General features: G+C 40.8%; 3 protein-coding genes across 5 annotated transcripts; 2 read left to right on the forward strand and 1 right to left on the reverse strand.

The window, feature by feature from the left end:
• Window positions 1-3,435: 3,435 nt before the first annotated feature.
• On the reverse strand, window positions 3,436-4,429 carry LOC123602213 (olfactory receptor 148-like). The gene is given in 3 exon segments (XM_045486560.1): window positions 3,436-3,959; window positions 3,962-3,994; window positions 3,997-4,429. Coding segments are annotated over 3 exon segments (990 nt in total).
• Window positions 4,430-8,835: 4,406 nt separating this feature from the next.
• On the forward strand, window positions 8,836-45,669 carry VWA5A (von Willebrand factor A domain containing 5A). 3 transcript variants are annotated; one of them, XM_045483268.1, is made up of 19 exons: window positions 8,843-8,920; window positions 9,889-9,933; window positions 12,327-12,384; window positions 12,504-12,706; window positions 13,010-13,232; window positions 13,355-13,530; window positions 13,811-13,925; window positions 17,779-17,948; window positions 18,198-18,286; window positions 18,491-18,635; window positions 19,098-19,177; window positions 26,212-26,326; window positions 27,016-27,180; window positions 27,459-27,559; window positions 28,065-28,318; window positions 39,407-39,562; window positions 40,873-41,003; window positions 44,518-44,644; window positions 45,190-45,669. In XM_045483268.1, the coding sequence occupies exons 3-19, from the start codon at window positions 12,342-12,344 to the stop codon at window positions 45,267-45,269; spliced, it is 2,373 nt and encodes a 790-aa protein (XP_045339224.1). In that variant the 5' UTR covers window positions 8,843-8,920; window positions 9,889-9,933; window positions 12,327-12,341; the 3' UTR covers window positions 45,270-45,669. The 3 variants fall into 3 exon arrangements, with proteins under 3 accessions (XP_045339226.1, XP_045339225.1, XP_045339224.1); XM_045483269.1 differs by lacking the exon at window positions 39,407-39,562 and having other exon boundaries at window positions 8,837-8,920; XM_045483270.1 differs by lacking the exons at window positions 39,407-39,562; window positions 40,873-41,003; window positions 44,518-44,644; window positions 45,190-45,669 and adding an exon at window positions 28,439-29,851 and having other exon boundaries at window positions 8,836-8,920.
• Window positions 45,670-56,652: 10,983 nt separating this feature from the next.
• Window positions 56,653-57,713, forward strand: LOC123602214 (olfactory receptor 149-like). Its single transcript, XM_045486561.1, has one exon. The coding sequence runs from the start codon at window positions 56,760-56,762 to the stop codon at window positions 57,711-57,713; it is 954 nt and encodes a 317-aa protein (XP_045342517.1). The 5' UTR covers window positions 56,653-56,759.
• The last annotated feature ends 13,982 nt before the right edge of the window (window positions 57,714-71,695 follow it).

The raw sequence follows: 71,695 nt of genomic DNA on the forward strand, positions 1-71,695 counted from the left end.
GATTCTGATCATCATCAGATAAAGCACCCCCCCCTCCCCCCAGCCATAGGTATCTTCTGGGAACACTCAGAAGATTAGAATCAACAGAGGATAGTAACTAATGAGGATGAGAAACATAGAACCACACTCTATGGGATTAGAACATTTTATTACAAATTAGTTTGGGGCACAATTTATAAACAACATAATACACATTACACCATTGGTTTTAGAAATGAATGTCTAGTTTTTCCTCAAAAGTAATTGTTCTTTTTTTTCCCCTTAAAATTTCTGGCATGAATAATTAACCTTCCTTGATCCCATAATGAGGTCTTTTTTTTTTTTTTTTTATCTGTTTTCTCTTGAAAATAGCTCTTAAAAAAAAATAAATGTCACAATCTCATTGAAAAATCATGAGAGTGATGCAGAAGCATAAAGAAGAAAGTGGAAATAACTCAAAATTGGATTACCCATTTTTAATACTTGGGTGAACACTCTTTCATCCATTTACACACAGATAATTTATATGAAGATAAAAAAATTAGGTGTAAGTATTCACAATCTGTTTGTTGCTTCCATCTGCTATATGGAAGCCTTTGTCATATTCCCTGAGCCTTTGTTTTATAAAACCAGTGTATTGGGTAAGGGGAGGGCTAGAGAAGCTAGGAAAGAAAGATTCATGAAAGAAAAGGTACAGCGTGACTTATGGAAAAGAAAAGGAAGAGTCACAGGTGGCTAAAAGAAGGGATTTTTGGGGGCTTGAAGACAGGAATAAGAAATGATGTGGGGTAGCTCTCATACATCAGAAATATTAAAAGGAAAAAAGCAAGAGTAAGATTTTTGGGGGGATGTGTGTGTGTACAAGGTCAAACATTTATTTTCCCAGTTTCTGCAAAATTGCTAGATTGTGTACAGCTGTGTGAGGATGTGAGCTAGAATCCTAGGTTTATCCACAAGCAAACTGTGTGACTTAGGGAAACTTACTTGACATCCCTAAACCTTGTTTCATCTGTGAAATGGTCTCCGCATTCTTAACGCAGATAAGGTAGAGAATGTATATAAAGCAATTGCATAGTGCTAGGTAAGGGTTAAGGACTCAGGGAGTAGTGACTACAGGCACATCCCCTGAAGGACAACTTAGGCTACATGTCTTCTCTGCCCACACCAAACTGAGATGTTAAACAATCAAACTGTGATTTGAGAGGGTTCAGAAGTGTCTGTAGTTACAAGACAAGGGAGAGAACTAGCAAACTCAAAAACCACAGGAAATGTGAAAAAAGGATAAGCAGATGTATTTTTCAATTGTGGTAAACTACACACTGCATAAAATTTGCTATCTTTACCCTTTTTAAAATTTTTAAAAATGTTTTATTTATTTTTGAGAGAGAGAGAGAGAGAGAGAGAGAGAACGAGTAGGGCAGGGGCAGAGAGAGAGGGAGATACAGAATCCAAAGGAGGCTCCAGGCTGTGAGCTGTCAGCACAGAGCCCAACGTGGGGCTTGAACTTGTGAACCGTGAGATCATGACCTGAGCTGAAGTCGGACGCTTCACTGACTGAGATTCCCAGGCACCCCATCTTTACCGTTTTTAAGTGCAGTTCAGTAGTGTTAAGTATTTTTGTTCTGGTGCGCCATCAATCTCCAAAACTTTTTGCAAAACTTGTTGTCAACCTGAGACTCTATATCCATTAAACAACTACCCATTTTCCCCTCTCCCAGCCTTTGGAAACCACCATTCTCTTTTCTTTTTCTGTTGATTTGACTACTCTAAATACCTCGTATAACTGGAATCACATGGTATTTGCCTTTCTGTGACTGGCATATTTCACTTAAAATAATGTTCTCAAAGTTTATCCAGGCTGTAGCACATGTCAGAATTTCCTTGCTTATTCAGTCTGAGCAATATTCCATGTATGTATATATCACGTTGTGTTTATCCATTCACCATCGGAATCCTTATACTGCACCTTAAGTCATTTATCTACACTTAAATGGGCTTCATTTTGTCCTTTTTGTTTTATGCCTTTTGTAAGGGCAGTAATATATTTTTTTATTTAGGATTTTCACTTTTTTTTTTTTTGCTTTGTTTTAATGCTTTCAAGTAGGATGGGAAGCTTTGTGAATAAGAATGGAATATAAAAACTTCAAATCACCAAAATGTCATGAAAACTAAGGGCTGTTGTGTCTGTGAGATCTCCAGCAAATAACACCCTTATTTCTCCTTAGATTCTGGAAAAAAAATTGAAAAATAATGATCAACTCCAGTATTATTGGAGACCAAGCTGGAAAATGGAACTTGGTGGGAGAACCAGATGATCTTGGTGATTGAATCTCATAATTAGGCCTTCTTCTCCTCAAACAACACAGGACAGGAAGAAGGCCTTCCCCACCTTTTCATACTAAGGAGTAACATTGGCAGGATGGGGTAGAAGGAAAACCAGAACAATAGGAGTTAATAGGCGTTAATAGGAGTTAATAGTTAATAGGAGTTAATAGACCCAAGCCCGGCTTGGGTCTTGGCCTGGCTTTACCACGTAACTAGATGTGTTACAAAGGGCAAGACAACGATCGCTATTTCTCAGCACCACTATCTGCATATGGGAGAATGGATAGTGACAGAATAAAGAGAGATAGTAGTAAAGTCAACATGTGAACATGACCTATGCCAGGGAATATTTTCCCAGTTATTTATCGAACATTTTCTATGCATCATGAGCACTGGAGAGAGGTAATAAGGATGAGCAAATTGCCAAGCAGGACTTTTAGGGAGTCATGTAAAAAAGGGATTAAGAGTAGGGGCTTTGAGTTACCTGGATCTGAGTTCGAGGTCTGCTTTACTGCTTATTGTGCAAACTTGAGTCCACTACTTGAGGTCTCTAATCCTCAAAACCTTTTTTTTTCTTTCTATACAATGGGAAATTTACTGTATGGGGTGATGCGAAGATTAGATAAGATAATACTGTGAAATGCTCATCATGGTGCCTGCAGAGCAGATCATGCTCAACATGTGTCATTACTATTCTTAGCAACATGGAGGAACAGAAAATGTTTATAGGCAGAAAAGAGGAATGTTCCAAATGCAGCAAGAGAAATTAAGTGAAGGGTGATTTAGCCTGGAGATGGACTATTGAGGGGTGCTTCTTGGACCACCACCGATCCTCACTATCCTCAACAAGGCAAACTTGGTTGCATTATGAAGATAAGAAGTCTGTCTCCAGCTGCTTGCTATGCCCCATGGAGTCCTTACCCAGGAATAAGGCACTGAGGATAATATTAGGGGGATAATTTTGGGGGCCCCAAGTGTTACAGAGACATGCATAGAAAATCTTATTAGGGAAACAAAATATAACACTTTCAAGGAAGCATTTTCTATTATCTTCTTATTTATTTAAGAGGAGGAAATAAGTAGATGATGTTGAGACAAAAATTTCCAAAATCCATTTAAGAAACCCATAGTTTATGCCAGAGAAATAAATACTACATTGTAGAACACTCTTTTCAGGGATCTCTTCACTTCCCTGTTTCTTAAGGAATAGATTAACAAGTTCAGCATGGGTGAGACAATATTATTTAATATTTGCACCACAGCACCAAGCAAGGGGTTGGGTGAGGGCTGCAGATAGATGATGATTACAGGTCCATAGGCACAGAGGATTGCGGTGAGGTGGGCACTGCAGGTAGAGAAAGCTTTCTGCCCGCCCTCTGCTGATCGGATTCTCAGAATGGCAATCCCAATGCGTGTGTAGGAGATACAGACACTGAACCAAAGCATTAAAGCCAGAAAACCAACATTAGTGGAGCCCACTTTCTGGGCCAGGGAGCTGTCAGTACAAGCCAGGGGTAAGACAGCAGGAATGTCACAGAAGAAGTACTCCACCCGGTTGGAGCCACAGTAGGTTAACCGAAAGGTGAAGGAGGTCAGGATGGTGGCGTGGAGACAACCCGCCAGCCAGGCTGCCATGACTAAGCTGACACAGACCTCAGTGGGTGACAGATGGCCACAAAGCGGTCATAGCCATCACAGAATAGAGACAACCTTCGCTAGACCCCGGGAAATGGTAGAAGAAATGCTGTGCAGCACAGCCCTTATAAGAAAGGGCTTAGCTCTGGCCAGAGAGATAAAATAGCATCCTGGGACAGGTTACAGATGGGAACAACGTGTCGAAAATAGATAGGCGTCCCAGAAAGAAATACATGGGGGTGTGAAGGGTAGAGGAAGAAACAATTGCTGTAAGGATGAGTAAATTGCCAAGCAGGGTGAAGAGGTAAGCAAATGAGAAGATGACAAATAGCACAGTCTCCAGTCCCTCTGTCTGAGGTATTCCCAGGGGAATAAACTCATGGAACTCTGTGTGATTCCTCGTGTTCCCGGAGCAGAGGTCTGGATAGAGATAAGACGGTGAAAGTATGAACGTGGACGATGACTCAAGGCAGACACGATACCAGGACATTCATCACCATCAATCTTTGTTTATTTAAAATTTTTTTAAAGGATTTCATTTTTAAGTAATCTCTACACCTAATATGGGGCTCAAACTTACAACCCTGAGATCAAGACTCACATGCTTTACTGACTGAGCCAGCCAGGTGGCCCAAGCTTTGTTTAAACATAAATATGATGCTGAAATTAAGAATTAGGCTTCTGCCAAAGACATTTAGAGGAAAGTGAAGCAAATAGAGTGCATGCTTTTATGTCACAGGATGTCATCGTCCTTAATGAACATACGAAACATTACTATGGTGAAATAGTGGATGGGCTAAGAGAACAAAGAGCTCAATATTGAACAGATGAACATAATTTAACTAACATCCACAGTCAATTGTACAATAATACATGCCCTAAAATAGACTAACCTGGAAGCCACTTCCTCCTGATTTCTTTTCAAAACATGTCTACAGTTGATCAAAGACACGGTCAAATACCCTAAATATTCATCAAAGGTTAATGTGGGCACCCACACCTTTGACGACAATAATCGATTGCAATTCAGTACAATGTGCATTAGAATTTGAATTGTATTAGTATTATTCTAATTGAATACATTCCGTAGTTTGAGAATTTTCTTATTTAGCAATGTTCATTTGACTGAAAAGAAACTATCAGTGATAAATCTGGATGTGATCCTGGGGTTTTAAATTGTCTAAAGATTAGTAGCTAAGTTGTATTATGTAGAAGGTAGGTTTTAGTAAAGTTATATCACCCATAAAGATGTAGATACGGATATTTAATCTTTGCTAACAACTGGAATTTTTGACTCCTTAGTACAACAAAAGGATTTCAATCCCGCGACTGTTTTGTGTTTTCTGCTTTTTAAAATTTTTAATTTTTATTTTTTTCTGGTAAGAAAACTTACAATGGGATCTACTTTCTTAACAGATTTTTAAGTGTACAATACAGTATTATTAACTGTAAGCACGATGTTGTACAGCAGATATCTAGAGTTTATTCATTTTGCCTTACTGAAACTCTATACCCTTGGTTCTGTCCCCATTTTCTCTCTCATCCTTACCCCTGGCAACCACCATTCTGCACTCTGCTTCTATGTGTGTAACTATTTGTTTTATTTTAAAGGAAAAAGTCACAGAACAGAATATGTTGAGAATAGGAATTGCCACCAGGGTGTGCTGTGGTCAGCTATCTGTTACAAAGCTAGGATTCAAAGGTGCTTGTGAATTGTCCATAAAGGCATGCATGATACTCTCACTTTCAGTTTTGACTTTCGTGATTCAATGGAGATCCGAAGTATATGAAAATTGTGTAATTATAATTTCCTGACTTCCAATTATAATTCCTGATTGATTTCTTCAATCGTCTTCTATAATTAATAGTTACTAATTGATAATTTTATCTTCTAAAAAAATTGGAAGTGGTAAGATAGGTTAATACTATTCATATATACAAAAGAAATTCCAAAGGAACTGAATTTAGGTTCTATTAGACTGTAAATCCCCTGAGAGTAAGCATCATAATTTGTCATTAAATCCACAATACTTATCACAGTGCTAGTAAAGAGTTGGCATTTAAGTATTTGTTAGATAAGTAACTGAATGAAAAGTTGGAAATTATTTTATAGACATACTTCGAGTATAAGCTTCATGAAGAGATTGTGTCTATTCTTGTTCAGCACTATATCTCTAGAACTTAGAAAATAGTAGCATCCAGGAAGTGTGTTTATTTGAATAGGGTTTTAGAATGCTCTGAAATGATTCCTTTTGTTTTTAGACTACTTTAGGCCTTTTTTTATTAATCCTGGAAAGCAATGGCTACAGCGAGCCTCCTGTTAGCTTGAGAGTCCATGCCTAACGAAAGGAATTTAGGTGCACATCAAAATGTAGGGTATCTAATTTCTGAACTAGAAGAGATAAGATGAGCCTTGAATATCTTCATAATTGCTGATGACTCATTATTGTCTCTTGTTGGGGGGAAAAGCATGTACTTGACAGGTGGAAGGGAGAGCTAAGGAAGAATGGACCTTCCTGAAGAGAAGGAAAAGGAATAAGTCATGATTGGTGGTGCTTTTCTATCAGTGAATAGGAAGAGGGGAAAGTGAGGAGGTGGCCATACTCTTTTCTTTGATTTTTTTTAATGTTTATTGTTTATTTTTGAGAGGAAGAGACAGAGAATGAGTGGGGTAGGGGCAGAGAGGGGGGGGGGCACAGAATCCAAATCAGGCTCCAGGCTCTGAGCTGTCAGCACAGAGCCTGAGATGGGGCTGAAACCCACCAACCTGAGCCAAAGTCAGACACTTGACCAGCTGAGCCACCCAGGCGCCCCATACTCTTTGCTTTGAAAGGGAATGGTGTGATGTTGCACACATCATTTTTTGTTTCCCATTGGCCAGAACTCGGTCATAATGTCATACCTAGCTTTAAGGGAGGCTAGGAAATGTCTTTATTCTGAAAGACCGTAGACTTGGTTAAACTTGGGCTAAACTTGAGAATTGATGTTAGAGATTACTGAGCAACCTAAAGTCACAAGGACAGAATTTTGGGTGGAGACACCTAATCTAAGGTGGCTTGTATTTATTCTCTATTACACTACAAACGTGTTTTCCTTAAGCACTCACACTACCAGATACTTTCTTCTTTATTTACTTGCTTATTTGTTTATTGACTATTTCCTCCCCCTGCAATGTAAGCTCCAGATAGGGAAGGGTCTTTGTGTCTTGTTATTGCCACAATGCCAATGTCTAGAACAATGCCTTGCATACAGTAGAAGCCCAGTAATTATATGTTGACTAAAAGAGTGAATTACAAGGGGCGCCTGGGTGGCTCAGTCAGTTAAGCATCCGACTTCGGCTCTGGTCATGATCTCACGGTTCTGTGCTGACAGCTCAGAGCCTGGAGACTGCTTTGGATTCTATGTCCCTCCCTCTCTCTGTACCTCCCTCACTCAGGCTCTGTCTTTCTCTCTCTCTCAAAAATAAATAAACATTAAAAAAAATTTTTTTTAAAAGAATGAATTGCATGTTCTCTTTCAAAATTTGATCATCGGATTTATTAAATTGCCTATATGCAAAGAGTGAATTATTCATTGGGCTTACACGAAGTATGAATAAACAGATCAATAAAATACATTCATATTTTTAACAGCTATTAAGGTCTACTTAATTATGTACGTTGTGCCAGATTCAGAGGCTTTTCATATAAGTGTTCTTCCAATAACCAGCATCATCTATATGTTTCCTGATTCAGTTCCTTCCAACCCAGCTGCCATATACCGTCTGTAGCAAACTATTTTTTTTTTTTTTAACCTCTCTAGTCCAACTGGGTAAGAAGATGAACTCTGCCCATTCTTCCAGCCTCTTCCTTTTGTTGACCAGACACTTCGGCCAACAGAAGTTATAGTCAGGAGAAACAATACCAGATGTGATTTCTACCAAGAGAAAAGGATCATTCCCTCTCACAATTAGTTTGATACATGTAAAGAACATAGTCCTAGAGCCTAAAACTGATAAAATAGAATCTGTGCTTATATTGTGCTTTACCATACATGTGTATATACACACATCACATCACGTCAAGATCCACCGAATCTTTAAAAACAACCCAGGGAGGGAAGTGTGCCATTATTTCCATTTTACAGATAAGACAACAAACTCAGAGAAAGTAAATATGAATACATTGCAGAGACCAAAATGAACCTGAGTTTTCATATGTATTATGTTTCTTTACTCTCTACATATTCTCAATAGCAATACAATTCTTTTTTTTAAGCCTCAGACTTAACAGATCATTTTGAAATAAAGAAGACATAGGAAACTTCATCGCTTCTAGTGTCCCTTAGCCAGCAAAATGAGCATAGATATTCTAACTTACTTATGTTGTTACCCCCAGCAAAACAAAAACAAAAACAAAAACAAACAAACAAAAAACAAAACAAAACCCACAATAACCCAAGAAACAAAAACCAAACACCTTAATTTTATGATCCTGATGAAAAATCCATAAATGATCCATGACTGGAAGACTTGGTCCCTGTGACCATTGTCCTGTCTCTGGGCCCTCCCCTGTGCTGTTAGGAAGGATGCAATCTTGGGACAAATAACTCAAATTAGAGATTAGAAGTCAACGATAATGCCCATGGAGTTCAGGGCCTACCATACAGTATTATTAGTAGGGCCTAGTGCACAGTAAGTCCTGGGTAATTCAATCTGTTACAGGAATATGATGTGATTTGATGTGATTGTTGATGTTACTGTGAAAGCACTTCACTGGTAAAACAGTCTCTTCCCTTTGCCTGTCTTCTGATTGGTCCTTAGCAGAGACTAGGCCTTGGAAAAACAGCAAACGTTCGAGGGTTGAAGAATTTTCCATTGATCCCTTAATCAAGTAGTCGCCACTTTGTAACCGGTCCCTAGAAGGGGCGGGTCTTCCTGGAAATTTTGACTGCAGCTGTTTTCCCCCGGCTGTGACTCAGAGCGCCCAGACTGCGGGAGAAGGTAGGGGATCCCGCAGCCCGCGCTGGGGCTGGATCACACCCCTTAACCCTGACGGCCAAGACGCGCCCCTTCCAGCTCCCTTTCCCCATCTCCAAACCCTCTGGGGCTTGTTTTAACCGCAAACCCAAGGGGTGGGGGAATTTAATCCTGGTGTTCGCTCCCCGGGGGTTTTCTGCAGGTTTGGCAGTTTAGGGGGATCTTGTGGGGGGTGGGGGTGGGGGTGAGGGCTGGAAAGGGGATTTAGGCATCTGCTGATTTTCTCAAGGCCCCTCTTCTTTTTACTTTCCTTCTCTTCAACTTTACTTATCTCTCTCTCTCTCTCTCTCTCTCTCTCTCTCTCTCTCGTAGAAGATTGATGTTTTCTCAATTTTATCGAATTTTCTGCTGTGGAAATGGAGTTTCAAACCTCCCCCCACCCCCCGACCCCAGTAGGACTGCAGCCTCTAAACCCTTCCCTATAGAAATTTAAGGAAGCGACTCTGGTCCCTTCTGTTAATACTTGGAGGCTGCAAACCTAGGACTGAAATTTTAAAGATTAAATCACTTTCTGTTTCTATCTGAGCTCCACTCCCCTCTTGTCCCCTGCAACAGGCTGCAGGGGTGTGGCCCGCTGCGCCACGAGCGCCCTGGCTCCTCCCTCTCCTAGGTGGGTGGCTGAACCGCTAGGTGCCTGGACTCTTGGATTCCTGAGGGTCCACCTTAACACGCAGCCCTCCGGCTCAATGGGCCCCCCCTCTATTCTCCCAGCCGCCTCAGATTCAACGCTTTGACCTTGGTCAGCTGCTGTGGTCAGTCTTTGCCTACCGTTGCCAGGTGCATTTCTGAAATGGCATCCTGGGGGGCAGAGAACTAGTTCTGAACCACCATAGTTTGTACGGAGAAGGGTGGGGGAGAAGGTGCAGAAAATTCGCCTCAATGAAGGATTTGTTCTGGGGTTAGAATTGGGAAATAAGACTGTTTCTTTGTAGGAGATACCCCTCTGCTTCTGTCCCTTCACCTGGAAGTCATCCTTGGTGAGTATTGCCAAGCCTCAGAGATTGGGTTACTTGACACATTTCTTCAGTTGTCGAGGGTCCTGGGTCTTCCTCCTGTTGTAAGCTTCCTACTGATATTTTAGAAATTTTTCCCTCCCCTAACCCCAGCCCGTCCTACCAGATCTTACCTCAGTCAAGCATCTGCATGGAAGTCCTTTTCCTGACCATTCTTTCCTCTCCCCACAGCTGCTACTGCCCTCTGTGTTTCTATCAAATGGGAGCCATTTTGCCACACTCAGTTTTTTTAAATTGTTTAATGTTTATTTATTTTTGAGAGAGAGAGAGAGAGAGAGAGAGAGAGAGATCATGAGTGGGGGAGGGGCAGAAGGAAAGGGAGACAGATTCCTAAGCAGGCTCCAGGCTCTGAGCTGTCAGCACAGAGCCTGACGTGGGGCTTGAACCCACGAATGGTGAGCTCATGACCTGAGCTGAAGTTGGATACTTTACCGACTGAGCCCCCCAGGCACCCCGCCACACTCAGTTTTTATCCAGTTCTTCAAAATACCACAGAATGAAGACCCTGATTTATTGGCGCTGATCTGTGGACATGGGGCATGGTGTACAAGATGCACCATTGCCATCAGATGGATGAGCGACGTGGACATTGCTCTGGATGGGAGTAGGGTGAGGTTTTAAATGGTGATTGGGATGAGCATAGAGGGCCTAGAAGTAGTCCTCCAGAAGCTTCAGAATCCTTGAGGGGGATGTTGTTCTAAGAAGGAAAGTTGCCTTTCTCATGAGCCTACATGTTTTTGTGGCCTGTGGGTTCCTCAGTGAAGGTTGGGCTTCCCAGAGACTTGTCTGCTTCTGGGACTCTGGATAAGTACATAAGTTTCTGGGTTTTTTTGGCATTCTCTGTACACCAGATACTTCCATTTTAGCTCCTTAAGTTGTGTTTTCAGTGAAAGGCCCCCTAACTGGTGCTGGAGATTGTAGCTCATGTCACCCTTTGACAGAGCAGGGAGAGGCAAGGTGACCAATGATTCTGTTCAGAATGGTCAGAGGGCAGCTTCCAGGGGTACTAGGGCCAATGACTAGGACCAGACCCACCCACTGATTCTCTGGATAAAAGAATCATAGTGTAAATCATAATCTAGATATGTAAATGTATCTTCTTGTTACCATATCACATGAAATAGGTGTCTAAGATTATAATAAAATTTGGAATAGGTGGTTAGGATGGCATGATTTAAAATAGAGGTCATGGGGGCCCCTGGGTGGCGCAGTCGGTTGGGCGTCCGACTTCAGCCAGGTCACGATCTCGCGGTCCGTGAGTTCGAGCCCCGCGTCGGGCTCTGGGCTGATGGCTCAGAGCTTGGAGCCTGTTTCCGATTCTGTGTCTCCCTCTCTCTCTGCCCCTCCCCCATTCATGCTCTGTCTCTCTCTGTCCCAAAAATAAATAAACGTTGAAAAAAAAAATAAAAAAAATAAAATAGAGGTCATGTTGGGGCACCTGGGTGGTTCAGTCAGTTGAGCATCCGACTTTGGCTCAGGTCATGATCTCACAGCTTGTGAGTTCGAGCCCTGCGTCAGGCTCTGTGCTGACAGCTGGGAGCCTGGAGCCTGCTTCGGATTCTGTATCTCCCTCTGTCTCTGCCCCTAACTCACTTGCATTCTGTCTCTGTCTCTTTCAAAAATAAATAAACATTTAAAAAAAATAAAAAATAAAATAAAATGGAGGTCATGTTGCATATGTGATATTTACATATATATCTTAGAATACTTTGGATGGAGGAAACAGTGGTTTCAATTGTGAGTCCCAAAAGAAAAGTCACAAGGTAAGTGATCTTAGTTGCAGGGGACCATTATGGATCAAGATGCTTCTTAAATGCAGGTCTCTGTTTAGCGTGATCCAAAGTAACAGGCAAGGTCTATTTAACAACTGTAACAATTACAGCAGGAGCAATACAAGCCTATTATCATTGATTAAATGCTTCCTGTAGGCCAGGCACTGTTCTAAGGACTTCATATATATAAATCCATATATGCATATATGACAAATAGTATATGGTTTTCATTGTGGAAAGAGAATACTGAGGTTCAAAGGGGTTAAGATAATTTTAGTTATTCCACATACAGTATTTAAGGAATGGTATATTTGAAAAAGTGGAACTGGTATTTGAACCAGCTTCAGGGTGTTTCAGAGACTTCCTGTTTATTGGGTACGTAGTGAATCTTACAGTTTACCACTTGGGTCTGGCATTTAGAAGGACTATTACTATTGGCGTCTGGGTCCCCTTCTTCACAGCTTCTTTCTCCTTCCCATTAATCCTCTGAATGTATTCTCGTGCCAGACAGGAGCACAGGAGGTCTGGTCTTTGAATAGATAATCCCCAACATATCACTGTATTTATGATGTGTCTTTTCCACAGTAACCCTGCATCACCATGGTGCGCCCTTCTGGCCTACTAACCCGCCAAGAGGAACCAGGTAGGCATGATTCATGACCCTAACTTGCCATTGTATCTTTGGCATCTAGCCCAATGCCTGGCATGCAGGAGGCCTTCTGGTAAAGTTTGTTCACCACTTGAACTCTGGTCTATCTCTAGTGCCATTGAAGAGCATCTGTGTGACCTTGTCCATTCGTGAGTTTGTGGCTGGTGTGGCTGCTACCTTAAACTATGAAAATGAAGAGAAATTTCCTTTGGAGACCTTCTTTGTATTCCCCATGGATGAAGATTCAGCTGTCTACAGCTTTGAGGCCATGGTGGATGGGAAGACAATTAAAGCAGAATTAAAGGATAAGAAGAAGGTACTAGGGATGAGTAGATTATCTCCTCCCTTCTTATTTCCTTAATGCGTACTCTTAGGATCTCTAGCATATGCAACTTCACAAAAAATGCTGATGTTGAATGCTCTTTCTGCTATTCCCCTCTAGCTGCTATTTTCCTAAAATCATCTGGGGGGAATAGTCCATCAGGCATTCACAGTAGAGCTGTGACCTTGGCAAGACCAATCACAGGGCGTCTCCATCAGTCTCTGTTTTCCGTACCGCTCGTCTCTTCATTTAGCCATGCCACCTTTGGTATCACCTTCCTGTCCCTGTTATCCGTAGGCCCACATCATCTATGAGAGTGCCATCAGCCACCGCCACCAAGCTTTCCTCCTGGAAGAGGACAAGTGCTCCAGGGACGTCTTCTGTTGCAATGTGGGGAACTTGCAACCTGGGTCAAAGGTGGCGCTCACCCTGAAGTACGTGCAGGAGCTGCCCCTGGAAGCGGATGGGGCCCTGCGCTATGTGCTCCCAGCTGTCTTGAATCCTCGATACCGTTGCTCTGGTGAGTATCCTTTCCTTTTGAATACTGGTGGTGGGTTATATAATTTGGGAAACCCCCTCAAGTGTCGTAGGGGTGCTAAACAATATGAGAAGGGAAAACAGAACTAAAGTAACTTCTTGTAGGATCACCTGAGGACAGTTGCCTTGATTTGAAGACTCCCATAGTCCCTTTGGATGACTTGCCCTATGCGTTCAGCATGACTGCCACTGTCAGTTCCCAGCATGGCATTGAGACGATCCAGTCCAACTGCCCCTTGAGTCCTATTGAGTACCTTGGAGATAAGAAGACTTCTGCCCAGGTAATTCATAAGAAAGTAATGTTGTTGCCAGCACCCCTGTTCTTTGGGTTCTGACCTTGTTCCTCACTCAGTCTTTCCAAAATGTTCCTTACTTTTCCCTACTAAGTAGAGGGAATCCTACTTTGTTCCTTCTTTATCCAGAGCCTTCTCTCCATTCTTGCCCCTGCCGCTGATCATGCTCACTCAAGGAAGAAGCCTGTAGCCCGCAGCTCTGACCTCAGCCCCAGGCAGCAAGCAGTGATAGTTCTAACATGGCTCTTTTGCTTGTTCCCAAACTCAGATTTCCTTGGCTGATGGACACAAATTTGATCGAGATGTGGAACTCCTGATTTACTACAGGGAGGTGCATACCCCCAGTGTAGCTGTGGAGTTGGGGAATCCTAAAAACAACCCAGGTATTTTCTTTCTCCCTTTGTAGTTACCTCCTAAAGGGTAACTCTTGTCTTGGAATTTCCCTCAAATTACCCTCACTTTACTTTTCTTCTGTCCAGTAGTAGGTAAAACATCCAAAGAGCTTACATTACGGTTAGATACAATGAGTATCATGTGGTTGTGTCTTAGAGGCAAATTTAAGTGAATCAGTAGATAACGAGATCAAGGACATGGACAAATAATTCACAACAGGAAACACAACTAGTTTACAAACATAGATGGCAATGATCAGTCTCTACAAGTGCAAATAAAAATAAAATAAAATAAAATAAAATAAAATAAAATAAAATGAAATAAAATGAAATGAAATGAAATAAAATAAAAATAACTGGAAATGTGTACCTCCGAATCCCTTTTATCTATTTCTAGTCTATTTTATTTCTTTTATATATCCCCTTATCTATTATCTATGGTACTAAGAGGTACAAACTTTCAGTTTCCAAATAAGTAAGTCACAGTGATGAAAAGTAGAGCACAGGAAATATAGTCAGTAAGATTGTAATAACATTTGGTGGCAGATGGCAAATAGACTTATTGTAGTGAGCACTGAGTAATGTATAGAATTGTTGAATCATTATGTCGGGTACCTGAAACTAATATAACATGGCGTGTTAATTATACTTCAATGAAAAAGTAAATATTCATTTGTGGGGAAAAAATAAAATGAAAATAATGATGTGACATTTTCACTTTTCAAATTATCAAAGATTTCCAAATCCGGTAATGCCCGATCATTCATCTCCAGAGATTTTTCATCTCACCCTAGGATCTTAATTTCTAAGTATGTTAAAAACTGGATATAGTCTCTTAATAGTTTTTTAATTTCTTTAATTTCCCTTATTTTCTAAATTTTCCTTACCATGTGTGTACTGTTCCTTATAACTATAACTGGTATAACCCATAGGAGTCTATTGCTGTCTTGGGCCTTCCTGGGCAGCCATGTCCCTGGATTGCAGGGACCAAAGTCTAACTGGAGGTTCTGCCACCTCTGAAGCTTTTTTCACATTGGTGGAATGGAAGGATGTTTGGGGACAGTCATAGTCACAATGCTATAGCTTGGGTTAGGTTCTTACTTCTGTAACTACGCTGCTATGAAGACAGTTTCCTGTAGTTGGTCCTCCAGAGGCCATCCTTCTCTCCCATTGTTAATGTTTGGCCAAGGTCGATTTAGAGCTCCTTAGTTTGCCCTCACTTGTTCAACCATTTTTTCTCTGGGCCAGTTGTCCATGCTAAAGCCGGTAGAGGGGCTCCCAGCCTCAACCAGATTTGCTCCAGCTCTTCTTCCACTAAGCTCCATGCCCTGTCTTTGTACATTAGTTTTGTCCTTTTGTACTGTTTTTGTCCTTTCCCTTTGGTGGCTCCCCCTTGGGTGCCCATGAAATACGCCCACAGTAGCGACCTGGTCTTCAGTCAGGATTATTCTAATCCACCAGAGAAAGTTTTATAGTGCTGAATCTTTTTTTTTTTTTATTTAAATTTTTTTTTTCAATGTTTATTTATTTTTGGGACAGAAAGAGACAGAGCATGAACGGGGGAGGGGCAGAGAGAGAGGGAGACACAGAATCGGAAACAGGCTCCAGGCTCTGAGCCATCAGCCCAGAGCCCGACGCGGGGCTCGAACTCACAGACCGCGAGATAGTGACCTGGCTGAAGTCGGACGCTTAACCGACTGCGCCACCCAGGCGCCCCTAATAGTGCTGAATCTTAAAAGGTATGGATTACGATCTCAGTTCCTTTAATTCCAAGAAGTTCCCTTGGCCCCTAGGCGGAATTCCTCATCTGTTCTCTATGACGGGCTCTGCGGGCCAGAGCGGGATATCAGGGGAAGCCTTTATGATCTTGTGAATCCCCTTCTAGCAGGGCCACTCAAATCTCACTTTCTAGATCATATATCTAGTCAAGATGACTTTCTGTTCGTGTTCTAACAAGGAAGAAAATGACAACTGGCAGCTTGGCTCACTAAACCCACTGACAGTTCTACAAAATGAAGCATACTACCACATGATGAAAGTACTTTACATACATATGTACATATGTATACACATATTTTAAAGTGTATTTATTTTGAGAAAGAGAGACGCATGATCTGGGGACAGGCAGAGAGAGAGGGAGAGAGAGAACCCCCAGCTGCACTGTCAGTGCTAAGTCCAGTGTGGGGCTCGAACCCAGGAACTGTGAGTTTATGACCTGAACGGAAATCACGAGTCGGACGCTCAACCGACTGAGCCACCCAGGCGCCCCCCAATATATATATATTTAAACTTAGAATATACTTGACCATATTAAGAACATGATTTTTAAAAAGTTATATGTATAATTTAATAAAAATAGCATAAAAAGTTGGTAAATAATTTTCCAAAATTGTTATTAAGAGCTTAACCTGAGTTAAGGCCTCGATTCAGTTCCTTAAACGTGTATCACTGAACCCTTAACATGATCTTGAGTCAGGTATTACTACTTGGATTGTTCAGATGAAGAAACTGAGGCCAGCAAGCAGAAGAGCTAGGGCTTGAAATGCCTTATTTAAAAATGAGGAAGCAGAGACTCATAAAGGTGAAAATAATTTGAGCCAAGCCAAAGGAATTATAGTAGAAATACCTAGATAGTGCATACTGTATATCTGGCATTGTTCTAAACACATTAAACATACGCACCTGTTTCATTGTCATGGCAGATTGTCTGATTTACCAGTCCAGTGCCAATCCCGCTACAATAAGCTGCCTCTTTAAATAGAATGGAATTTACCTTGCCCATTAAAAACAAACAAAAAAAAAAAAAAAAAAAAGCTACCCTTCCATTCTGTATGCAGCGATTTGGATTTTTTAGAAGTTATTCTTGAACTAGCATTCAAGCAAATATTTGATGAGCTGCGCCCATTTCATTTGGAAGCCAGTTTGGTCATTGGGGTATCCCAAGGGTAAGAGATTAAAACAAACCACATCCTGTAGTCGTATTGAATCCCAAGGCTACTGAGTATTGAAACCTATAAATCCTGGAATCACTTTATAACAGTAAGGTACGGGAATTTAATTCTTTGTCCTCTTATATTCTCTGAACTGTAAAACTGGAGTGGATCTAATCACCCAGCCATTCTCGCTTCATCTCTGTCTCAATACTAACATTTCAATTCTTGCATCAGTTTTCACTTGTTCCTCAAAATAAAACCAAAGCTTTGACAGCCTGGTAAGATGGGTCAGACTCCCATGGTTTCCTTCCCAGTGTTGCTTGGATGATGCTGTTAGAGTCTAACACACGTCCCACTTCCGGAGAGTATCATTAAATGTTTCATCCCCAAAGCAGAGGACTTTCCTTGGTGTGTATGACACTTATACTTTCAGCTCTTGCAAACTGCCAACATAGGAGTTGCCCATGAACCTTCATTATTTCAAAAGTATAATTAAAGACCTAAACAAGGACCCACATAATACATTTCCTATTGATTTGATCTGAAGAGAAGGTGTCCCTGCCAATAAATTAGCTCGATTCTTCTGGCAGATTCCAGAACATTTTAACTTCAGGCATTTCACTCAATTACCTCCCTGCTAGGAAACTAGCATCCAATTATATATTTTAATTATTGGTTGTACCTGTGACCTCTACCTTCTTTTTTTCTTCCATATCTTTTCTGCTTCTCTATCTTTTATATGTTTATAACTCACCCGAAACCCTCTGCCAGGATATACAGTATGAAGAGCAAATAGCATTTTAGATTTGGATTTTCTCAGCTCCCTATGTAACTGACTACACCGATTCTTGGGGTCTTCGGTATTCTTGGGTTCCTTTTCATGTTCTGGTGTCCTTATCTTTTCAAATTAGATGGTTTGATGAAAGATCCATCTGCGATGGTGTGTTTCTACCCAAATATCCCAGAAGTTGAGCCATCAGCTATCTGTGGAGAATTCGTCTTCCTCATGGACTGCTCAGGGAGTATGCAGTGCCCCATAAGTAAACAGGATAAATCACAGTTGCGCATAGAGGCAGCCAAGGTAAAGCTAGTTACTTTCTTTTTCTGGTCACGTGAAAGGAGGATGAATCGCAAGAGTTAAATTGGGGTCCATCTGGAACTTTCCCCTTCTGAGCTACGTCTAACATGACCACTCTGAGAATAGCCTTGGGATATAAGGGCCTGGAGTCATGAAATGTGGGAAGGCCCACCCCTGTAAGAATTACACTGGGAGGGTCTGTGTGTCTGGGAGGAGCCTCTCTCACTGTCTCCTTGCACTCTCTTCCTTCAGGAAACACTGATTTTGCTGCTGAAGAGTTTGCCTGTAAACTGTTATTTCAATATCTATGCATTTGGATCTTCCTTCGAGGCATTCTTTCCGTAAGTTTCTAGAAAGCCTACAGAGAGTCCAAAAGGAAACTTCAAAGACAGAAGTAGATTGTTAGAGGGGTTCCTTGCACAGTTGACTTTGGCGTTGGGTGTTTCAGGTGAGGTTGTTTATAGTGGAGGTATCTCAGTTCAGGGACTTGATACTGGGTGGTGTTGAGCAGCTATCGTATCACTGGGCGTGTTTGTTTTTCTCAGGAATAGTGTGAAATACACTCAGGATACCATGGAAGAGGCACTGAGGAGAGTTAAACTTATGCGGGCGGACCTAGGGGGCACGGAAATCTTGACACCACTCCAGGTCATTTACAGAGAACCTTCCATCCCGGGCCACCCCCTACAGGTAGGAACACCTGGAACAGAGCCAGCAGAAGGCAACAGAGAGAATGAAATCTCTGTTCAAGAATCCATCCCCCTGAGCTTGGTTGTAGGTTTGTTAAAATAGGACATAAAATTCAGAGTCTTCTATCATACAGTGAAGAGAATAAGACAAGAGACAAGAAGCGTTTAATAGGATTCCTTTCCTTAGCTCCGTGCTGTGGGCGGTGGGTGGTGGAAGTTGTTTTGTGGAGTCCCACAAAAGTTTTAGATGAGACGAGAAGGGGGAGGTGATGAAAATCCCAGGTCCCAAACAAGCCGTGTGAGAATGTGGTGCAAGTGACCATGGAACGTTAGGGACCTCACACCCGTCTGAAGGGGCTGTAGTCTCTGGAATGAAACAGTTGATTTTTCCCAAGGGCAAATTCTGGCGTCTTAAAAAATGATCTTCACAGAGATGTGACGAATGTCTTCTTTCTATCTACAGCTTTTTGTCTTCACAGATGGAGAAGTTACTGACACGTTCAGTATAATTAAAGAAGTTCGGAACCACAGACTGAGGCACAGGTAGGAAGAGAATGTGAGTTCTGGGTGACTGACCTGGGTAGTGGCACATGTAGTTTACTGCCAATTGCTACCAGGGTTGACATTCCTTTCAGAGGAGAGAGTGATTCAAGAATTTTAGTTTTACTAGCTAAAAAGCTTTTTCTATATCATTTTCCCCTCTCTAGTAAAAGATAAAAGTCATTTTCTAAATAATGTCTAAACCATATGGAAACAAAAATTGAATAGTAAGATAGTTTAAAAAAATTTTTTAATGTTTTATTCATATTTGAGAGAGAAAGAGACAGAGAGTGAGTGGGGAAGGGGCAGAGAGATGGAGACAGAATCTGAAGCAGGCTCCAGGCTCTGAGCTGTTAGCACAGAGCCCGATGTAGGGCTCGAACTCACGAGCAGTGAGATCATGACCTGAGCCGAAGCTGGACACTTAACCAACTGAGCCACCCAGGTGCCCCAAGACAGTTTTTTTTAAACTATAACCATTTTTATCAAAGTAAAACATACACAAAACTACACAAATCATAAGTATACAGCTGGGTGAATCACAGAGTTGATCACTACCAACTTTTACCTCTCCAAAGGAAATAGCTTTCCTGACCTGTAACACCATGGATTATTTTTGCTTGTTTTCAAATAAAAATAAGTGGGTTATACAATATGTTTTTGTTTCTGTGTATTTTGCTTCTTGCCCTCAGTAGTATGTTGATATTCATACCTATTTTGCATGGAGCCGTGGTTAATTTTCATTGGTGTGTAGTATTCCATAGAATAATAGATAGTTATATGTGTATGTATGTGTGTATATATATATATATAGAGAGAGAGAGAGAGAGAGAGAGAGAGTTAGATCTGTAGTTCACGTGGATTTTGTGTGTGTGTGTTGTGTGAAGTAGGGGCCAATTTTCATTATCTTCTCATGTTGATATCATATTGACCCTGTACCATTTATTGAAAAGTTCTCACTGATGTACAGTGTCATTTTTGTCACAGATAAGCATCTACACATGTAGTAATTGTTCTTGGATCCTTTGTTCCATCCCATTAGTCTATTTATCTAGACATGTGCCAGTACTATACCAGATAAATTTACGTAGCTCTCTGATAAATATTGATTTCCAATAGAGTAAGTCTTCAACTTTGTTTTTTTTTTTTCAAGATTGTCTCAGCTGTTCTTGACTCTTTATATTTGTATTTTAGAATTCGTTTGTCAGTTTTCACCAAAAAAAGGAGACTGTTGAGATACTGATTAGAATTACATTGACTTTAGGGGTGCCTGGCTGGCTCAGTCAGTAGAGCATGTGACTCTTGATCTCGGGGTTATGAGTTCAAGCCCCATCTTGGGCATAGAGATTACTTAAAAAAAGGAGAGAGAATTGCATTGATTTTATAGATCAGTTTTGGGACAAGTTAGTGTTTGTTATATTGAGTAGTCTAATCTATTTAGATGGTGTGTCCATCCATTTATTTAGGTCTTTCTTGATTCTTCTGAATGTGTGTTTCCAATATTTTATTTAAAAATTGAAACCTGTAGAGAAGTTGGAAGAATAGAACAATAGACACTCATATACCCTTCTACCAGAGGTCCATGTTTTAGCACATTTGCCTCACCTATTTTTTGTCTGAAATATTTGAGAGCAAACCACAGATACTGTAATTCTTCATATGCAAATAATAACACACCTTATCTTCTAAGAACAGGGACATCCTGATGAATAACCACAATGAAACTATTAAACTCAGGATATCTAATGTTGAGATGATACTATCTAAATACAGGCCATATTTGCCAAGCTTTCTAATACTGTCCTTTACAGATTTTTCTTTGTTTATCTTTGCTTTTGTTCCCAGAGGAAATCTAAGACCAAACATTTTATTTCATTGTTATGTTTCCTTAATCTTCTTTACTCTGGGAGAGATCCTCAGCCTTTCATTATTTTTCATGACACGGATATTTTTAAAGAGGACTATCTAGTTATTTTTGTAGAGACTCAATTTATGTTTGTGTTTAATTACTTAAATTCACGCTTAGGTTAATATTAAATATTTTGGGAAGAAATATTCCAAAAGTAACATTGAGTCTGCTGATAGGTTTGACCACTTCGTTAAAAGGTGGTATCTGATGGAAAACTTGGAAATTTTGTAAACATCTTGTTCTCAACAGATGTTTACTCTGTAGATCCAGCATTCATTGATGATTATTACCCAAATGTTATTATTGTCAGTGGTTACAAATGGTGATTTTTAAGTTCTGTCAGCTTTTCCAGATTAGTTGGCATCTTACTGTAAAGAAGCGTTTCTTGGGGTGCCTGGGTGGCTCAATCAGCTGAGCATCCGACTTCAGCTCAGGTCATGATCTTGCAGTTCATGAGTTTGAGCCCCACATCAGACTCACTGCTCTCAGTGCAGAGGCTGCTTCGGATCCTCTGTTGCCCTCTCTCTGCCCCTCCCCTTCTTGTGCTCTCTCAAAAATAAATAAACATTAAAAAAAAAAAAAAAGATTTTCCTTCCCCCCCCCCCCCCCTTCCTTTTGTTGTGCGAATATATACTTCGGGATTCTTCCAAAATTTTGGATTGTTTTTCAATTTTTTAAGGTTCATTATTTTCAGTTTTCATTTAGATTTTCAAAAATTCCAGTTTTGGCCAGTGGGAGCTGCGTTTCACTTGTTCCTATGTCTTTTTCATGTGTCTCTTTGGTGTTTGAATATTTCCTTTCTTTCTTATAAAAGAGTACAGACTCATCTATACTTTTCCATCCCTATCGCCAGTTATTTCTACAAGAAGCCTAGTTTCTTTCAGTGAAAATGACAAATAGAGGTCAATATTTGAGTATTAGGCATAACTCTGTTACGGGCCTGTTCTTGATTGTAGCCATTTTTGGCAGACTGAACTAGCAACTATTAAAAGAATTTGTTTTAACTGATACCCCTACTTCCAAGGTAATAATATAACATTCTTTCTCTTTTTTCTTCTATTCCAAATTTGTGCCTTTTTTCCTCTATGGTAACAAACCTGGTTTCCCATAAAATTAGTAAATGTGCTCATTTCCTTAATCCAACAATACATACAAAATCTCTCTGTAATGTTTTATAATTCTCTGTGTAGAGGTCTTCATGCGTTTGTTATTAGATTTTTCCCTAGGTGTTTGATACTCTTTTGATTTTTAAATGTTTATTTATTTATTTTGAGGGGAGGGCAGGGGCAGAGAGAGAGAAGGGGAGAGAGAATCCCAAGCAGGCCCCACACGGCCAGCAAAGATCCAGACATGGGCCTTGATCCCACAAACTGTGAGATCATGACCTAAGCCGAAATCCAGAGTTGAACACTTAACTGACTGAACCACCCAGGTGCCCTAGATACTATCTTAAATAGTATTTTTAAAATCATTTTATTTACTGGGCATTTATTTCTAAATAGAAATTGATTATAATAGCTTTTAAAATTTACATGGACCTTTTATTCAGTGACTTTGCCTTATTTAAATATTAATTCTAATAGTATATTTGCAGATTCTTATAGATTTTATTTTTCTTCCCTTCCCTTTTGCCATGGAAAAGAACTTTAGTATAAACCTGAATAGATGTGGTCATAGCTGGCATTCTTTCCTTGTTTTGGATTTCAGAGGGAACATGTTCAACACTGCATCAATAAGTATGATTGTTGGCTATAGGTTTTTTTGTACATATCATCAGATTAAGGAAATTGTATTGATTTTGAGAGTTATTTTTTCTTTCTTTTTTTTCTAACAAAAACCATGAATGATTGTTGAATTACATCAAATGCATTTTATGTATCTGTTGAGATGAGTGTTTGATTTTATCCTTTTTTTCTTTTCATGTGTGACTTATAATGACTAGTATTAGACCAACCTTGCCTTTCTGAAATAAACCCAAATTAGTTGTGATCTATTAACTTTTTTTTATGTATTTTTGGATTCAGTTGTCTGGTAACTTCAGGATTTTTTTTCAACTTTAGGATTTTTACATATCTTTTCATGAGAAACGTCAACATATATTTTCATATACTATTCTTGTCAGGTTTTGATGTCATTGTTATTCTGGCATCAGAAAATGAGCTAAAATTGTCTATTTTTCTATTATCTGAAAGATTTTCTTTTTTAAATGTTTTTAAAAAACAATTTTTTAAGTTTATTTATTTGCTTTGGCAGAGAGAGAGGGAGAGAGAAGGAGAATCCCAAGCAGGCGCCATACTGTCAGTGCAAAGCCCAGTGCGGGCCTCAAACCCATGAACCATGAGATCATGACTGACCTAAAATCAAGAGTCAGATGCTTAACCGAATGTACCACCCAGGCACCCCTCTTTATTAAATGTTTACTAGAAGTTGTCAGGAGGCCTTTTTTGTGGGAAATTTTTTAAATATCTTTTTTTTGAAATGCACTATTCCTACTTTTATACATTTTTGCTTTTTATGGGAATTTGTATATTTTATCTGAATTTTAAATGTCTTTGGATAAAATTCTCTTATGCTATATTGCCTTATGCTGTTGTTAAATTTTGTAGAATCTGTGATATATTACCTTTTCATTCCTGATGTTGGGTATTTGTGTCTTCTTTGTTTTTTTTCCTTGCCCTAAATGTTTGTCAATTTTAATAATCCTTTCAGAGCACTTTTGAGGTGTTTTTTTTTTTAACCCTCTCTATTGTATGGTAGTTTTTTCTATCAATAATGTCACTCCAATCTTTATTATTTTCATTTCCCTTTAAATTCTTTGGGTTTATTGGCCGTTCTTTTTCTAACATCTGGGGATGGATGCTCAGGCAGTTGAGTTTTAGACTTTTCTTTTCTAATGCATGCATTTAGATATATACATTTAAACATATATATCTGAATCCTAATTGGGATCTGTCATTTTCCATTGGCATCCACGTAAGAGTAGTATCATTGCAATTTTTTAAAGCCTAAATTATTCAGAAGTATCATGTGTAATTCCCCAATATTTGGGGATTTTCTATTCCTTTGTTAGGTGTCAGATATTCTATATGAAAAGTTCTAGAACTCCTCTGAGCCTCTAGATGATGTTCTCTTCCCTCTGCGAGGATTGACTCTTTCCTTCTGACAGGTTGGGAGACTAGAAGCAAAGCATCCTAGTCCAATTAGAGCCAAATGAGCTTCAGACATTTGACGGCTGGTTCCTTTCAGATTCATCTCTACCTCTGGGGAGTAGTTCTGCAGGGTTGTGTTAAAAAAAAGCCCTGAGGTGTCTGTAAGGGCAACTTCTCTTTGGAAAGTCCAAGTCTGAAACCACTTAGTTTTTCAGTCTTTTGAGCCATCTGTTTTGTACTTGGCACTATCTTCAAGGGTAACAGGTAACCAGATACCAGTCCCATCTCTCTTGGCCTCTCTCCTCTCCCAGGTCATGGCCCATACATTCCTATTGTCTTTGAAGCCATTTGATGTTTTCAAAAAGATTGTTAAGAATATTGTATACAGCTTTTCCAGTTCTCTACTGGCTGAAACAACTTTGGCTTTGCTGCGAGCAGTACTGTCCTATGGTGTTCTCCTTTAGGTCCATATCATATATTTAAGTTCCATTTCACCTGCTTGCCAGCTGTTTGGATAAATCAGCTAAACTCCCTATCTCAGTTTCCTCATTTGAAAATAAAGACAATAGCAGTATTTTTCTTATGGGTTTGCTGTGAGGGTTAAAAGGGTATACCTAAGTAAAGCATTAGGAACTGTGCTTCACATACAACATGTGCTAGATAAATTGTTGCCATTATTGTAATTACTATCCTTATTATTGTCACCCATAGGAAGCACTTAAGTCCTAGGCATGTTGTTAGCCATCCATAACTATTGTTTAGCTTTAGTTTTACACATACAACACTTAAAAATGCACATAAAAGCCCTTCATAAGCCATAAGGAATGTAGGCTACTGTTGCGATGCCACATGGGAAATTTAAAGATGATAATATCAAGATGCTGGCAGGCTGTGGTCTCTAGGGGCATTGTCACAGGTCGGTCACTCTAATTAGAAGTCTGGTTCTTAGCCCTACAAGTTCAGACTGTTATGATGTCACTAGAATTGGGGTTGATGACTCACACTAACCCAATTCAAAAGAGACTGATGCATAAGCCAAAATTTCAGTGCATTAATTTACAATCTGATGTCTCCTTGTCATGCCTTCTAAAAATGCTTATATTAGTGTTGCCACTAATAGGCAGTTTAGCTGGGAAGCCAAATTGTAAGTAAAAAGCTATTTAGTGCACATGGATTATGGCAGGGAGAGAACTCTCCAGCTAGAAGAGCAGGAGGTACCCTTTCCCACCCTAGGACTGGTCTTGCCAGGGCAGATATGGCCCTAGTACAATGTTAGCAAGGCGCTGATGATAGTGTCTCTTTGATCTTACCTGTCCCACTTTCTCCCACCGTTCTTTGGATTTATTATTAAAATAATTGATGAGGATATGGTCCGAAGATTTTTTTTTTTCTGCTTCTAGAATCAGCGTAATATATATTGTTTTGCCAGGGGGATCTTATGGTCACATAGACCAGTGCTCAAATGTCATCTCTACCATTTGGTAGGTGTGTGATCTTGGGCATATTTCTTCAATTTGTTGGCCCTCAGTTTCTTATCTGCAAAATGAAGCATAAGTCTGCCTCTTAGGAGTCTTGTGATGATTAAATTGCATCATTAGGGGCGCCTGGGTGGCTCAGTCGGTTGAGAGGTCGACTTCGGCTCAGGTCATGATCTCGCGGTCCATGAGTTTGAGCCCCGCGTCGGGCTCTGTGCTGACAGCTCAGAGCCTGGAGCCTGCTCCAGATTCTGTGTCTCCCTCTCTCTCTGACCCTCCCCCATTCATGCTCTGTCTCTCTCTGTCTCAAAAATAAATAAACGTTAAAAAAAAAATTAAAAAAAAATAAATTGCATCATTAATTTAAGGCATTTGGCCTCCTGATTTGGGTCAAGGAACTAGACTAGCTATTTATCTCTTTATGTATTTTTGACTATTATGTGTTAATTTATAATTTCCCTCTGTAGTGTCTGTCTCTAACCTCTCATCCTTGTACAATTGCAGATGTTTCTCCTTTGGGATTGGAGAAGGAGCCTCCACCAGCCTCATAAAAGGCATTGCCCGGGTAGGAGGTGGCACTTCAGAATTTATCACAGGCAAGGACAGGATGCAGGCCAAGGTGAGGACAGGCCTTGTGTTCAGAGGGCCTTGTGATCCAGAGGGAGTGTGGAGCGGGGGTCGGGGGGAGACACTGCCGCAAGGGCAGAGGCAACATCTTGACGCCAGAATTCATTTTCTTATATCCGTAACGCCTTGGGCTATAATACATAGTGGGGCTCCTTTTGACCTGATGTAAATGGGGCCTACTGCAGTTTCTGGAGAAATGGCATCTGGTCCTAGTAGTTGGAAGCCCAGAGACAAGATGCCAGGGGAGTTCAAGGCTTTGTGTTTAAGACCAGAAAGAAACTAAGGATTGTGACCGTCATGATCCGGATTCTAGATGTGTGCTCAAGGAACACTTTGGTGCTCTATCCTATCCTCCATGCAAAGGAGACGAAGAGAACAAGGATGAAATGTAGTATGTCTGGTAGATTGGCAGATGCAGTCAATTCATATTCCCATTTGATCAGTGCACACAAGGGAAGGCATCTTCTTCCTCTGCTTATGTTTGTAAGTTCCTCTTTCCGGGGTGCTGCCATCCTTTACTTTATTCTCCCTTACCCCTACCGCCTCCTAGGACAATATTACGGAATAAGCATAACACATACAGTGTTGCATAGCACCTGGTGCATAATAAGTATTCAGCTGATAGTAGTTATTATTGCCGTTATTATTTTTTTGCTTAGTCTGTTCTCTGTCTTCCACCAGGCACTTAGGGCCCTGAAACACGCTCTACAGCCCGCAGTAGAGGATGTTTCTGTGAACTGGGATTTGCCTCGTGGTCTGTCTGCTAAAACGCTTTCACCAGAACAGACTGTCCTCTATAAGGGTCAGAGGTTAATTGTCTATGCCCAGTTGACTGGGACCATGCCGGTGAGTTCCAATTCTTGTTTGTTCCTCTAGTCAGGGTAGTTACGGCCCCGACCTCTGCTCCAGACAATTTTCTTAAAACTGGTGGAGTCTCATCAAATGATCACACTTGTCGGGTGGAGCCCACCTACCCCCTTCTCCATGATTTCAGTTTCTGATTTCCTGTGCTACCTGGGTCCTAGTCAGAAATTTTAATGTGTTGGGTTGGGAGGGGCCCCAGTTGTGACCTTTCTCTTGGTGACCTCTCCCTTCCATCACGTCTACTCTTCTCTACTTTGCAGCCAGAAGAGGGAACAGGAGAAGTTTGCCTCAACTACACACTCCAGGGCAAGAGTTGTGAGAATAAGGTGACATTTTCCCTACAACCCAAGCTTGATGACAAGTGAGAATCCAGTTTTCCTTCACTGTTTTATTTTGTTTTTGTTTTTATTTTTTTTGGGGGGGGGGTCTCTGCCATCCTTGAGGGTTGACTTCTCTCTCTTAATTTGGGCCTCAATTGTGTCCCTACAAACACTTCTCCTTTCCGACCCATTCAAGTCTTCTCTCTCCCTTTATCTGGCTTTTTCGTCCCTTTGCCAAGGCTAACTTTTTTTTTTTTTTTCCAACGTTTATTTTATTCTTGGGACAGAGAGAGACAGAGCATGAACGGGGGAGGGGCAGAGAGAGAGGGAGACACAGAATCGGAAACAGGCTCCAGGCTCTGAGCCATCAGCCCAGAGCCTGACGCGGGGCTCGAACTCACGGACCGCGAGATCGTGACCTGGCTGAAGTCGGACGCTTAACCGACTGCGCCACCCAGGCGCTCCTGCCAAGGCTAACTTTTGAGGGCCCTGAGGAACTGGTATGTGTGTGCTCTTCCCTAAGTCACAGGGGTTCTTTTCTTCTAGCTTCACTATTCACCGCCTTGCTGCCAAGGCCTTTCTCCAGAGCATGGACATAGGCTTCGGGGAGACTCCAGCAAAAACTAAAAAAGATGTGCTGAAAGTCAGCATTGACTGTGGAGTCATAAGCTCCCACACAGCTTTCATTGCCATCAACAAGGATGTCAACAAGCCAGTTCAGGGGCCCCTGGCTTGTAGGGACGTTCCAAGGCCGGTTCTGCTGTGTGCTGCTGCGCCGATGACACAATGCAAAAGAGTTGGTGAGTGGGTTTTACCCTATTTGAACTCATGTGACACAAGGGGCCCTAGATACGTAAACACGTCATTTGAAGTAAAAGCTTGTGAACTTGAATTTTTTTTCCTTGCCTCTCCACATCTAGGATTTCTGGATGCTGTGGTCCCTTTCTAGGGGACTAGAAAATATCCCACCGGCAAGGAGATTTTAAATAATCTGAGGGGGAAAAAAACCAAGAAAAATGAAAACAGAAAGTACACATACACATTGAGTATTCACACAGTCTAAATCTGAGGCTGATGTAGCCTATGGAGAATTAGATGGGTAATGATTATACAGGTGGCTGATGGTAGTGATTTGGTAGTGTTAGGGAATGGGTGTCTCAAGCGTCAGTCAGGTGGGCTTGAGTACAGATATTAGGGGCTTGAGGGTTAGGATCAGGTAGAGAAATTCCCTGGATTTCTGTGGCCAGAGGGGAATGTGTGATGTTGGTTGTAGAGGCAAGCTTCAAGTTGAGCCCAGATTTTTGTTTTAGTGGTACCATTTATTTAAATAGAGTAACTAAAAAAACAGGAGCCAGTGTAGAGGGTAGTATGTTGAATTGTTTTTGAGTACTTTGAACTTGAGATCCCTATGGCATATTCATATGAAGATGTCCAGTAGAAAGATAGATAGATGGTTCTGCCATTCAGAGGAAAGCTCAGGGATGAAGATACACATTTGGCAATATTTAACATGTAAGTAATAACTAAAGTCATGAGAAGAGGTGAGATTATCAGAAGGCATGTACAGAGTGAGACGAAAGGGGGACGAAATGGAAACACCGAAGAAAACCCAGTATCTAGGGATGGGTGGTAAGAGGATTCCCCACACCAGAATGAAAAGGAATGAAGTAGGATGAGAAGAAGTGAGTGCGCATCCAAAACAAATGAAATATGATTTTAAAAAGTGGAATTATCAAAGTGTAAGATACTGCAGACAAGTCAAAGTAGAGACTGAAGGGGGACTGTTGGGTTACTATCAGAGAAGTTCTTGCTGCTGTAATCAAGGGCGATTTCATTGGCTTCGGTCAGGAAAGAATCCATATTACAGGACGTTAAAGAGTAAAGAGAGGTAGGAAATGAATGCATAGACACTTTTGATAAACATGAAGCTGGAAAGGGGAGGGAATAGAGAGTGGTGTCTACAGAAGTTGTAGAGTTGAGGTAGAATTTTGTGTGTTATTATCTCTTTAAAGTTTCAGAATGGGGGAGATTTGAGGATGCTGTAATGCCCAAGTCAGAGTGTCAGCAGGGAGGGCTGACACTTTTGGGGCGGGGGAATGGGGTAGCTGAGATGGGTGTCTGAGGAAGTGGGAGACGATGACTTCTAGAGCAGCAGTGAAATCCAGGAAGGACAAGTATTAGGACACTCGCCCACTGTTGCCAGGAAGGAGAGGAAAGGTGGTGGAATTTGATTCCAGTTCACAAACTGAGAGGCAAGTGCTTAGAGTTTCCGTCTGATAGGTTTTCTGTAGTTTTAGTGAAAGAGACAGCAAGACTAGCTACTGAGTCTGAGACAAAAAGAGGTAGAAGAGAGAGTTTGAGGAAAGGGTTTCAAGTAGCTCTGTGGACAATTAGTGCAATTCCCAGGGAAAAATAAAGCCTTTGCCCAGGAGTGTTGAGCGTCCAGTTTAGTTTTGATTCTTTGCCTTTTTTAGTGGCACCAAACTAGCAGAGAGGAGCACAGTCCATGTGATTCATTTCGGCAGGACTCAGCAGCTTTGGTGTAAGAACAAAGGGAGCAGAGTGTTGATGTACTTTCAAGGTTGGGGTATTACCGGATGGGTGTCATGAAAAGGAAATCAGGGACATGGAGTTGAAGAGAGTGGTTAGGTGTTGGACCTGGAACCGAAGCTAAATAGGAGAGAGACTGAAGATAAAAGGAAGGGGACTATAGGGAAAAAGCAGAGGCGACACAGATATAGAGGTCCAGATGAAGTCAAAGACCAGGCAAAATAGAGATCTCTGAGTTAGAAGGCTCCAAAGATTGGATACTGTATTTAAAAAGTGGGATTTTTTTTTTCAATTTGCTTTTTTTTTTTTGTACAGGTGGAACAATTCTGCTGGATAACAAGATTCTGGCTTGGGAGGGAGTGGCGGAGGTTGAAGCCATTTGATTTGAGAAAGTTAAGACGCTTTGAATGAGGCTGCTGGATAGGTTATCCACAAGGGTACTGAAATCTCAAGATGATGGCAGGCTGTGCAATGAAGTGGGAGTCTAGAAACTAGCATTCAGATGCTTTTGTGAATAATGGGAAGTGACAGAGAAGGTTGGAGGTTGACAGCAGGAAGAGTATGAGGAAGGTAATCCAAGTGAGGGTGGAGGAGTAATGAGCTGGAAGCCACCTTTGTGACTAACGAGGTTGCCAGTCCCACCCCCCCAACCTGGGTACTTAGACTATGGTACCTCAGGAGATCGCCATGTGAGAGGGACAGAGAGAGAACAGTTCTGGGAAGAAGAAGATTAGTTTTAAGATAAGTAGTTGGAAGAAGCCTCCTGTAATGAAATGAAAGATGCAGGAAAGATCATTGTCGGTATCGAGTGTTCAGAGGACACAGCAGGAAGGGCTCAGGAGGTAAGGGTGTGTGCAGGAGGTGGGCTCACAGAAGGAGAAAAGATGGTGACTGAGGCAGACATGCATAGGGGGACATGTGTCCCACTTTTTCAGTGCCCTTTGCCTATATAGCAGAGAGCAGACGGTGCCTCAGTCTCAATGTCTATACTGGTGGTTTTCAGCTCATTTAAAGGCCTCGTCCTCCTACCCGCCTCGTGCATCTCGGCCCACACGGACCAATCAGTACTTGAGTATGTCATGTCAGCTGAATGTTTACAAAAGTCTCTGTAAGCCCATGGTTAACAAGGGCCTGTGCTCTCCAGGTGAGCATGTTTCCAGGGACTTTTCCTCACCCATGTTTGTCTATCACATGTATAAGACTAGACACACTCAGCCCTCTGGGTCATAGATCAGAGAAGAAATGCATGTTTCTCAAAGAGACTTCTCCTGAGATGGAAAGAGCTCATTGTCCCACCAATAGGACCAACTTGGAGACTCACCCTACAGGTGAGATGGGACTCATTGCTCTGCTCTGATCTATGGGGACCAAAGAACTAATCTTCAACGCTTCTGCTTCCCTGGCTTTCTCTAGCCGGGAGGTAATCTGTTTGAAAAGTGGCAGGCAGAGGATGAGATTTGTCCAGTCCCTATGCTTGCTAGGGTCAGCCCACCTTCACTACTCTACAATACAGGACCCTGAAACTACCCAGCAGAGTGTGGGTTAAGGCCTGGCTGAACGCACTCCCTTTGCCATCTCAGCTCATCCAGCTTGCCTGCAGAACTCTCCCGCCCTCCCGCTGCAGAACTCTGCTGCCACCCTGTTTGGGTCCCCGCTGCACTGGTCAGTCTTCTGCAAGTTGGATTTGAGAGTAGATCTTCCTGATGCTGGCCACTCACTTTCTTTCTGTCACCAAAGGGTGTTCCTCCGAACACCAGCTGTGTTCCAAGCAGCTGGACTTCTCACGTACAGGACAAACTGAGTCAAAGTACATTTTGCCACTAAGACGTGCCTTTTGTACTAAAATAGGCTTAAAGGCAACTTCTTTCTAGTCTTTGATTCTTGTAGCAAGAATTTGTGGTATACAGTTGTTTAATTGTTGAAACATCTTCATTGCCATTTACCCTCTACTTATTCATTCCCTTTAGGCTGCTAGTTAAAGAGAGGACTTTATGGTCTCAGGTGGAGTCAGATCCCCGTCCTCCCAACTACTGTGGGGTTTTAGGCAAATTAAATTCACTTCCTAGAGCCTTAGTTCCTTCAGCTGCACAACTCCTGACCTCACAGGGTTGTCATGAGAAAATTCTTTTATTTATTTGTTTATTTATTTATTTACATCCAAGTTAGCAGATAGTGCAACAATGATTTCAAGAGTAGATTCCTTAATGCCCCTTACCCATTTAGCCCATCCCCCCCCCCCACAACCCCTCTAAGCAACCCTCAGTTTGTTCTCCATATGTTCTCTGTATGTCTCTTATGTTTTGTTCCCCTTCGTTTTTATATTATTTTTGTTCCCCTTCACGTATGTTCATCTGTTTTGTATCTTAAATCTCTCACATGAGTGGAGTCGTATGATATCTGTCTTTATCTGACTAATTTCGCTTCGCATAATACCCTCCAGTTCCATCCAGGTAGTTGCAAATGGCAAGATTTCATTCTTTTTGATTGCCGAGTAATACTCCATTGTATATATACACCACATCTTCTTTATCCATTCATCCATCAATGGACATTTGGGCTCTTTCCATACTTTGGCTATTGTCAATAGTGCTACTATAAACATTGGGATGCATGTGCCCCTTCAAAATAACACACCTGTGTCCCTTGGATAAATACCTGGTAGTTCAATTTCTGGGTTATAGGGTAGTTCTATTTTTAATTTTTTGAGGAACCTCCATACTGTTTTCCAGAGTGGCTGCATCAGTTTGCATTCCCACCAGCAGCGCAAAAGAGATCCTCTTTCTCCGCATCCTCGCCAACATCGATTGTTGCCTGAGTTGTCAGTATTAGCCATTCTGACAGGTGTGAGGTAGTAGGTCTCTCATTGTGGTTTTGGTTTGTATTTCCCTGAGGATGAGTGATGTGGAGCATTTTTTCATGTGTTGGTTGGCCATCTGGATGTCTTCTTTGGAGAAGTGTCTATTCATGTCCTTTGCCCATTTCTTCACTGGATTTTGATAAGTTCTTTATAGATTTTGGATACTAACCCTTTATCTGATATGTCGTTTGCAAATATCTACTCCCATTCCATCGGTTGCCTTCTAGTTTTGCGGATTGTTTCCTTCACTGTGCAGAAACTTTTTATTTTGATGAGGTCCCAATAGTTCCTTTCTGCTTTGGTTTCCCTTGCCTCCAGAGACATGTTGATAAGAAGTTGCTGCAGCTGAGATCAAAGAGGTTTTTGCTTGTTTTCTGCTCTAGGATTTTGATAGATTCCTGTCTTACATTTAGGTCTTTCATCCATTTTGAGTTTATTTTTGTATAAGAAAGTGGTCCAGGTTCATTTTTCTGCATGTCACTGTCCAGTTTTCCCAGTACCACTTGCTGAAGAGACTTTTTTTTTTTAATATATGAAATTTATTGTCAGATTGGTTTCCATACAACACCCAGTGCTCATCCCAAAAGGTGCCCTCCTCAATACCCATCACCCACCCTCTCCTCCCTCCCACCCCCCATCAACCCTCAGTTTGTTCTCAGTTTTTAACAATCTCTTATGCTTTGGCTCTCTCCCACTCTAACCTCTTTTTTTTTTTTTTTTTTTTTTTCTTTTTTCCTCCCCCTCCCCCATGGGTTCCTGTTAAGTTTCTCAGGATCCACATAAGAGTGAAAACGTATGGTATCTGGGTGCCTGGGTGGCTCAGTCGGTTAAGCGGCCGACTTGGCTCAGGTCATGATCTCACGGTCCGTGAGTTCGAGCCCCGCGTCGGGCTCTGTGCTGACAGCTCAGAGCCTGGAGTCGGTTTCAGATTCTGTGTCTCCCTCTCTCTGCCCCCCCCCCCCCCGTTCATGCTCTGTCTCTCTCTGTCTCAAAAATAAATAAACGTTAAAAAAATTAAAAAAAAAAAAAAGAAAACATATGGTATCTTTCTCTGTATAGCTTATTTCACTTAGCATAACACTCTCCACTTCCATCCACGTTGCTACAAAAGGCCAGATTTCATTCTTTTTCATTGCCACGTAGTACTCCATTGTGTATATAAACCACAATTTCTTTATCCATTCATCAGTTGATGGACATTTAGGCTTTTTACATAATTTGGCTATTGTTGAGAGTGCTGCTATAAACATTGGGGTACAAGTGCCCCTATGCATCAGCACTCCTGTATCCCTTGGGTAAATTCCTAGCAGTGCTATTGCTGGGTCATAGGGTAGGTCTATTTTTAATTTTTTGAGGAACCTCCACACTGTTTTCCAGAGTGGCTGCACCAATTTGCATTCCCACCAACAGTGCAAGAGGGTTCCCGTTTCTCCACATCCTCTCCAGCATCTGTAGTCTCCTGATTTGTTCATTTTGGCCACTCTGACTAGCGTGAGGTGATATTTGAGTGTGGTTTTGATTTGTATTTCCCTGATGAGGAGCGACGTTGAGCATCTTTTCATGTGCCTGTTGGCCATCCGGATGTGAAGAGACTGTCTTTATTCCATTGGATATCCTTTCCTGCTTTGTCAAAGATTAGTTGGCCATACATTTGTGGTTCCCTTTCTGGATTCTCTATTCTGTTCCATTGATCTGAGTTTCTGTTTTGAGGCTGGTACCATACTGTCTTTATGGTTACAGCTTTGTAATATAGCTTGAAGTCTTGGATTATGATGCCTCCAGCTTTGGTTTCTTTTTCAAGATTGCTTTGGCTATTTGGGGTCTTTTCTGGTTCCATTCAAATTTTAGGATTGTTTGTTCTCATTCTGTGAAGAATGCTGGTGTTATTTTGATAGGTAATGCATTGAATATGTAGATTGCCTTGGATAGTATTGACATTTTAACAATATTTGTTCTTCCTGTTCAGGAGCATGGAATATTTTTTCCATTATTTTGTGTCTTCACTTTCTTTCATAAGCTTTCTGTAGTTTTTGGTGTATAGATTTTTCACCTCTTTGGTTAGATTTATTCCGAGGTATTTTATGGTTTTTGATGCAATTGTACATGGGGTTGGTTCCTTGATTTTCTGTTTCTTCATTGGTGTATAGGAATGCAACTGATTTCTGTGCATTGATTTTATACCCAGTGACTTTGCTGAATTCATGGATTGGTTCTAGCAGTTTTTTGGTGGAATCTTTTGGGTTTTCCATATAGAGTATCATGTCATCTGCGAAGAGTGAAGGTTTGACTTCCTCTTGGCTGATTTGGATGCCTTTAATCCTTTGTATTGTGTGATTGCTGGGGCTAAGACTTCCAATGCTATGTTGAATAACAGTGGTGAGAGTGGACATCCCTGTCTTGTTCCTGACCTTAGGAGGAAAGCTCTAAGTTTTTCCCCATTGACAATGATATTAGCAGTGCTTCGTTCATATGTGGTTTTAATGATCTTGAGGTAGGATCCTTCTGTCCCTACTTTTTTGAGGGTTTTTATCAAGAAAGGATGCTGTATTTTGTCAAATGCTTTCTCTGCATCTATTGAGAGGATCATGTGGTTTCTGTCCTTTCTTTGATGGATGTGATGTATCACATTGATTGTTTTGTGAATATTGAACCAGTCCTGCATCACAGGTATAAATCCAGCTTGGTCGTGGTGAATAATTCTTTTAATGTATTGTTGGATCCAGTTGGCTAGTATCTTGTTGAGGATTTTTGCATCCATGTTCATCAGAGAAATTAGTCTGTAGTTCTCCTTTTTAGGGAGGTCTTTGGTTTTAGAATCAAGGTAATGCTGGCTTCATAGAAAGAGTGGAAGTTTTCCTTCCATTTCTATTTTTTGGAACAGCTTCAAGAGAATAGGTGTTAACTCTTCCTTAAATGTTTGGTAGAATTCCCCTGGAAAGCCATCCGGCCCTGGACTCTTGTTTTTGGGAGATTTTTGATTACTGATTTGATTTCTTTACTGGTTATGGGTCTGTTCAAATTTTCTATTTCTTCCTGTTTCAGTTTCGGTAGTTTATATGTCTCCAGGAATTTGTTCATTTCTTCATATTGCCCATCTTATTGGCTTATAATTGCTCATAATATTCTCTTATTATTTTTGTATTTCTGCTGTGTTGGTTGTAATCTCTCCTCTTTCATTCTTGATTTTATTTATTTGGGTCCTTTCCTTTTTATTTTTGATCAAACTGGCTAGGGATTTATCAATTTTGTTAATCCTTTCAAAAAACCAGCTTATGGTTTCATTGATCTGTTCTACTATTTTCTTTTTTTGTTTGTTTTTTGTTTTTTTGGTTTTGATAGCATTGGTTTCTGCTACAATCTTCATTATTTCCTGTCTTCTGCTGGTTTTGGGTTTTATTTGGTGTTCTTTTTCCAGCTCTTTAAGGTGTAAGGTTAGGTTATGTATCTGAGACCATCTTCCTACTTCAGGAAGGCCTGAAGTATTGCTATATACTTCCCTCCTATGACTGCCTTTGCTGTGTCCCAGAGGTTTGGGGCTGTGGCGTTTTCATTTTCATTGGCTTCCATGTACTTTTTAATTTATTCTTTAACTTCTTGGTTAGCCCATTCATTTTTTAGTTGGATGGTCTTTAGTCTCCAAGTATCTGTTATCTTTCCATATTTTTTTTCTTGTGGTTGATTTCGAGTTTCATAGCATTGTGGTCTGAAAATATGCACAGTGTGATCTTGATCTTTGTTGAAATTGTTGAGGGCTGATTTGTGTCCCCGTATGTGATCTATTCTGGAGAATGTTCCATGTGCACTGGAGAAGAATGTGGATTCTGCTGCTTTAGGATAAAATGTTCTTAATATATCTGTTAAGTCCATCTGGTCCAGTGTCATTCAAAGCCATTGTTTCCTTGTTGATCTTCTGTTTAGATGATCTGTCCATTGTTGTAAGTGGGGTGTTGAAGTCCTCTACTATGGTATTATTATCAAAGAGTTTCTTTATGTTTGTGTTAATTGATTTATATATTTGGGTGCCTCATGTTTGGAGTATACATGTTTACAATTGTTAGCTTTCTTGGTGGATGGGCCCCTTACTTATGATATAATGCCCTTCTTCATCTCTTGTTGCAGTCTTTATTTTAAAATCTAGATTGTCTGATATAAGTATGGCTACTGTCTTTCTTTTGGTGTCCATTAGCATGATAGATGGTTCTCCATACCTTTACTTTCTATTGGAAGGTGTCTTTAGGTCTAAAATGGGTCTCTTGTAAACAGCATATAGATGGATATTGTTTTCTTATCCATTCTGTTACCCTATGTCTTTTGATTGGAGCATTTAGTCCACTGATATTTAGAGTGAGTACTGAAAGGTATGAATTTATTGCCTTATGTTGCCTGTAGAGTTGGAATTTCTGGTGGTGTTCTCTGGTCCTTTCTAGTCTTTGTCGTTTTTGGTCTTTTTTTTTTTTTTTTTTGGTTGTTTATTTATTTGTTTTCATCTTTTCTCCCCTCAGAGAGTCCCCCTTAAAATTTCTTGCAGGGCTGGTTTAGTGGTCACAAACTAATTTTTGTTTGTCTTGGAAACTCTTTATTTCTGCTTCTGTTTTTGAATGGCAGCCTTTCTGGATAAATAATTCTTTGCTGCATATTTTTCTGATTCAGCACATTGAATATATCCTGCCACTCCTTTCTGACCTGCCAAGTTTCTTGTGGATAGGTCTGTTGCGAACCTGCTGTCTTCCCTTGTACGTTAAGGACTTTTTTTCCCCTTGCTGCTTTCATGATTCTTTCCTTGCCTAAGTATTTTGTGAATTTGACAATGATATGTCTTGTTGAGGGTTGGTTTTTGTTGAATCTAACGGGAGTCCTCTGTGCTTCCTGGATTTTGATGTCTGTGTCCTTCCCAAGGTTAGGAAAGTTTTCTGCTGTGATTTGCTCACATAAACCTTCTACCCCTTTTTCTCTCTCTTTATCTTCTGGGACTCCTATGATTCTGATGTTACTCCTTTTTAATGAGTCACTGAGTTCTCTAATTCTTAAATCGTGCTCTTTTGCCTCAGTCTCCATCTTTCTGCTTCATTGTTCTCCATAAGTTTGTCCTCTGTATCACCAATTCACCATTCTGCTTTATCCACTCTTCCATTCTTGCTGCCGTGGCAACCATTCGAGATTGCAGCTCAGTTATAGCATTTTTTATTTCATCCTGATTAGCTTTTACTTCTTTTATCTCCACAGAAAGGGATTTTAATCTATTTTCAACCCCAGATAATATTATTATTGTGATTCTAAATTCTTGTTCAGACATCTTGCTTGTATCTGTGTTGATTAAACCCATGGCTGTCATTTCTTCCTGTTGTTCCTTTTGAGGTGAATTACTTCGTTTTGTCATTTTGAAGGAAGAAAAGGAATTAATAAACTAAAAAAAAAAGTACAATTAAAAACAACACAAAGAAATCAAATAAAGGATGCTAGAAATTAGGTGTGTTTTGGTCTGGTTGTTGAAAGGCGCTTGATAAATTAGAGAAAAAAGGGAAATATAAGAAAAAAAAGAAAAAAGGAAAATGTTTGAAAATTTGAGAAAATGAATACAATAAAATAGAATAAAACGAGATGATGGAAGTAAGAATTTTAAGAATTTACAAAAAAGTTAAAAATTTAGAAAAAAATTAAAGAAATATATTTTTAATAAAAATGGAAAATAAAAATAATTTTTTTCTCTTTCTGTATTCAAGAAAAGAAAAGAAAAAGAAAAAAAATTGAATAGATGGACCAGCAAACAGACTGAAATACGATTGAAATTACATCAGTCTCCCCTAGAAATCAAAGTATGAATCACTTTATAGTCTATAGACTAAGCACATGGAGAGACTCTTGGTGTTCCTCAAGAGCTCTGTCGGCCCAGTTGGGCGGGGCTTAGTATAACAGCTCCATTCTCCAGTAAATGGCGCTGCTTACCTCACAGGGGTGGATTGTTGTGGCACATGTAGGCGTTTATGCCCATGTACGGGAGGGATGAAAATGGCGTCGCCCAGCTACCTAGTCTCTAGTATTGGAGCTCTGTGCTCTCCCCGACTGGCAATGAAGTACCCCTCCTTTGTCTCCGGCTTCTGTTCACTTCTCACTTTTACAGTGTCTGTGACGAAGCTGTCAGGCTACCAGGTGGCACCTCCCTCCTGAGTTCTATTTCAGATGGGGCTGTGTTTCCCAGCCCCTCACTTCTGAGGGACTGTGGCTTTGACCCATTCTGGCCTTCTGGAGGAGGGTCTGGCTGAGCAATGGCCTGGTGCCAGCCCTCTTCAAGGAATGTTCATGAGACTCTGCCGCTGCTGATGCTCAGAGACTGTGACTAGGCACCAGTCCACCCATGAAAAATTTCATGCAGTTGTGTAGCAGCAGCATTTCAGGGATTATGGCAAATCACAACACACATCTGGCACCAGGCTTCCCTCTTAACATCCTTGTTACAACACCAGTGAATGTGGTTGTTCTCCAGGGTCTGCTAGGATCTTTGCCTGTAGGCATGGTTCACAGCCTCCACCAAGTACCTTCCAAGCAAGGGAACCGCCTCTCCAAGCCACAATGCCCCAGGACTTGAAGAACCTTGATGCTGGCTCCTGGGGATTTGACCTTCCCACCAGAGCACCGCCAGGTATCAAGCTATAGAGTTTCAGACTCTATGCTTCCCTGTTTATAGTGTCTTAATGGAATTTAAACACTCTCCTTTCTTCTTCCTCCTTTCTCCCTTTTTTGTTCAGTCCCTTGCATACTCTTCCTTTTCTCTCCAGCCGCTTTTGGCGGGGGGGTGGTTTCCCATACTCTCCCCACCCCCCATCTCCGTCTTCTCTCTGCAAGCAAAAATAGCTCTCTGCCCTCCACAGCTTCTCTCTCCACCAGTTCACCTCTCTGCACTGCATACCTGCCAAGTTCTGTGGTTCAGGTTGTGCAGATTATTGTGTTAGTCCTCAAGTCAGTTTTCTAGGTGTGCAAGATGGTTTAGTGTTGATCTGGCTCCATTTCAGGGATGAGAGATGCAAAAGAATTTCCATGCTATTCTGCAATCTTGGCCACTTTGAGAAAATTCTTAATGGTAGCCACAGAGTAGCTTAACTTTGTGTTGGTTTCCTAGGCCTTCCTCACTTAGAATATTCCAGCTCTGACCTTTCTCTTTTATGAATCCTCTTAGCAAAGATGAAAGAAAAGTTACCTAGCAGTGGTGAACTTCTGGTTTTTGTGAGCTATTTAGCAACTACTTTTTGTATGGAACCAAGGAAGGGCCTTCCATACTTTTTGTACATTTTGAGTGTTAGCAAAGCTGAGGTTCAAACTAAGACTGTTGAAATTCAGAGCTATAGATTTTTCCCCCATTAGAGTAGAATTGTTTTCTAGTTATGGTTTTTCTCACCTGCTAATTTCCAAGTTGCTCTAAGTACACCATCACATATGATAGATAGCCAGATGTGAGATACTTTCTGTGTGGTCTTTAAGCAACTGTTGTAGCATCCAGATAAGACACTAGACTACACTTTGAGGTACGTTGCTCGGTGCTTCCTTTATATCTGCTTTCTTTTGAAAATTTTTATAATTAAAATTCAAGCTACATTGGTGTAGAATTTTTTTTAAATATACATCACGTTTTAAGGCCCATTTAAATAGGACTGGATAAAACTTTAAGCAGCATTATCATGTGGGTTCTTTAGTTCCTCCTATCTTTTCCTTGTTGCTAAATTTTTAAGTGTAGCTCCCCTAGATTTAGTATATCATTCAGGTGGCCTACATTGTCACAGAGAAAATACCTGCCTCCCAGGGGAAGGACTATGACAGGTATCTTGGTAGGATCTGCTTAGCTCTGTGCTGTCACTATAGCCTGTCTTTCTCAGGTATGCTAAGACCTGTCTTTCTCAGGTATACTAAGGGATCATAGCTCTATAATTTCTCACGCTCTTTTTTTGTTCCCCAAAGTCTTTGGAGAGACTTATCTGGTGCAGCTGATATCCCTCCAAAATGCAGATGGTTCCTGGGATCTAGATGAAGATCTGGCCAGGATCCTAGGTATAAGTTTGAAAGACCTATGGTCTGCACTCCCTGTCAAGGTAAGATTCAGAGAAGAAAAAGGAGTATGTATGTTTTTGAGGGGTTGGGGTCGGTCATGAGATTGGGGTGATTCATGACTCATCTGAGAAAGGAGACTATAGGAGGCCATAGACTAAATTGATTTCTAATAAATAGATGTTGAAGATTTTTCTTGGTATGTTAGAGAAGAACGAACAAGGAACTAAGAGCCTAGTTGGTGGGAGTTGATGGATGACAAAGGGAAAGCAAACATCTTCTTTCACTTCATATTCCCTGTCAGTCATCTTAGTTAGAATAACTAACATTTTTTGAGCAATTACTCTCTGCCAGGCACCATGCTAAGCACTTAACATCCACTGACTTATTCATCATAATAATTAAAGTAAATCCTATTCACATTATTCCTATTTTATATAGAACCATAATACTGTGTCTGAGTTTTCCCAGCCAGTCAGTGGCAGAGCTGGATTCAGTTCTAGAACTGTCTTCAGAATCTACATTGCTACTAATTTGTGCATGTGGCCCACAAATCAGCAAAATTTCACTGAAGTCAGGACAGGTATTAATAGGGAATCACCTAGTTATTTCAAATGTGTCTAAGTCTGCTAATGAGGACAAATTTCATTCCAGAATTTCAAGGCAACTTACCAAATCTTCTGAGAAATTGTTAAATATGGACAAAGACCAAAAGCCTGAAGGACAGGTGTTGTTCTGAATTTTCAAAATGTGAAAGGTGGTTAAATAAACCTCAGGGACACCTGGGTGGCTCAGTTGGTTGAGCATTGGGCTCTTGACTTTGGCTCAGGTCATGATCTCATGGTTCATGAGTTCAAGCCCCACACGGGTCTCTGCACTAACAGCGTAGAGCCTGCTTGGGATTCTCTCTCCCCTCTCTTTCTGTCCATACCCCACTCATGCTCTCTCTCTCTCTCAAAATAAGCTTAAAAGAAATTTTTTAAATGATTAAAAAAAAACCCTCAAAAATCCTATACATGCATCAACTAATACAGTATCCACTTGTCCAATGGCTATTGAGCAATTGAAATATGGCTAATGCAAATGAGGAACCAAATTCTTAATTGAATTAAAATGGGATGTAATTGTGAAACACATGCTGATTTTAAGACTTACTGTAAAAAATGCAAATATTCATTAATAATTATTTTTATATTGATGTTAAAATGGTATTTTGAATGTGTTAGATTAAATAAAACATATTAGTAAAATAATTGTACCTGTTTATTTTTATATTTTTACATATGGCTACTAGGACATTTAGGATTATATGTGTGTGTGACATTATATTTCTACTAAAAAAACTGTTCTAGAACAAATAATTAAAAGGATAATTTATAAACCATTGGAAAAAGATATAAGAATCATGATGTTCTAACTCGGTTTTATTGGGAAACCAATGACATGTCAGACTAACATTTCCTTCTTCGACATGGTAACTGGGCCACCAATCCAGGGAGTCAGGAACCCTGGGGTATCTGAATTTCATTAAGGAATTTGAATTTTTTAAACGATGAGTATATGGACTGAGAACAAACTCACTGAAAATTCATTGCACTGAATAATGAATTTTTTCAAACTTACAACAGGTTTTTGGAGCCACCAGGCTCTGCATTCTCTTGAGGTTTATATTTTCAATGAAAATTTAGATCCAGTGCTAAATTTGTAAATTTGCCAAAACTGGGAGATAGAACAGTAACAAAATTGAGATCCCAAAAGACCTTGAACAATGAATGACTTGTAACTTTTCCTGAGGGGGGAAAAAACTTACTAGGAATCAAAATACTCTTTTTGCTTCTAAATCTTCAATTTTGTAATCAGAGAATAGAAGCAAAATGACTTAAGACCTATTGCAACATGGAGACTTGGGGTGACTGAAAACTTCATTTGAACCAACGCATGTGATATGTGATCAGTGGAAGGCACAGGGTTTTCAGAAGAGCTGTGTGTGTTACGTATTTGGGGCTGTGGTCATAGAATTTCATAAGTTCACTGACCTCCATATGTGACCACTTAAGGAAGTGTATTTTAGTTTTTATTTTTATTTTTTAAGTTGATTTATTTTGAGAGAGAGAGAGAGCAGTGAAGGGGCAAAGAGAGAGGGAGACAGAGAATCCCAAGTAGGCTTTACACTGTCAGCGCACAAAGCCGGATGCAGGCCTCGAACCTACGAACCGTGACTTCATGACCTGAGTCAAAATCAAGAGTCGGATGCTTAACCAACTGAGCCACCCAAGTGCCCCTAAGGAGGTATATTTTAAATATCACTGTGATGTTTGTTTCTAGACTAGATCAAGCATGGGGATTCTTACTTGCTTTGACATTAGCAGTTCTTTTAAGGAAGAATGAAAGGAATTGAGAATTTTGATTGACAGGACTCCTCACAGAGGACCTGATAGCTGTTTCCAAATTTTAAAGGTCATGATCTAAAAGAACAATTTTTCTTGATCTGTTGCATCTATAAACTGAAGGTGGGACCCTGGGTGAAAACTCATTTTCTTTCTTTTTTAAAAAAAGATTTTTTAAATGTTTATTTATTTTTGAGAGAGACACAGAGTGTGAGCAGGGGAGGGGAAGAGAGAGAGAGGGAGGAAGAATCCGAAGCAGGCTCCAGGTTCTGAGCTGTCAGCACAGAGCCCGACGTGGGCTTGACCTCACTGTTGGTGAGGTCATGATCTGAGCCAAAGTCGGACCCTTAACCGACTGAGCCACCCAGGCATCCCTAAAACTCATTTTCTATTTTCTGCCTGAGACTCTCTCTTGAGTGAACAGTGTGACCCCAGTCCCTGCTGTGTCATTTGCTAGAAGGCCAACTTTGGGCAAATCATTTCACTTTCTTATGAATCGGTTTTCTGTCTCAAAAATGTCATTATTGGTGGGGTGCTTGGGTGGCTCAGTGGTTAAGTGGCTGACCTTGGTGTTGGCTCAGGTCATAATCTCACGGTTTTGTGAGTTCAAGCCCCACATGGGGCTCTGCACTGGCAGCCCAGGGACTGCTTGGGATTCCCTCTCTCTCTTTTTGTCTCTCTCTCTCTAGCTCTCTGCCCCTTCCCCACTCACGCTATCTCTGTTTCTCAAAATAAATAAATAAATAAACTTAAAATTGTTTTTTTAATTGAAAAATGTCATTATGGGTAATTCGTCTTTTTTTTCTTTTGGTTTGGCAAATATTCAAATAAAACATTCAATACTTTATAAAAATATAAAGAAATTATGCACGTATTCTCTTATCATAGCTTGGGAATGCTTGTTGGGGATTTTGTAGGAGTTTTCAGCACCGCCCTGGTGGTTCTGCTGGATTGAAAACTTAAGACTTTTCTACTCTAAGACTCACAATTTTTGCCCTGAGGTTCAGGGCCTGGCTTTACGCCTTGCAAGTAGCAGATGAGGTTCCGAGAGAGCAGGTCGTCACATTTAACAGCAGTTTGGAGCAAAGTGAGTGAGGAGGTGTTTGCGTCCCCTCGAGGGGCCTCCTGCTCCAACTTGGAGGTTTCAGGGAAGTCTCTGTGTGTTGTACAGGATGCAGATTCCTCAAGCTGGGCCACAGTCCTGGCGGTGGTTTGGCTACATGCCAAGGCTAAGCACCAGAAGTGTGAGTGGGAACTTCTGGAAAAGAAGGCCAGAACCTGGATTAACAGTAATGCAGGTAGGAGTTCAGTCCTAAGACCCCATCTCCTTCCCTCCGTCGGAAGCTGGCCATCTTGCCAGGTGCTGAGCCTCCAAGCCTGCTAGAAGATGACTGAGAGGGAGGTCCCGTGGTCCTCTCCTGGTTCAGACCTTTTCTGGACTCCCCCATAGTTCTTTCCTTGGGGCGCGGGGCTGAGAGTGCAGTCTTAAATGGGGGAGGGGGAGGTAAGTAAAGAGGGAAAGGGACAAGGATGGGGACTGTGAATTGTGAGAAGATGACGTGGTGTTTATTCTCCTCCCCATCTCGGTACTGTACCGAGTGTAAGGCTGGGCTGGAGCTCTCACCCCTCGGGGGTTTATTAGCTCACTGCTGCTCAGTATTTCCGGGGTCTGAGAAGATGAAAGGGAATCTGGGCAGTAGGAAGAGGAAAGTCAGGGGTGTTAAAGAAAGACAGGAGCCGGACTCCGGGGAGACGAGCAGGCCAGTTTAGGGGAGACTCGGGGAAGAGCGTTCACTTGTCATTGTGATTCCTCAGCCTAATTCTTGGTTTCTCCTCCTAACAGGCTCCATCAAGAAAAAGCTTGTGAAAGCTGCTATTGCTTTTACCAAGTCCTCCGTGGACCCTGCTGTCTTTGGTATCTGAGGAGACCGTCCAGAGAAACAAGTGCCTCTCCCCTGCTGCTGCCCTTTCCTTTACGCTCTCCTGCTGTGGTGTGTTTTTGTCTTTTACGCCTGGCCTGTCAGTTTCTTGACATACAAGTGAAGGATGCCCATCCCACCTTGCCTCTCTGTTCCTGGTTCCCTTTGGGTAGGGCAATTTGCTGCCCCCCCAACATGTACCCTCAGCCAAGTGCTAATGGTCCCAGAACCTGTTCCCTTTCTTGGAGGAATTTAAAGCATTTAGATATTTAGATATTTAGATATTTACATTCCTTCCGGGTTTTCCAGAATGACCACATGAAAAACAGGTGACACAGACTCCAGACTAACGTGTACAGAACTGATGTAGGAGATCCCTAAATAAGAGAATTCAGTGCATTATATTTGCCTGTTCTCTTTGGTCTTTTTTTTTTTTTTTTTTTTTTGAGAGAGAGAGACATGGTGCAACTGAGCAAGGGGCAGAGAGAGAGAATCCCACAAGGGGCAAAGGGCAGGGGAGAGAGAGAAGTGGGGCTCACCTGAACTGGGGCTCGAGCTCACCCAGTGTGGGACTCCCAGTGTGGGAACTGTGAGATCATGATCTGAGCTGAAGTCAGATGCTTAACGACTGAGCCACCCAGGCACCCCTATTCCCTTCGATCTTATATATTCATCATGATCAGACTGCTGAGCTATCCAATTTTCTATTCTAAGATAGGACAAAGAGTTGGCAGGGAGGTTGAAAGCCAGCATCGGGATCAGTATAACCTCAAGATCACAAAGAGAGAGACTCCGCGGGTCCTCTGTGAGAGGCGGCACTGCTGGTGGCCTTCCTGGTTGATTCCACTTGGATTTTGCTAACCAGTATCACATGCCTTCCCTCCCACTGCCTAAGAGACGGGATTGAATCATACCTTTTGGGGACAGATGTTTCTCCTTAATTGTTAAACTTTTTTTTTTTTTTTAAGTTTCTTTATTTTGAAAGAGAGAGGGTGAGAGGGTGAGCCAGGGAAGGCCAGAGAGAGAGGGAGAGAGAGATCCACGCAGGCTCTATGCTGTCACTGTGGGGCCTGACACAGGACTTGATCTCATGAGCCATGAGATCCTGAGCCAAAATAAAGAGTCAGATGCTTCACTGACTGAGCCACCCGGGCACCCCTTAATTGTTAAACATCTTAGTAAGAAGCTAATAATGGAATCTTTCGTCTTGGCCTGAACCCACGAGGCCTCGAAGTCAGGCTCTATAATCTATATTAAAGGAAAAAGTGGGTTTAAAGGTAGCTTTGCCTGAGACCTGAGACTGGATCACTCAGCCCATGAGGAAGAAAGGGGCTCCCCATGCTTGTTTCTGACCTTCATGTCCCACATACTCTGTCCTAGTGGGAATGACCCTATTTGACGTGGTGTCCCCTACGATACTATTGTATCAATATTAAAATGGCTGCCTCTACGCTGCACTTTCTTGGGTCTGATCTTTTGTGGGCTTATTTTTTGAACCTGCATTGGTTTTATTATCCCTTATTTTCCCTCCCAACGTTGCTGATGCCTGCACGGTTTACACTGGGTCCTGTCCCCTCATCTTCCATTGTAGGCTGATTTCCTGACTCACATGAGGCAAGGAAAGGACACTGATCAGAGAACCACTAGTAGAATCCTGACAATACACTTAAATAGTTATGTGATAATGGACAAATGATTTAACCCCCAGGAGCGCAGTATCCCTATATGCAAAACTGGGATTACACTCGAATTCCATTGTCACTTTCATCCTGAATTTTCAAGAATACTGAGGAGGACCTCAGTATCTGTTCACTTATGTAGAGAATGGCCTAGACCTGAGTTCCGTTGAGCTGTTGAGTGAACCTCAGGAACATTAGCCTGACTTGCATAGTGGAGACCGATCTCCCAGGATTTTCTCACAAGTCTGCTTATGGCTGAGTGTCACCTGTGGAATAGGGCTGTGGCATCACCTGGAAGCTTGCTAGAAATGCAGAGTTTTAGGCAACCCCAAGAACTACCATATTAAAGTCTGCCTTTTAACAAGGTCTCCAGGTAATTCATGTGGACATTAGAGTTTCAGAAGTGAGGGCTTAGTCTTTACAAAATAGCTTGTTTGTATCCATGGCTCCCATCTAGATAGGTCCTATTGATGTTGTGACAAGAGACAGCTTCCTAAAGACCATGCAACTTGTAGAACTACCCTGTGCTCATAAAAATATGGCCCTTTACATTTATTGTACAGATCATTTTTTTTTTTTTTTTATTACATGTATTATTCCCTTCCCTTTTTCTTGCCCTTCAGCTTGTGGACTAGGCTAGAGCTTGGGAACTTCTAGAGCAAAAAACAAAACAATAACAACAAAAGCAATCTTCCATGTGTCTTCTTTAACATACAGAACTGACTATAGTTTTAAAGTAGTATGGTTTTATTTTTCCATTCGAGCTCATGCAGTAGTAACATGTTGTGCCAACTGTAAATTCCTCAAATTTAAACAAGTGTCGGTCTTCATAATCAACAAGTATGTTTTGGCACATTTATTGAAGCCCACTTTCAAGGCTGGTGCTTCATGTTTTTGGAAAATATAAAGCACCATCTGTACTCTCAGGAACTGATGATCTGGGCAAGGAGCCCAGGAGAGAAACTGAGCTCAACTCCCATTGGGCGTCCTCACCCTGCAGCTCTTTCCTGGCTGCAGAGACTTGGCCACAGGAGGATGGCAGATAGCACTACCTCGAGATTCTTCCACTCACGCTGAGCCCAGTACCTTCCAGAGCAGGGTACCCGACTGCGCATAGACTTAATGAAACCCAGGGCCTCTTTTCCCCAGTTGCAGCATAGTCACGCTGGGATCATGTAGCGTGTGCCGTTCCTCTCCCAATTGAGCCGTTGCTTCCTCAAAAACAGCCCATGTGCTTCTAGTATCTGATTGACTAGAAGAAAACCAAGAAAAATCTCATGCAATGAGCTAAGCGCATGTACTGTTTCTCCTACCAGCTTCATCAGTTTTTGCCTCAGGTATTTCGATGATCTCTTGTTAGATTGTGTACACATTTAAGATTATTGTATCTTCTTGGAGAATTCACCCTTTTGTCATTATGTAACACCTATATCCCTGATGGATTTCCTGGTTCTGAAATCTGCTTTGTTTGAAATGAGTATAGCCGCATCAGGTTTCTTTCTTTCTTTTAAATTTTTTTTGTAGTGTTTATTTATTTTTGAGAGAGAGAGAGAGAGAGTGAGCTGGGTAGGGGTAGAGAGAGAGGGAAAGAGATAATGCCAAGCAGGCTCTGTGCTGTCAGCACAGAGCCCGACGTGGGGCTTGATCTCACGAAGCCGTGAGATCATGACCTCAGCTGAAACCAAGAGTCAGATGCTTAACTGACTGATCTCATGAACCTGTGAGATCATGACCTGAGCTGAAACCAAGAGTTGGACGCTTAACTGAGCCACCCAGGCACCCTGTGCCAGCTTTCTTTTGATTAGCATTAGCATGGTGTGTGTTTCTTCACCCCTTTACTTTTAATCTATGTACATCTTTATGTTCAAAGTACGTTTCCTGTAGACAGCATATATACTTGGGGCTCATTTTTTAAAAATTTTCTCTGACAATCTTTATCTTTTAATTGACAAACTTACCATATTTAAAGTAATTATTAATATAATTGGATTTATATCTATCGTGTTTAACTGTTTTCTATATGTTGCATTCTCCCCTCCCCCTTTTTATTTTGCCTTCTCTGGTTTGAATTAAGGATTTTATGTGACTTCCTTTTATCATCAATTATATCATCCTCTTAACATCAATTATATTTCTTAATTTTTAAAATTGTTGCCCTGGAACTTGCAATATACATTTGAAACTAACTTGAAGTTCATCTTCAAATAGCACTATACCACTTTCTGTGTAGTGTAGGCACCTTATAACAGAGTTTTCTTAACCACCGCTCCCACCACTATGGTATAGCTGCTATTCATTTCTCTTACCCATATATATAATGATTACCCGGGATGCCTGGGTGGCTCAGTCGGTTGGGTGACTGACTTCTGCTCGGGTCATGATTTCACGGTTCATGGGTTCAAGCCCCGCATCGGGCTCTGTGCTGACAGCTCAGAGCCTAGAGCCTTCTTCTGATTCTGTGTCTCCCTCTCTCTGCACCTCCCCTGCTCGTGCTCTGTCTCTCTCTGACTCTCAAAAAATAAATAAATGTTAATGATTACCCAATGCTTTGTTATTGTTATTGCTTTAAAATTGATCTTCTAAATCAATTAAGAGAAAACATTTATTCCACTTTTATTTATTTATTCTCCAACACTCTTTTTTTTTATGTTGATCTGAATTTCTGACCTAGATCATTTTCCTTCTTCCTGAAGGATCCCTTGTAACATTTTTTGCAGAACAAGTGTGCCAGAAACAGGTTCCTTCAATTTTTGTTTGGGAAAATTTTTATTTCTTCACTTTTGAAGGGAAATTTTACTGGAAGAATTTTATATCCTATACCTTATTTTTTAATTTAAATTTTAGTTAGTTTACAGTGCAATATTGGTTTCAGTATATCCTATGCTCTTCAAACATTTTAACACTTTAAATATTTCACCCCACTCTTGTCTTGCTTGTGTAGTTTTTGATAAGAAATCTACCATAATTCTTCTTCTTCTTTTTTTTAATGGGTAAGGTGTTTCTCCCCCACTCAGGCTTCTTTCAAGTTTTTTTCTTCATCTTTGGGTTTTCTTTATATATATAATATTTATTTATATTTATATATTAAAAATATATTTTAATATATATATTTTTTTCTTTATTCCCCCTTTTGTAAGGATGCTATACTGTCTCTTCTAGGATATATGTTGTTTACTAGAAAGTTTACTTTTCTTGAACCTTGACCTACTTATATGTTTATTCCATGGAAATTGAATACTGTAGTTTGCTTGGCAGATGGGGCTATATCTCAGACCCTGCTAGATTAGTGATAATTCCACTAATATCTGCCTGCTATCTCTGATCCAGAAGCTGTTCCAGTATTCTAGCCTGATGTGGCTACCTGAACCATGTCCCAGGAGTTCATACGCCTTGATAATGGGAGTGGGGACCAGATACAAGCATGTGAAATCACTTAGGAATTGGTAAGGACTGAGGACACCAAATCATTCAAGAAAGTTCCATGTATTCAAGTCCCTGATATTTCTATCATTCCCATCTCCCCACCACCAAAGATGTAGAAACTATGAGTTTTATTCCCACATTTATTACTTTAACTCCTCTATTAGGTGGATCACATCTCTTTCATAGAAACCATTAAATTGTCAAGAGGTCAAACAAAGAAACTGAGCACTTTCCTACTAGAAGAAAAAAGAGAAGGAAAGAAAAGAAAGAATGAATGAAAGAAAGAAAGAAAAAGAAAGAAAAGGAAAAAATATCAGCCTTAAGAAATTTATCACCCTTTAGCCATCATCCTACTCTTTTCCATTTTTGGCTCATAGTTCAATTCTTCCCCAGAGTTTTTGCAGTAAGGGAAGAAATTTTCATTTGGCCATTTCCCCCAGACCCCAGTCCTGCCAACAAACAATAAAGCACCTGTCACTGGACCAAGAATGCCTAGACTTAGCCTTGCTATTTATAATCAGAAAGTTCTGCTGAATGATTAGTTGAGAAACCAGTTGTTTCTGGAATATGCCAGTGACTTACTTAAATTCCTGGAGTAGAGGAAAAAGGAGTTAAACAAGGTTTTCTCTGATTAAAACAAGGATGCTTTCAATATAAGGGAAATTTCCCTGCAAATATACCATAGCAAGACATCTCTCTTGTGGAATATCTACTGAACTTTCTGGGACTCCTACCCTGTGAAATAGGACATGGGCTGAACAAGCTGCTCTCTGTCGCTCTCTCACTTTCTCCCATAGTGTACGGCCATAATCTTGTCAGAAAACACTACATAAAAACAGTAATGACTGTGAGGGTATACATAAGCCTCCTCTAAATCTCGAGAATGAATCTACTATTAACTCTCCTCTTACACAGGGACAGCTGCTGTCTGTATGGAGTCATTTTTGGAAGCAGTAATGATGTAGTGGAAAGAGGGCTCAGCCTGGGAATGCCTGGGTTCCTTTGTGGTCTAACTTTAGGAAAGTCACAGATGCTCTGAGTTCCAACATCCTCATTTGTAAAACAGGGCTCATAAGGGCCACCTTACAAAGTTCTTGAGAGAATTAATTAAAATGACATAAAAGTGCACCAGAAAACTGAAACAATCACACAAGGAAAGTGATATTAGTTATGAATAAGTATTTGAAAGTCAGAATTAGTTCTGAACATTTTTCTTGATAACCGAAAGAGTCATGTTATCTTGGATTTGAGATGCAGCTCTACCACTGACCAACTTTATTACCTTGATTAAATTGCTTAAACCCTATGAGGCTAAATCTCCTACTAGAAATGGGGGAAATAATACTACGTGCCTAATAGAGTTCTAGTGAGAACTGAAAGAGATAATACATGTAGACCAGTCAACACAATTCTAGCACATATGCACAACAAATGTTAGCTTTTATTAAAACTGTAGTCTAAAAATAAAAAAATCTGTCATCTGTTCACTATGACATCTCAACAGGCCACTCTCATCTTGTGAGACCCTGCCTGAGTAGCATCTGGACTCGCTCCATGACCTATATTTCTCCTTTCAAAAAAATGTTTTCAGGGGCACCTGGGTGGCTCAGTTGGTTAAGCGGCCAACTTCGGCTCAGGTCATGATCTCACGGTCCGTGAGTTCGAGCCCCACGTCCGGCTCTGTGCTGACAGCTCAGAGCCCGGAGCCTGTTTCAGATTCTGTGTCTCCCTCTCTCTGACCCTCCCCCGTTCATGTTCTGTCTCTCTCTGTCTCAAAAATAAATAAACGTTAAAAAAAATTAAAAAAAATGTTTTCACAGCAGTGTTGGTATTACAATAGTTACTTTTGTAACCACTACGGGCATATTTATCATTTCTTTTGTATAGAGGTTAGTAGAATTACCATCATTAAATGAACATTCCACTTTTATTGTGTTAGGTCAGTATCATTGAAAAGTTTTACAGTATAAACAAAACCAAATAATTTCATAATTAGTAAGAACATTGATTCAAGTTATTCATCCAAATTGACAATATTCTTTTTTTTTTTTAATTTTTTTAACATTTATTTATTTTTGAGACAGAGAAAGAGCATGAACAGGGGAGGGTCAGAGAAAGAGGGAGACAGAGAATCTGAAACAGGCTCCAGGCTCTGAGCTGTCAGCACAGAGCCCGACGCGGGGCTCGAACTCACAGACCGCGAGATCACGACCTGAGCCAAAGTCGGACACTTAGCCGACTGAGTCACCCAGCCACCCCCAAATTGACAACATTCTTAATGGCACACCTACAAGATGATTCTCTCCACACCTTGGATATTTCTAGCGACAAGGAGCTAATCATCTCATAAGCTTGCGTATTTCACCTATGTACATTTTCTAATAAACACTTTCTTTCTATTCTGAAAATAAATCTTTCTACCATATCTGCCTATGATTCCTGAGTCATCACATGGAACAGCGTATATCAAGACTACCAGCCATGCAAGCACTTGAAAACCACATTATATCTCTGTTTCTGTTTCAGTACAAAACTCAGATCTCTGGCATTCATCAAAGCATAATGCTTGAAAGCATTGGCTTTGCAATTAGAATCTCAATTCAGTTTCTTTCTAGCTGTGTAATCTTCAAGATATTTCATCTACTTTTCAGTTTCTTTGTCAAATGCCACCTACTTTATAAGGTTTCTATTGGAGATTAAAAGTAATAATGAATGTAAAATTTAGCATAGCACTTAGCTTGAGGTAAATGTTTACTATGGATTAACTGAATATTAGCTCTTCAATCATTTTTCTCAATCATTTTGAGAAGGTTTATAGCCTGCTCCTTTATTTAAAATTTTTTAATGTTTATTAATTTTTTTTTAAATTTTTTTTTCAACGTTTATTTATTTTTGGGACAGAGAGAGACAGAGCATGAACGGGGGAGGGGCAGAGAGAGAGGGAGACACAGAATCGGAAACAGGCTCCAGGCTCTGAGCCATCAGCCCAGAGCCTGACGCGGGGCTCGAACTCCCGGACCGCGAGATCGTGACCTGGCTGAAGTCGGACGCTCAACCGACTGCGCCACCCAGGCGCCCCAATGTTTATTAATTTTTGAGAGAAAGGGAGACAGAATATGACTGAGCAAGGGGCAGAGAGACAGAGAGAAGGAGACACAGAATTCAACGCAGGCTCCAGGCTCTGAGCTTTCAGCACGTAGCCCCATGTGGGACTTGAACTAATGAATGGTGAGATCATGACCTGAGCCAAAGTCAGACGCTTGACCAACGGAGCCTCCCAGGTGCCCTATAGCCAACCCCTTTATTTATACAGATCCTCTGCTATGGATGCATCTAGTATGTAAATATTTCTCTTTAGGAGTACTGACCTGAAGGACACATCATGATAGGAGATGCATAATAAATAATCATTAACTGATGAGGTTTCTGTCTTTAATAGTAATGTTTATTAGAGATAACTGTATAGTCACATGAATGTACAGATAACCTCAAAAGCAACTGACAGGTAATATAATAAAGCCTTGAGAGTGTACAAGACAACCAAAAAAATGATAGAATTGAAGCTCATTCTACCATGTAAGTGATCTTGAAGGAACATTGTTATTTCCCACTTTACAGCATCTCTTTCTGATGATTTTATTGCTATTATTTCATAGCTGGATGATAAATAAGGTTAAAAAACTAATTGCTCCCTCAGAGCTATCTCTATACCTCAAGTACGACGTAAGGGAATCTAAAAAAATTTCCAAGGAAGCAATCCAGGGAGAGTGAGTGAGTGTAGATCTTGATTGTACAAACCCTATGAGACTCGGTTCTTTATAAGGAGAAGAATTGAAGCTCCTTTGGTTAGAGCACTCTGTGTTCTGCTCAGAGACAGTAAAGGTGAGGTCTTGTTATGACACTTTGGCAAACTTGACTGTGTTCTCAGGTGGACTATGTGAATGTCCAGACTGCTCCAGAATGTATTTAACTGCTCACCTCTGCCCCTCACACATGAGCAGGTCCACACACAGGAGCTTTTCGGTCTCTGGGCACATCTTTTTCCTAAAATAGACTTATAAATCAAACAGGATTATAGAATTATAGAATATCCAACTGTAAGTAAGGACCAAAGACCTCTGAGAGCCTTTTTTTGACCAAGAAGAGGTGATCCAGAACTCATAAAAATTCGGCATTGCTAGGAGACACTCTTCAGGTATGACTAGAATTTGTAATAAGAAGCAGATTGTCAATAGCCTCTCTCCCCCAGGATGTCACTGTTTCCCTCTCTGCTATCTTCAATTTTGTCTCAGTTGCAGGGTGGTATATGAATGACTCATTTTGGCTTGGTCATTCTCTTTGGCGTGTTTTTCAGTGTCACTTGCCACAATTTATGATTGGAATCCCCATGTTGCATGTGACTCTATCACTTGAAAGCTCTTTTTTTTCAATATATGAAGTTTATTGTCAAATTGGTTTCCATACAACACCCAGTGCTCATGCCAACAGGTGCCCTCCTCAATACCCATCACCCACCCTCCCCTCCCTCCCACCCCCCATCAACCCTCAGTTTGTTCTCAGTTTTTAAGAGTCTCTTATGCTTTGGCTCTCTTCCACTCTAACCTCTTTTTTTTTTTTTTCCTTCCCCTCCCCCATGGGTTTCTGTTAAGTTTCTCAGGTTGAAAGCTCTTGTAGTGGGGCTGATATTAAGTTCTAGTGTCAAAAGGATAGAAAAAGTCTGTTGTCTGATCTCTAAAACTGAATTCTATCTTAACTAGGTGTGCTGTAAAGTCAAGACTGGAAATAACCAGGAAGAAGTAAGACAAGAAGGCTTGTCCTATCTTACTATAAAATGATGTGAACCCATCTAGAAGAGTGTCATTGCTTGCAGTGGATCAGGCTGTCTTAAAAGCAGAGGCAGAAGGCAGTTTTCCTAGTGATTAGGAGTACGAAGCAGCCTGAATGAAATGAAACCCGTCTGGGTCTCAGCTCTGTCACATATTAGCTTAGTAACCTTCGGCCACTTGCTGAACTTTTCCAAGCTTCAGTTCCTTGATTTGTAGATGAGGATAGTAGTAATAGCTTCTTCTTATACGTTTACTTAAATGAGTCACATTTGGAAAGTGTTGGGCACAGTCCTTGGAGCACAGTAAATATTCATTAAATGGTATGTATGTATATGCACGTGTCTGTGTATTATTATTGTTGTTGTTATTAAATGAGTAGTGGGAAGAAGAGGTCTCTGTGTCTTCCAGGCACCATACCCTGCTCTTGAATTGTTTGAGCTGTTCTTTGACTTTCCACTATAAGGGTCCCTGTATTTCTTCATCACGGTAACATGAAATTGATGCTTTCTTGCTGTTACTATTTCTTTTGCTTAGTATTTCAGAGTTGCGTCAAGCCTCCTGAGGAAAAGTTAAAAGCACCAGAAGAACCAGAGAAGTATCGCCCAAAGATATGGGGCTATAAGACCTTTCAAGTCAGGAGGGATGTAATCTGAAGATGATATGGTCTAAGTCTTTTCAATAATTTGTTTCATAAAACATTTATTTACAAATAGTTACAGAATGCCATCACCAAAGGAAAGCACTTAAAGAAGGAAGTTTAAGATACATACGGGGCGCCTGGGTGGCTCAGTCGGTTGGGCGTCAGCTCAGCTTCAGCTCAGGTCACGATCTCGTGGTTTGTGGGTTTGAGTCCCACGTAGGGCTCTGTGCCGGCAGCTCAGACCCTGGAGCCTGCTTCGGATTCTCTGTCTCCCCCTCTCTCTGCCCCTCCCCTGCTCACATTCTGTGTCTCTCTGTCTCTCAATAATAAACAAGTGTTAAAAAATTTTATTAAAAATAAAAAAGATACATAAAATGAGCACTTATTATTAGGGTTTATGTTTTTGCCAGATGCCCTCACAGACATCTCATAAACTTTACTAAGACAGCCAGGATTTAAATGAAATGCTCTGATTTCTAACACATTTCCCCCTCCCCCTCCCCACCTGCTGATTTTTCTAAAGGATAATGAATAGTGGAAGTTTGTTACTCAAAGATATCATGAGGGTATAAAAATACAAAGACGCCTAAGGAGAGGAAATACTAACGAGAGAACTGAACAAACTGAAAAAGGTTTCTCAGCAGGAGAATATTTTGTATATACTCTAAACCTCTGATCTCATCATAGAGAACAGCCATCAGCTTCTCTAACACACTCCTTCCAGGAGTGGGATGGAGTGTGGTGCTGGAATTGGCATTTCTTACTACCTGATATTTTGATACACATCTTGCCATTCATAAGAAGGCTGGTGTTGCCTGTTAAAAACACAATCAAAGCATCCGTCAGTGAAAAGCTTGATAATTGGATGTTGGTGTTCAGACTTAGGTGTTGTGGGTTGCGTTCAGAGGTCTGCCTTTCTCACAGCTATGAAGAATCTCTCAGCAGTGACTGAGTTCATCCTGCTGGGCATCCCACACACGGAAGACCTGGAGACCATGCTCTTTGTCCTGTTTTTGGGCTGCTACGTCTTCACTCTTATGGGGAACCTGCTCATCCTACTGGCGATTGTCTCCTCCACTCGGCTTCACACCCCCATGTACTTCTTCCTGTGTCAACTGTCTGTGTGTGACATATTTTTCCCTTCTGTGAGCTCCCCCAAGATGCTCTTCTACCTCTCGGGGAACAGCCGGGCCATCTCCTATGCGGGCTGCGTGTCCCAGCTCTTCTTCTACCACTTCCTGGGCTGTACCGAGTGCTTCCTGTACACGGTGATGGCCTACGACCGCTTTGTCGCCATCTGTTACCCTCTCCGCTACACGGTAATCATGAGCCACAGGGTGTGTGCCATCCTGGCCGTGGGGACCTCTTTTTTTGGCTGCATTCAGGCCACCTTCCTAACCACTCTCACCTTCCAGTTGCCCTACTGTGGCCCCAATGAGGTGGATTACTTCTTCTGTGATATCCCGGTGATGCTGAAGCTGGCTTGTGCTGACACCTCAGCCCTGGAGAGGGTGGGGTTCGTCAGCGTGGGCCTCATGCCCCTCAGCTGCTTCCTTCTCATCCTCACCTCCTACAGCCGCATTGTCTGCTCCATCCTGCAGATCCGCTCTACCGAAGGCAGACGCCGTGCCTTCTCCACCTGCAGTGCCCACCTCACCGCCATCCTGCTTTTCTACATGCCGGTGGTCCTCATCTACCTCAGGCCCACCCCAAGCCCCTGGCTGGATGCGACTGTTCAGATCCTGAATAACCTGGTCACCCCCATGCTGAACCCCTTGATTTACAGCCTCAGGAACAAGGAAGTAAAATCCTCTCTGGGGAAGGTGCTACATCACTTGGGCTTCCTTGCTGACCAATTGTACAGAGAGAACACTAGTTAAGGCTTCAGCTGAACATTGTAACGTATATAACAATTCTATGTAGTTGTCATACATATTTTTGGATCTGAAAGGACAGGCATTGCCATTTATATAAATGACCATTTATATAAAATGGATTGTCTCCATTTTACAGTGTGGGGACTAAGATTCTGAGGCCTTAAAGTGGCTTCTCGAAGGACCCATAAAGACTGAATGGCAGAATGAAGACTCTAGGGCTGGTTTCCTGACCCTGGGACTTTTACTGTCTTGAGGAGTTCATACTGCTGATGAAGGAAGGAGGCAGCTCTCCCCAGGAGGCCGAACAACCTGGACCTTCTGCTTCCCAATATTTATCTTCTGCCTCCTCCTACACTCCCTCCTCCTCTTCTTTCCCCCTCACCCTGGCGCTTCTTCCTCCTGGCTGCGGTGATTGTCTCCTCAAATGCCACATTGGTTAAGCCCTCGCTTTATTGGACTAGGAGTTGTTGAAACAAAATGGGAGGGGTGCATGCCCAAGGCTTCAAGTAACACCGTAAGAAAACGTAAACATGTTGTGCAAAGAGAAAGTCTTCCATCTGGGGACTGAGGCAGGTCTCTGTGCAAAGCAGAGGTACTTACTGGTGTACCGTCCCCTACAAACCCTATCTGTCAGGCTTAGACCCGGAGCAGCATTTTGATGGGATGAGGATTTGGAAAAGACAGATGGGGAATCCATGGAGGGGTGACTGGGCTGTGATTCCCTTTGAACTTGGCTTTGTATTGCTCACCACCACCAGGGGGCCATGCTGGGTCCACGCTGTCATTGTGTGCTGTCTTTGGCTTTTCTGTTTACCGAAAAGTTTGGACTTTGGTCCCCATTCCTACAATTCTTCATTTGGTGGCTGAAATATGCTAAGAATGAAAAATGCGCTATTTCAATATAGTAGACTATTGTTTGTATGACTGGATGCAATGAGAACAGGACTCCACTTGGGGAATACAGTTGCTATGATGTTTATTCTAACGGTGATGTAGAGAGAGAAGACCACTGGGCGGAGGGCAATGGAAGAGGAGGGACAGAGGCAGAGACCAGTTCTCTTCTCCCATCTGTACTTCTCAGAATCAGAGAGCAGCCACGGAACTTGCCAGACCAGACCAGTGCCACTGGGTCTGTGTGCCCTCTACCTGTGGCTGAGCCAGTACAAGCTCCCGTGGCAGAGTAAACTCTTGCCTACTCTCTTTCTCGTAGGCTCCTAAAATCCCTCTCAGTGCTGTTTTCTCCCTTGTTTCTCAGCAAACAAGAGCTTAAAAGGGAAGGTGGAAATACATCTGAAGTAATTTCAAATCTAGTGTATCCCAAAGCCTTTTCAAGCCTCTCTGAGTCCATTTGAAGATCTCTTCCCTTTCCTCAGTTTCCTGGTTGTAGCTGCTCAGATCATCAAAGTAGAATAATTTGTAAGAATAAAAGATGAGACACAATGCCATTTCGTTTTCACTCATTCAGATGTCATTCGAGGACTAACTCTGTGCCAGGGGTGGGGAATGCAGAGCTGAACAAGACACGATTCTACCTGAAAGAAGTCAGAGTCCACCAGAGAAAATAAACAGATTTGCAACTAATTAGAACATCCCCTGATAATGCTGGCAGCTCTTGTGTCTCTAGGTAATGTCTAACACCTTTCCGCCTAAGCAGGGCCCAGCCTGGGGTGTGGAGGCCCAGGGAGGGTTTGATGGTGGAATGAGACTTTTCTGTATTCTATGATTGAAGGGACAATGTAAGGAGAACTTGAGAAAAAATATCAATTTGAGAAACCCCAAATCAGGTAGGCCACTTAGCAAAATATTTAATCCACAGGGGCAAAGACAGAGAATGAAGATCCAAGAGCAGCGAGGCCAGAGAAGAACAAGAATTTTAAAGCAGAGGGTCCAGAGAATGTTTTGAGCAGAGTGGGCTGCCGCAGCAAGGTCATGTGAAACACTGGACCCAAGCCTGGGCCAGGAGTGGCATCCAAGACCTGACTCCAGGTGGATTCTAGATTCTTGAAAGGTGTCCCTGTTCATCCCAAACCTTTTTGCAACACACCATTGTAGTCTCCAGTCACTTTCGGCTCCTTTCTAAATTTGTTTTACATATAACCAATGCCCGTCGTGAATTTCACTTACGTATTTTGTTTTACCTACAGTTCCTGGCGAGAGAAACTACGATGTGGGCATCACAAGCGGACACATATGGTATGGACATTAACAGTGGAGCTGAGCTGATGGCTCTTACCCAGCACTGGGGGGATGTGAAGACAGGTGTTCAAGGGCATGTTCACAGGAGTAGTCCTGTTCTGTGTGTTCCTTGCTCTCCCTGGGACCCTGATGATGTGTTGTAAATCAAATTGATTGAAATAAAAAAAAAGTCAGAAATTAATGCTTTCAATATTTGACTTGCAATTTTTGGTATGTCAAAAACACTGGCTTTACCTTTACAAAAATAATTATTCAAGCTAAAAGAGTATTTATGTTTTGCCAGTTCATCTGGGGTAATAAGAACATTAGTGCCTGTGGTTATTGGACTTCTAAATTGGTGAGAAATAACCTAGTGACATCAAATGACATCATCATCAATGACAACATCAAAAAGACATCATCATCTCGTTGGAAGTATTTTAAACATGTTTTTATTAAATAGTAAGCATTTAGAAAATAAATAAAAATATGTAAAGTATAAGGAACTCTGATACAATGAACACCTGGGTGCTACTACCTAGTTTAAGGCAGAGAGCAGTGTCAGTGCCTTGAATGTTCTCAGTAGACCCCGGCCTGATTCCTTACCCTCACTCCCTCTAGAAGTCATCACTCTCTTGAGTTTGGTGGTTATTATTCCTTTGTTTTTCTTTAGGTTTCACCCCTATATTTGTGTCTCTCAACAGCCTATGGCAATATTTGAACTTTATATTAACTTAATTCTATTGAAATTTGCTATTTTTCATTTAAATGTTACTCTTTTGACATTAATGTCTTTGCATGGGAAGTTAATTCATTACCGCCAAGGTGCAGAATTCCATTGTATGAATATATCAACATTTATTCTCTGTTGTTGTTTTTTACTTATAACTTAAACGTGAATTTCCAGAATATAAGAATGCTTTTCTTTTAAACCGCCACAATGTTTGGAGGGTTCTTTATACCTCTCAGTACATACAGATATGACACAAAGATACCATCACCAGCCTCCCTTTATGATTTCCTTCTATCAGAGAAAAGAGAAAATGAAAAATTTTATTTAGTTGGGATTTTCCCCATAGCGGACCCTGAGACAAAGGTTTGAAGATAAACAATTTATCTGGAAGATGATTCCAGAAAACATGATAAAAGAGAGGGAAAGTGACACAGGGAAAGGACAGTCGATCAAGCAAGTGTCAATGAATGGGTTACCACTGTGAGGAACTGTGGCTCAATAGCACAAGGGATCCTCTGAAAAATGGTGTTTAGCAACCTCTGAATTGTCCTACTGAGTTGCAAAGGAATCTGGAGTATTTTTATACCAATTCCTGCCCCACTTTTGTTGGTGGATTAATTATCACACGTGTCTGGTCCGCCCCATGTATGTTGACTGAATAAAGTTCCTTGGCCAGAGACTATTCCCAGGCAGAAGGCACGGGGAGTCCACAAAACCTAAGGGCACTATCTGAAGGTGGCCTCTGGAGTGGGGTGAGGGAATGTGGACCAAGGTGCTAGAAATGTTATGGTCATAATTATTTCACTTCTAAACTAGCATCTTTCCAAAATGCAAACCACACAATATTACCCTGCTTTTTTTTTTTTTTTTAAAATCATGTTTATTTTTGAGTGAGAGAGGGAGAAAGAAGAGAGGAAGGAAGGGACGGAGGGTCCAAAGTGTCAGCTGTGCCCACAGCCTGATGCAGGGCTCAAACTCACGGACCGTGAGATCATGACCTGAACAGGTCAGACACTTAACTGACTGAACCACCCTGGTGCCCCAATATTACTATGCTTCTGTTAGGACCTCCAACAATTGTTTATTGCTTATAGGTTAAGTTTTAATAACTTAGTAAAGTATCTGTAGAATTAACGATCAGATCCAACCCACCTCTTTAGTCTCCTCAAAGCCATACATTCACCCAGTAACATATACATCTCTCTCTCTCATACACACTGTTTTCTAGCTAAACTTTCCTTGTCACCCCTTAAAGGTACTTCTTTACATTATTTATTTATTGTCTTGTTCATTTAAACATATATGTATTGAGTAATTACTATGCTAAGCATTGGAATTATAAATATCTCTAAGTCATATTCTTAAGAAGCTCATAGCTAAACATGGGAGGTAGATATACACACGATTAAAATAAAATACAGTAAAAAGGGAGAGGGAAACAAACTGAAAGAGACTCTTAATTATAGAGAACAAACTGAGGGTTGATGGAAGGGGGGAGGTGGGGTATGGGTTAAATGGGTGATGGGTACTAAGGAGGGCACTTGTTATGATGAGCTATGGGTGTTGTATGTAAGTGGTGAACCACTGAATGCTACTCCTGAAACCAATATTGCACTGTATGTAAACTGATGAATTTAAATGAAAAATTGAAAAAATATATAATAGATATTTAATGAAAAATATAAACTAGACTACTAAAATGAAAACAGAAATGATTAATCTTGTACAGATGTTGAAGAAGCTTCCAAAAAAACATTTCAAATATACTCATTCATAATTTTGTGCCTTCATAAATATATTCTCCCATCTTGGGATGCCCTTCCCTGATTCCTCTGCTAAAAAAACTTCTACTCATCCTTCATAGCCCAAGCTGAATAATCACTTTCTTTGTGAAATTTCTTTATCTTAGACACAATTAAGTTCCTATTTCTCTGTGTTTCAATTTTAGATTATGACATAAAGTATCACTTCATCATGTGGAAAAAAAAGATTGGCAATGTGACCTTAAAGGGTTAACAGCTAACGACATGAAGAGAGGTGAAGAAAGGGAGACAGATGGCTACTTACAGTTCAGAACTATCCAACCCCTCATTTGTTGCATTAATAAATCAAAGTGTGAAGTCTAGATGACATTTTGTCATTGGCTAGGACCTCAGTCTATGTATGTTGTTAGATGTTATTAAGCATCTGCTAGGAACAGACTCACGTTCTACTTTGAGAAAAATGGCAACAGTTTATGCCAACAGAAGTAAGGGAATCAGATATGGTTTAAATTTTATCTTACCATGTAGGCACTTCATGTCTTTTAAGTTACCTAACTAACTTAAATTGTCAGATTCTAATTGGTAAGTGGAGATACTTAAGCCTACTTCACTGAATTGTAAAGATTGACTTGGATGTGTCTTTAAATCACCTAACACTGTAACTGGAACATGATAAATATGTTACCTTCTCCTTTTTGTCTCTTAAAAAATGCATTTCTTTAAAAGAGCAGGGTTCACACCTTTTGGGATGAGCACTGGGTGTTGTATGGAAACCAATTTGACAATAAATTTCATATATTGAAAAAAAAATTTTTTTTTAAATAAAAATAGGAAAAAAATAAAAAAAAAATAAAAGAGCAGGGTTCAGTGTACGGCTTTTCTTTGGAAACAATTCCTCAAGACTATTAATGGCAGAGAGCAGTGTTTAAGAACAGTGTTTGAGAGTGTGCTGGGCTTTGTAGCTAGGCAGATCAGGGTTTAATTTCCCTGCTGGCCACTTGTCATTTGTGTGGTGTCAGGCAAGCTCTCTTCAAATGTAATGTGAGAAAGATAGAAGTACCCAACTCAGAAGGTCACTGTAAAGATTCAATGGTGTCATCCATGCAAAGGGCTTAGTGTAGGGCTTAGCATATAATAAGTTCATGGTAAAAGCCAATACTGTGTATAATATGGCATTTTAATTGAATGTAATACACTCATTTCATACATTAATTTTCAGTTATGTAATATTTTGGATTGAGGCAAAATTGATGAGGTTTTTGTTTCCAATTCTGGTTCTCACAATTATTTTTTGTTCATTTGAAATCACTGAACTGTTGACCCTTGAGTATATGATCTCAAAAAAGCTGTAGATAACGGAATTAATATCAGAATTACACAGTTTATCTCAATCTAATAGCTATTTGGGCTTTGGCTATAGCTAACAAATTGTAGGCAGATATAAACAAAAGACTTAGGAAAGAAGACAAAACAAAACGAAACAAAACATCCTGTTCTCAATTTGCCAAAAAAGTAAACAAGATACAAAGCACTCAGGAAATATCAGCAATGCCGCTGCTGCTTCTAAATACTACCCAGAAATTGAGAATCTGTGGAAGCAATTTAAAAGAACCAAAAATATAGGGTCAAAGGTTATATTAGCTTAATTTTTTTTAATGTTTTTATTAATTTTTGAGACAGAGAGAGACAAAGCGTGAGCGGGGGGGGGGGGGGGGAAGGCAGAGAGAGAGGGAGACACAGAATCCAAAGCAGGATCTGGGCTCTGAGCTGTCAACACAGAGCCCAACACGGGGCTCGAACCCACGAACCACGAGATCATGATCTGAGCTGAAGTCGACGCTCCACCAACTGAGCCACCCAGGGGCCCCAATGGATTAAATGGGACTTAGATTAAAGAAGAAAGCTGATAGACTTACTGCATTATAACCATACAATGGAAAGGATGAACTGAAACTTCCATCAGGAAATGTTTGAGATACCAAGAAAACGTAAAAGCTTGTTGTGATTAGCTGAGATTTATAGAGCCTTTGTGGTGAGCTAAGCACCGGGCTGGGTCCTCTGCATGCCCAACTCATTTCATTTGTACAGTAACCTATGAAGTGACAGCTCGTTATTATCCCTATTCTACGGTTCAGAAAAATGAGACGGAGAGTTTGAGCAGCCCGGTCAAAATCATATGTGTCGTGTATGCATACTCCAGCTAGCTAACTGTGCCTCCTCTCCGTTATGGGCTCAATTGTCTTCTCCCAAAATTCAATATGTTGCAGCGCTAACCCCCCCCAGTACCTCAAAATGTGACTGTGTTTGGAGTTAGGACCTCTACAGAGGTGTCTCAGTTTAATGAGGCTGTTAGGGTCAGCCCTAATACAATGTGACTGGTGTCTTTAGGACACAAGAAAAGCTGGAGACACAGAGACACCCAGGGATATACGTGCAGAGGAGTGACCACAGGAAGGGACAGTGGAAGGATGGCCGTCTACAAGCCAAGGAGAGAGGCAGGAACTGATCCCTCTGTGTCCCCTCAGTGGAAATCAAAACTTCCAGCCCTTTGATCTTAGATTTCTATCCTTCAGAACTGTGAGAAAATAAATTTTCTGTTGTTTAAGCCACCCAGTCTGTAGTGCTTGGTTACCATAGCTCTGGCAACCCAATACACGCTCAAGCCCAGCTCAGCTCTAATGCCCCTTGTGTACAATGTATCATTTTGTGACTGATAAAAACACGTCCTTTTTGTGTTCATGCCTATTAACATCATTGTTTGAAACTCAGAAAATGGTCTTTATTTCTCAAAGTAGGTAATGGAAAGTTCCAGAAAAGAAACACATTTTCAAAACTTTTCTTATGCTTACCTCAAACTACAAGATTTCTCTAAGGGAATTATTGAGACGAGAACACTTTAGCTAATTAATCTCAAAGGAAGTCATTCCTATGAGATGCTTCTCATGCTCATTATGACTCCGGCTTTTTTTTTTTTTTTTTTTGCCCTCTAATTTTTGTTCCCCACTTGTGAGTGACGTAATAGGGAAATGTGAATTAATGAGACAGGAAACTGGCTTAGGAACTGCAAAAGCCTTATTAGAGTGTTTATGGCCTTGGGTCCCCTCTGCAATTATTATTCCAAGGAAAAACTAAGTGTGAGCACCACACACATAACATGCATACACACACAGAGAACTCACAGCCTCCTTGCTAAACATGTACTCATGCACAACTTCATTCACATCAGTTTTTCTAGCATCTCCAAGATGGGGCTGATTCCTCCTAAATCACTGAAATGATTGATTGAGAGAGAGAGAGAGAGATCATATGACATTATCTTCCTTGTGAGAGTTAGTGATAAAACGCCACTTGCCCGTTAGGATGAGTTCAACAGTCTTCACGGACAGTGAAAACATGGACTCTTCAATGTCAAGGCTGTAAATGCCTACCTATTCCAAGTGCAGAATCTTCTTACTTAAAGAAGCATCAGTGGAATCTGTCAATCACATTTCAGTGCTCAGAGCTGGCTTTGCCCAGCGCAGGGTGAAAAGCGTGAATTAAAACAAGGCAGTTAGACTGAACAGCAGGGCCAGTGTAAGCAATTTGACACTCTGAGTGAAGTTCAAGAGGGAATGCAGAAGGCTGAATTTAGCGACTGTGACAGTTCTCACGGCTTGAATTAACTGGCTCCTTGCTGACTGTTTCCATCAGTGTGCACTTTGAGGGTTCATCATCCCGCATGTTTCTGCCCTGCCGATTTTGAAATCGGATTTAGGAGCACTTTACATTCTTAGTTATTTTTAGGGCACTAAGGAATATGTCATTACCTTAAACACACACGAAGAAACACACATCTGCACGCACACATATAATTAATGGGAACAATGATAATTTTGATAAAATACTGATTGAATGAAATCTGTGGTTTTTAAATGTTTATGTATTTATTTTGAGAGAGAGCGTGTGCACAAGTTGGGGAACAGAGAGAAAGGGAGAGAGAGAACCCCAAGCAGGTTCCGTGCGGTCAGCACAGAGTCTGACGCGGGGCTCAATCTCCCGAACCTTGAGACCATGACCTGAGCAGAAACCAAGAGTCGGGCACTCAATTGACTGAGCCACCCAGGCACCCCAAAATCTGTCTTTTTTTAAAGTTTATTTTTGTTCATTTTGAAAGAGAGAGATAGAGAGGAGGCGGGGGGAGGGACAGAAAGCGAGAGACAGAATCCCAAGCAGGCCCCACGTGCTATCAGCACAGAGCCCCACTCAGGGCTCAAACTCACAAACCTTGAGATCATGACCTGAGCTGAATTCAAGAGTCAGATGCTTTACCGACTGAGCCACCCAGGCACCCCTGAAATCTGTTAGTTTTAACTAAGTATCATAAAAATCCAATAAAGAAACTATCACTAGCAAGATAAAGAGATGGTCTCCACGTCCCTTTAAGAGGCTAGAGATGGATGAGACCTTAAGTATCACATAAGGTAATTATGTTATTTTATGTATGATGAAACAGTAGGACCCAGAGAGGCCAAACGACATACATAAAATAACGCGGGACCAACCAGTGAGAACAAAGTGAGGGGCTCTGCTATTTAGAGTTACTTCACTCAAAGGAATGGATTGGGATATAGGATTTAATGGATTTAGGATTTAAATCTTCCATTGATCTTGTCTGCCTTAGAATGAATTTTTACAATGATCTCTGTATTTGTCTCATCCACCCCGTAGATTGCTGATGACCGGAGAACAGGCTCTGTATGCCTCCTATGTCTTGTACCTCTGGTCCCATGCAGTGGTTCAGCACAGGCCTGAGCACAGTGGAAAGACGATCACTATTTGTAATATTGAATTGGATATCCCCATGTTAATGATATCCCTATGTAGCCTGGGCCTCAGTCCTCTGCCTATTTCATTGTCTACAGAGTTAAGTGTATCTACTTGGAAACCAATGGCAAATAGAATTAATGGGGAAAAATTTAGACTGGACCACACAAGAAAAGGTGGTCTAAATGCATCACAATTATATCTTAGTTGTATATCATAATTATTAAATTGAACTTTTGAGCTGGAAGGGAACTCAGGCATCCTTATATAAATACTTCTCCCAAAAATGAGGAAAGAGAACTAGGTAGTTAAATGAGTACATGGAAATGAGTGTACTAAATTGGGAATTTTGTTCTCCATCCAGGGATCTGAAGCCTAAATAGATTTTCTCCTATTTTAATTCAATTAGGTATTAATTTAGCAAACATTCTTTGAGACTCTGTTAAGTACTTTACCAGATACGATGGAGAATAAAAAATGAATGTGACAGAGGTCTTTATGTATTTTATATATTAACTATAAAACAAATTATATATTACTTGTCAAGAAAAATAAAGCTTAAATATTAAGTAGGTTCAAATGAGAGAGGTTAATTTGATGTGGGAATATCAGGGTGAGCCTGAAGGAGGGGACAACATATAAACTGAGTCTTAGTGGCTAATAGGATTTGAAAATTTGGGCATGGAGTAACCATTAGAGGAAAATTTAGGAGAGGCTAAGTAAGGCATAGAAATGTCAAGAAAATAAGAAAAATGCTATTCTTTTTTTTCTTTAGCTAAAAAAATCAGTAATATATAATATTTATAATATTTATAATAATTATAAATAATTATAAATATACATATTTATAATAAGTATCTTATTACAAAATAATGTGAATTATTCTTATATATCATATTGTATGTATATACAATGTATGTATACATATATAATAATATTATACATTATTTTTATTTTATACTAAATATAGTGTGGTATTTTTATAGTATTTAAAATGTTTATGGCATAGTGTTATATAACATATTTATATTCACTTGGCAGAAGCCATGCTAAAAGCATTAGGTCTGTTGTAAGAATCTAAGGAAAAAGAAACAGCAGGTTTAAAATTAATTGCTAGGCTATCTCTCTGTGTGCTCTTTTCTACCCTTGGTTTCCATGGAGACCATCTAGAGAGGACCCAGTGAGTCAGCAACAGACCCAAGCTGGTTTGCCCAAGCCTGTGAAATGAGGTATAAGCTTTTAGGTCAGTGAAAATGTTGCAAGTGAAATAACACACTGGTCAGACAATTTTCAAAGTTTATTAAACTTAATTAGATCTATTATCTTCCCTTGTAATTCTACTCCTAGCCATCGTGTTCTTAGGTCTTTGAATCACTAGGTATACACATAAACTGATGTCACTGATGTGGCTCTCTTGGGGAGCCACAGTTTAAGGTGGTTTCAAACATACTAAGAGGATATGTGGAGGATAAACTGTAGTTTATGCTACAAACTAACTTCCTCCCTCCTCCCTTCCTTTCTTCCTTTTTTGCCATTCTGTATACAATGTGCAAAATGTCACTTCCTTTACTTTCCTTTAACTAAGCTTATTTTTATCTTGAACCTCCATTTCTACCAAATGCTAGAAAAAATATTCTAGTTACATTCAAGCCAGTGACATTCAAGTCGCATTTGTTATATTCAAGTTGCGAAGTTGTTATATTCAAGTTACAAACCCAGTCTATTTATTTATTTAAATTAATTTTTTTTAGAGAGAGAGAGAGAGAGAGCGTGTGAGCGGAGAGATGGGCAGAGGGAGAGAGAGAGAGAGAGAGAAAATCTTAAACAGGCTCCACACTCAGCCCAGATCCCAATGCGGGGCTCAATCCCACCGCCCTAGGATCATGACCCCAGCTGAAGTCTGACCAAGAGTCAGACGCTCAACTGACTGAGCCACCCAGGTGCCCCAAACCCAGTCTATTTTAAACTTTCTGCCCTCATCCTTCATTTTCTCAGAATTGATTCTAAACTTTGGGACTTTTTTTTTTTTTTGGTGGGGCGGGAAGGGACTTACTTAACACTATAGCATTGGTGGGGAGGAAGGTCCACTCCTCCACTTCGATACCCCTTCTCTTGGTCTCCTTTGATATGCACAATGCCCTGTGGTTGTCATCTGTATCTGTCCCCACAACTACTAGGATTGATCCATTCTTCTTATGATTTTTTTTTAAACAGGCTTTACTTTATTTTTCTTGTATAAAACTATGTTGTGGCCACAGCTGGAGCCTGGGTCCTCTATGCGGAGACTCTGGTGTGGGTCTTTACAAGATGGTCAGTGAATTTCTGATAAGGAGACTTGGTGAATACAGTCTCTTTCCAGAGGTGAGGGGTGAGACAGCTGTATGTCTTGAAAATGGAATCGGAAGTGACCTTGGTGAAGCTGCCCGGGATGGCAGTGCAGCCCCTGGCCAAGCTGTGGCAGTCGTCAATACCGGCCATCATCAGTAGCTTCTTGGGCACAGGGGCTGAGACAATGCCAGGGCCTCTAGGGGCAGGGATGCAGTGTGCCAGCACAGAGCCCCAGTGGCTGGTTATCTTGCAAGGGACAGTGGGGGGCTTTCTGATCTTGTTCCCCAGCAGCTTCCACATTGACATCCAATACAGAGACTGCTTTGAATTGATGACTTTTCTTCAAAATTTAATCATTATAGTTACTTTAAAATTTCATTAATTAACCAGTAAACATAATCTACTGGTAATTTTAAAGGTTTATTTTATTTATTTTTTATTTTTAAATGTTTATTTGTTTTTGAGAGAGACACACACACAGAACATGAGCGGGGAAGGGGCAGAGGGAGGGAGGGAGACACAGAATCCGAAGCAGGCTCCAGACTCCGAGCTGTCAACACAGAGCCCGCCACGGGGCTCAAACCCTGAACCATGAGATCATGACCTGAGCCAAAGTTGACCGTTCAACCCACTGAGCCACCCAGGTGCCCCAAAAGTGCCTTTTCTGTTTTTTCCAGTAATCATCTTTACAGATGTATATCTCTTCTCTTAGTCTTTTCAGAGAGCCAGATTTTAGCATTGCTGATCCCTTTTCCTTTTGCTTTCTCTCCTTCATCAATTTATGCTTATTTGATTTATTTTATTTTATTATTTTATTTTTTTTTAGTTCTTTGAAAACTATAACGCTCTTGTACGTGAAAGGTGAATAATTCTCACATTTCAAGCATCTGGTCTCAAGTGGCAAGTTTCTTGATTACCCCTCCTAGAAGAGAAATTCCAGATTCTGCAAACGTGTCTTGGGCATAGTGGTAAAAATTCTTAATAAATATTTGTTGTTTAATATGTTAATACCATTCCAGAATACCCATGTGGAGAACAAGTCCTAGTTGAGGGAAACCAGCTTTGCCAATTGACAGAGCTGCTTGTTGGAGAGTCTGATCATGGAAATTATATTTCCAAATCAAAATACTAGAAACCAACACCTGAAAGTTAGGAGAAGAGCTATGGAGAACAATTCAACAGAAAGTACTTGAAACTGGATATTTAAAAGCCTGAGCTATAATATAGTTGTTACTTCTCATTCTACTACTATCCCCTGAAACTGGGAAAATGCTTTCTACATTTGTCCTAATATTGAGCTGTACCCCTCTGCTTTTCTCTCACTTCCTTAGGTCAACCACAGAAATAGAAAGTACAGATAAGATTCTATCTTGTTCACCTTGCAGTAATCCCACAAGGGGCAACATGAGCATATTCTGTTTCAACTAGGTCATTTATTTACTTCTAATTACTCCTTTTATTCAACAACCCCCTTGAATCAGAATTCACTCAGGAATGGGATCCCAAGGGCCTCCAAGGGCATTTACATTTCCACGTAAGAGAAAGCAATGTAGCTATTAGTGTCTTGGAATAAATCTTTGAAGAAGACAGAGGTACATTTCAGCTTTATGTCATTTAACCTGAGTTTATTTCACTAAGAAGAAAGGGATTCTCAGATAATGGGAGGAGATCCCTGACCCAGGTTTACCATGTGACATCAAAGGCAAATTTGGGCAGAAGATCCTGGAGAGACAGATGGTGAAAGGATCAAATCTCCTCCTTGTCAGTAACGTTAATAAGTGCTATCTTCATCTTGTTCTTTCTACTCGTCTTTACTTTCTCATATGTCCAGGGGAGAGCAGAACTTGGAGTCCTTGCTTTACAAATGGTCTCAGAGTTCAGGATGAATAGGAACATGGAGCTATGAAGCACAAAAATAGGACATCATTTGCTTGGTTTGTCTTTCAACTCATCATGTTGGCCCACCAACTCAAAAACTCCACCCTTGTTATTGCCTTTATAACCAGTGATTTGGACTTGATTCAAAATGATTATAAAAGATTAGATATTCTAAATGAGCCTAGACCTGAACACCTTCAGTCAAGAGGAGTCACTGTAATATATGACTCCTCTTGACAAAACATCCAGGACTTTGGGGGAGGTAGTATAGATTATGTGCAGCTCTTATCTCGGGTCTGGTCACC

Source organism: Leopardus geoffroyi, chromosome D1 (genome assembly GCF_018350155.1).
Source record: "Leopardus geoffroyi isolate Oge1 chromosome D1, O.geoffroyi_Oge1_pat1.0, whole genome shotgun sequence".
Taxonomy (NCBI): domain Eukaryota; kingdom Metazoa; phylum Chordata; class Mammalia; order Carnivora; family Felidae; genus Leopardus; species Leopardus geoffroyi.

Excerpts from the sequence above, each read along its gene's own strand:
- VWA5A (XM_045483268.1), top strand. The coding sequence starts at position 12,342 with ATGGTGCGCCCTTCTGGCCTACTAACCCGCCAAGAGGAACCAG. Across the intron at positions 13,233-13,354 it reads TCCTCGATACCGTTGCTCTG|GATCACCTGAGGACAGTTGC; the intron begins GTGAGTATCCTT and ends AACTTCTTGTAG. Across the intron at positions 19,178-26,211 it reads AACCACAGACTGAGGCACAG|ATGTTTCTCCTTTGGGATTG; the intron begins GTAGGAAGAGAA and ends GTACAATTGCAG.
- LOC123602214 (XM_045486561.1), top strand. The coding sequence starts at position 56,760 with ATGAAGAATCTCTCAGCAGTGACTGAGTTCATCCTGCTGGGCATCCCA.